This window comes from Triticum aestivum, chromosome 4A (genome assembly GCF_018294505.1).
Source record: "Triticum aestivum cultivar Chinese Spring chromosome 4A, IWGSC CS RefSeq v2.1, whole genome shotgun sequence".
In the NCBI taxonomy this organism is placed as follows: Eukaryota; Viridiplantae; Streptophyta; class Magnoliopsida; order Poales; family Poaceae; genus Triticum; species Triticum aestivum.
In genome coordinates this window covers 571,137,927-571,210,015 of record NC_057803.1, presented here as the reverse complement: position 1 = coordinate 571,210,015, position 72,089 = coordinate 571,137,927, and positions in this window count along the sequence as shown.

Here is a 72,089-nt window from a genome sequence, read left to right as displayed (position 1 = left end):
CCCGATCCGGGCCGCGCGGGCCGGCGGCGGGGTTGAGGAGAGAAAGGGAGCGGCTGGGCTGAGGTGGCACGCCGAGGTTGGCCCGGAGCGGTGGCGCGGCTGATGTGGCGGCTGCCCATTGGGCGGGGTGAGGTGGAGGGCGAGCGGACATGTCCGGGCGCGGTGGGAAATTGTCCGGCGGCGCGCGGGGGAGGAGGTTAGGGTTCATCCGCGCGAAAATTCCGGGAGGGACACATATTTATAGGTAGAGGGAGCTAGGAGAGTCCAAATGAGGTGTGGTTTTCGGCCACGCGATCATGATCGAACGCTCTAGATGATGGAGCAGGTTTAGGTGGGTTTTGGGCCAAATTGGAGGGGGGTTCGGCTGCAACACACATGAGGCCTTTTCCGTCCCTCGGTTAACCGTTGGAGTATCAAACGAAGTCCAAATGGTACGAAACTTGACAGGCGGTCTACCGGTAGTAAACCAAGGCCGCTTGACAAGTCTCGGTCCAATCCGGAAATGTTTAATCTCCACACACGAAAAAAGGTAGAAATGACCACCAGAGGAGAACGAAGCGCCGGAATGCAAAACGGACAACGGGGAAAAAGCTCAGATGCATGAGACGAACATGTATGCAAATTAAATGCACATGATGACATGAAAAGATGCAACACGTAAGCAAATGACATGGCAACAACAGCAAATAACTAGAGGACACCTGGCACATCGGTCTCGGGGCGTTACATATAATGTCTAGTCAGCCCTTGATCTTCAGGGGTGCTCTGCATTTATGTTTTGCAGTCTCAGAAAGGGATAGCGAGATACCATCTTGTTATATCATATCATGATTGTTTTGAAAAAGTGTAGTCATTCGAGATTTATTATTATTGCTCACTAGTTGATTATGCCATTGATATGAGTAAATGTGAGACCCAAATGTTATTGTGATTATGGTTAGTTCATAATTTTTGCTGAAGACATGAATGCTGGCTTTACATATTTGCAACAACAAGATCAAAAAGAGTTTGTAAAAGTTTTTCTTTATCACTTTCAGCTTGTCAACTAAATTTCTTGAGGACAAGCAATCGTTTAAGCTTGGGGGAGTTGATACGTCTCCATCGTATCTACTTTTCCAAACTCTTTTGCCCTTGTTTTGGACTCTAGTTTGTAAGATTTGAATGGAACTAACACGGACTGACGTTGTTTGAAGCAAAATTGCCTTGTTGTTATTTTTGTGCAGAAATAAAAGTTCTCGAAATTACCTGAAACTTCCTGGAGAATATTTTTGGAATAAATAAAAAATATTGGCAAAATAATCAATCAGAGGGGACCCACCAACTATCCACAAGGGTGGGGTGCGCCTCCTCAGGGCACGCCCCCTGCCTTGTGGGTCCCTTGGACCTCCACCGACCTCAACTCCAACTCCATATATTCACGTTCGGGGATAAAAAATCAAAGAGAAGGATTCATTGTGTTTTACGATACAGAGCCGCCGTCACCCCCTGTTCTTCATCGGGAGGCCAGATCTGGAGGCCATTCGGGGCTCCGGAGAGGGGAAATCATCGTCATCATCATCACCACCACCATTAATTTCATGATGCTCACCACCGTGTGTGAGTAATTCCATCATAGCTAGGCTTGCTGGATGGCGATGGGTTGGATGAGATTTATCATGTAATCGAGTTAGTTTTGTTGGGGTTTGATCCTTAGTATCCACTATGTTCTGAGATTGATGCTGCTATGACTTTGCTATGCCTAATGCTTGTCACTAGGGCCTGAGTGCCATGATTTCAGATCCGAACCTATTATGTTTTCATGAATATATTTGTGTTCTTGATCCGATCTTGCAAGTTGTAGACACCTATTACGAGTTATGATCCGCATACCCCAAGGTGACAATAATTGGGATTCTTTCCGATGATTACCGTAGTTTGAGGAGTTCATGTATTCACTAAGTGCTAATGCTTTGTTCCGGTTCTTTATTAAAAGGAGGCCTTAATATCCCATAGTTTCCATTAGGACCCTGCTGCCACGGGAGGGTAGGATAAAAGATGTCATGCAAGTTCTTTTCCATAAGCACGCATGACTATATACGTAATATATGCCTACATTATATTGATGAATTGGAGCTAGTTCTGTGTCACCCTAGGTTATAACTGTTGCATGATGAATGCCATCCGACATAATTATCCATCACTTATCCATTGCCTACAAGTTCATTTCATTGATCTTTGCTTCCTTCCTTTTCTGTTGCCACTATTACAATTGCTACAAAACTGCTACTGTTACTTTTGCCATCGTTACCTTTACTTCCATACTACTTTGCTACTAAATATTTTGCTACAGATATTAAGTCTTTCAGGTGTGGTTGAATTGACAACTCAGCTGCTAATACTTGAGAATATTCTTTGGCTCCCCTTGTGTCGAATCAATAAATTTGGGTTGAATACTCTACCCTCAAAAATTGTTGTGATCCCCTATACTTGTGGGTTATCAATACCCCCGATACTAACCATAGATTCATCAAAATAAGCGAACAACACAATAGAAACATAATCTGTGAAAAACAGAACAATCTGTAGTAATCCGAACAATGACCATACTTCTGTAACTGTAAAAAATCTGCAAAATTAGGAAAACATGGGCAATTTGTATATGAATCTTGTGTAAAAGTTAGAGAAAAAACACGTTTCTGTGAATTTTTAAAAATTCCAGAACTGGGCGCAAAAGTTTTTGTTTTTTCACAGAATCAAATCAACTATCTTCCAAATCATCCCAAAGGTCTTACTTCGCACAAACATTAATTTAAAACTCAATAACACCATTACAACAGAAGCATAATGGCATATTTATTGGAAAACAGAATAAAAATCAAGAAAAACAAAAAAACACATTGGGTTGCCTCCCAACAAGCGATGTTGTTTGGCGCCCCTAGCTAGGCATATTGCATAGATCTAGGTATTGTCATATTTGGTATTCAATTCCTCAATTGCACATCCATACTTCCTAGGGATTTCATTAGGTTTATTAATGATCACGCTCCTAGGTAAAAAATCAAGGATTTCATTTGTAAGAGTTAGTTCCTTAATCATATTGATAAAGTTAGGGCAAATACTTATCATCTTAAGACCCTCGTTTCCTTTACTAGATAATCCACCCTTATTCTTAGGAACATAAATAAACTTAGTAGTTTTATTAGGAGGAAAATTTTGAGTAGTTTTGGCAGAAGCAGAAGTGGAACCGAAATGGGTAATAATCTCCTCCAACTTATCAATTCTAGTAGGACTTCATTCTACTCTCTCGTTAATTACATGCTCCTTCTACTTTAGCATTTTAGAAGTAATTCATACCTTTGATCCAATTTGAGTAATATGATTATGAATGTTTTTATCCAAATTTTCAATATGCTCCATGGTAGAAATTTTATTTTCAATAATATCTAGCCTTTGCACCACATGTTCCAAGGTTAATGTTGTTTCATTAATCATGATTGGTGGTGAACCCACCAAATTTTCTATAGCATTAAAAGCATCCATAGGGTGACTACCTCAAAATTACCCCTAATGATAGTGTCTAGCACAAATCTATTCCAAGTAGTAACACCCACATAAAAATTTCGAAGAAGAACGATAGTAGATTGCTTACAAGTAGATCTATTCTGAGCATCACAAATTCTATACCAAGAATCTTTTAAATTATCTCCTCCCCTTTGTTTAAAATTAAGAACCTCACTTTACAGGGTACATGCTACGAGAGGACAACTAGCCATGATAGCAAAGAAAGCAATCTATCACACAAGCAAACAAGAAGCAAACGAAAAAGACAAACGGAAAGAAGGCAAATAAAAGGTAAATATTTTTGTATTTTTCTGAAAACGTTTTAGAAGTGGGGGAGAGGAAAACAAGAGGCAAATGACAAATAATGTAAGTGGAAGAGATGAGAGTTTATGATAGGCCCTTGGTAGGCCTGATGTAGATCCTCCCCGACAACGGCGCCAGAAATTCTTCCTGCTACTTCTTCAGCTTGTGTTGGTTTTTCCCTTGAAGAGGAAAGGGTGATGCAGCAAAGTAGAGATAAGTATTTCCCTCAGTTAAGAAACAAGGCATCAATCCAGTAGGAGGAACACACAAGTCTCCAATAATCCCACTGTTGACGCTGAAAAGTGGCACAATCATAAAAGTTGCTTAAATCTATATCAAGATAAATTCAAACTTATAATTTGAAGTCACCATGGAATTTCTCTCTTTGCAAAGATGAACATGGATATGAAGATGGTCTAAAACGGAGCTCGGATGCAAAAGTTATGACAAGTTTAGAGATGCTCATATTCACATCAGATTATTAAATTGCCCTAAACTCAATTAAGATGGCCTCTTATAGAAAATGTATGAACACAAAAGTTGTGCATCTCGTCGAAACGGTTGATTTCGGTATAAAAACGGTCTTAATCCGAGGTTGTATGCAATCTGTGGAGGCAAAACAAGGTCAGAAATAGAAGCTGCAGAGTCATTTCGGACCGACTGAGTTGATTTGATTTCGGTCCAAAAAATTACCAGAGAGTTGGCAATGTTAACTCGGTGGGACCAAAGCAAACCAATCAGTGAGACCAAGTTGATCCGGGAAATTACAGAAAGTTACAGAGAGTTGGCCACGTTCACTCGGTGGGACCGAAGCAAACCAATCGGTGAGACCGAGTTGATCCGGAAAATTGCCAAAGATTCATGTCCGAGTTAGGTTAGGGTTTTTGATGTTTTGAACGGAATTTTTAGTCCTTTTCTTGTACGGGAAGTCCAACCGCCTCATAAATAGATGAGAGGTGACGGCCGATTGAACAACACACAATCGACAAATCAATATACTACTTTTTACTCTAGGTTTTACATCTCTCCCTTGTTCTTTCTCTCTCGTTCTTCGTTTGTTCTTCGTGTTGAAGGGCAGCGATCCTCGAGGTCCTAGGGGAGAGTGAATCAACCTAGGGCAGCCCATAGCTGCAGCGCATCCAGACGGGGTCCCTCCCGAGCATGTGGGGTTTCGGGGGCTCAAAAGCGCCCGCCGGATTGCTTGCTTGCGTACCGCGCTTCCAGACGGGTCTCCTTCGACGTGAGCTACGGTGCATCACCCTCGGTGTTGGAGGTACAGGGTGACGCATTCGTGTGTGAACACACCTTTTGGTGACTCTGCTGGGGATGAAACATCAAGAATCATCATCAAGCATGTCGGATCTCCCCAAGCCCTCAGAAGTTAGCGTCGATAACATTGTTAAGCCCAGTTTTGATGAACTATCAGATAAACATCGCTAAGTCTATGAAGCACGCAAGAAGCAGCGTGAAGAGGCTTTTGAGGCGCTTAAGAAGAAGCGCGAGAAGGAGGATTTGGATGTGTTTCTTTCAAGTTTCAAGAAGGAACATCAAGGCAACATCACTCTGGTTGGAAACGTCAATTTCCCTCCTCTCATTGACGAACAAGATGAAATCACTATGAGTAAAGTTTTTTCACTAGAGCAATTGGCTGTGATTGAGAGTCTTGTTATTAAGGGTAATGTGATGGCATACAATTATTTTGTGGCTAGTGCTAATGCTTAGAAAAATATGCCTCCATCATCTAGTGGTAATGTTGGTATGTCTAAAAACCCTAGTCCAACTTTACCTATTTCATCGGCACCACCTATGCAACAACAATATAATATGTCGTTGAATTTTTACCCTAGTCAAACCAACCAGCTTGTGGCTGCACCTACATATCCTAATCCTGTTATGAGTGTGCCCAATTCGGTGTCAATGCCGAATCACTTTGTCACACCACCGATAGGCACAAGCATGTTTGGTTTTCTGCCGAATTATGGTTCGGCGCCCATCCCATAAGTTGCACCACTAGCTAGTACTCAGGTTGCTCCTATATCATTGCCTCAAACATCTTCATCTACCTCGGATCCAATTTTAGCTAAATTAAGGGAGGATTTGCATAAGATGTTTCTAGAAACTTTCGGAAACGAGCTGAAAGTAAAGAACCGTGTGTACCAAAAGCCTTATCTTGAATAGTTTGATGCAGTTTTGTACCCTCAAGATTATAAGGTTCCTGATTTTTGTCAAATTTAGTGGAGAGGGCACGAAAACAACATGGGAGCATGTTAGTCAGTATCTAGCGCAGTTGGGTGAAGCAGGTTCCATAGAAGAACTGAAAGTGCGTTTATTTCCCTTATCTTTAACTGGCGCCGCATTTTCATGGTTTGCTGCTTTACCACATGGTTCAATTCTCTTATGGTCGCAATTAGAGCAAAAGTTTCATAATCACTTTTATAGCAGCAATAATGAGCTTAAGTTGTCACATCTTACATCGGTTAGGCAAAAACATGATGAACCGGTCACCGATTATGTCAAGAGATTTAGAGATATAAAAAACAGATGTTATAGCTTAGTGATAACTGAAAGAGACTTGGCAGATCTTGTTCTTAATGGCTTGAAAAATCATATTAAAGAGAGGCTAGGAAGTTATGAGTTTTTGAATATTAACCAAGTCTTACAAAAAGCTGTGGTTCAAGAGAGTCGAAGTAAAGAGGTTCACAGGTCTACAACCAATCGTCCTAGAATGCATATGGTTGAATACAATGATGATAATTCGGACGATGAGGTTGATGTCTATACTACCAAGTTTGTTTGGTCCTCAAAGGCCAAACCCTATACATGCAATGCTCTTAAGCCGATTCGTAAGAGTCGTGATGAGAAGATGAAGTTTACTTTTGATATATCTAAGTGTGATAAAATATTTGATGCTCTCTTGCAAGATAAGATGATTAGAATATCACACACCATACCGCCGTTTGACGAGCTGAAACGACGTGCTTATTGCAAGTACCATAATTCATTTTCTCATGCTACTAACGATTGCAATGTTTCTCGAAGACATATACAATCGACCATTAATGATGGATGATTGAATTTTGCTGAGATGCAAGTTGATAAACAACCCTTCCCGATAAACACCATGGACTTGGAGGGAAAGAAAATGTTAATTCGACCTAGCATAGCCGAATCTGCTAATAAAGATAATGTTGTTATTGGTGAACCCAGGAAAGGCAAGGAGGGCAACAAAGTCTTGGGAAGAGAGGTTGTGCTTGATAAGAAACCCGATGGCAAGGAAGTATTGAAGATCACCATAAAAAGTCCTGCACTCGGGGGGCAACCGAAAGTACAAGAATATGCTCATGTCAAATTTATTAAGACTAAGAATTCAGAAGTTGGCAAGTGGGGAAAGAGTGAAGCTAAGCTCAAGCGAATCAAGCCAACTTTTGATATGCTTCTATCCAAATATGCAAGTCAAGCGGCCGGTTCTAGCTCTAATCGGCTATCACATTCAAAGTGTTCAAGATCGCCTTCGGAGCAAGAGTTTCGATGCTATGCAAGGCGATATGGGTCGTGGGCACCGACACCATGGATGTCACAAACCCCCTATGCTCCATATTACATGGGAGAATTCAATGGAGGATGGGGGCAGCCCCCAATGGCTCCTTATGCTTTTCATATGGGGTGGTTAGCACCTAGAAGGCCTGCTCGCGAGAGGCTTTATTATCCCACACAAGGCCGTTTGAGCTATGGTGCCAATCAGACAAAAAAAATTCTCCAAGCGAGGCCAAACCTAGGGATCCCAAATATATTTAACCTAAGTGGTGTCCTCCCGGTTTAACTAAGATCATGAAAAGGAGATTACAATGTATGAGGAACCACGAGAAGGTGGAGCAGAGAGAAGAGAAGCAAAGGGACGAATTGTTCAATGAAATTTGGCCCATGGCACTCAGAAAACAAGTGTGGAGGCCTAAGCAAAAAGAAAATGCAAGTGCTTCTACATTAGCTATGGCAACACCTACACCACCAAAAGAGGATGGTGCGACCCCTATTACATCGTCCACACCACTGGAAACATTTTCTTTAGTTGAGGAAACTTTAAGCCCAATATACACATTGGGAGATGAAGATGAGATGGTGGATTATGAATCTAGGCCGGTTCGGGAAGGAATGGATATTAATATGGTGCATTACTTACCTGCCGAGTTTCGTGCTATAGGTGAAGAAGGGGAGGTGGCCCATCTGGATTTTGGTCCTAAGAATGCTATTTTCCAGAAGCCCAAAGAACTGGTGAAACACTTGAATCCCTTGTATGTCAAAGGTCATATTAACGGATCACTGCTTACTAGAATGCTCGTTGATGGTGGTGCTGTGGTAAATCTTATGCCCTATTTGGTCTTCAAGAAGTTAGAATTACATGATGTTGCATTGATGAAGACCAATATGGTTCTTAATGGAGTTGAGGGTAAAGAAAAGACAGAGGCCAAAGGTGTGATGTGCATGGAACTCACCGTGGGAAGCAAAACTTTGGCCACCAAATTCTTCATCGCTGAGGTGCAAGGTAACTATAATGTTATATTAGGCCGTGATTGGGTTCATGCTAACCAATGCGTGCCATCTACGATGCATCAGTTCTTAATACAATGGGTCGACGATGAGGTAGAAGTCATTCACGCGGATAATTCAGCTTGTGTTGCTTTGGCCGATGCATATGTGGATTGGAATCATCCCGATGTTACTTGCTTAATAGAGCATGAACTCTCAGAGTTTGATTTCTTTAGTGCTACAAGGAACGGGTTCATTCCCATCTCTTTAAAGTCGATTGGTGGTAATTGGTTACAAGGTATGATGTAAACAAGAAGTTAAAATGAATGGTGATATAGAATTATCGCCCTAAGCATAAACGTGGCCGATATAGAAATTATCGCCCTAAGCACATACAAATGGAAAATGGAGACATCATCCATAGAACAAACATGGTACACGTTATTTTTCGGCACACTAGCTTTGCGGAAAAACAGGGAGGCATGTGTTGACGCTGAAAAGTGGCACAATCATAAAAGTTGCTTAAAGCTATGTCAAGATTAATTCAAACTTATGATTGGAAGTCACCATGGGATTTCTCTCTTGAAGAAGATCAAGATGGATACGAAGATGGTCTAAAATGGAGCTCGGATGCAAAAGTTATGACAAGTTCAGAGATGCTCATATTGACATCAGATTATGAAATTGCCAGAAACTCAGTTAAGATGGAATCTTATAGAAAATGTATCAACATGAAAGTTGTGCGTCTCATAGAAACGGTTGATTTCGATATAAAACCCGTCTTAATCCGAGGTCGTATGCAACCTATGAAGGCAAAACAAGGTTAGAACCAGAAGCTGCAGAGTCATTTCTGACCGACCGAGTTGATTTGATCGGTGAGACCAAGTTGGTCCAAAAAATTATAGAGAGTTGGCAACGTTAACTTGGTGGGATCGAAGCAAACCAATCGGTGAGACCGAGTTGATCTGGGAAATTACATAAAGTTATAGAGAATTGGCCATGTTCACTCGGTGGGACCGAAGCAAACCAATCGGTGAGACCGAGTTGATCCAGAAAATTGCCAAAGATTCATGTCCGAGTTAGGTTAGGGTTTTTGATGTTTTGAACGGAATTATTAGTCCTTTTCTTGTATGGGAAGTCCAAACGCCTCATAAATAGATGAGAGGTGACGGCCGATTGAACAACACACAATCGACAAATCAATATACTACTTTTTACCCTAGTTTTTACATCTCTCCCTTGTTCTTTCTCTCTCATTCTTCGTTCATTCTTCATGTTGAAGGGCAGCGATCCTCGAGGTCCTAGGCGCGAGCGAATCGACCTAGGGCAGCCCATAGCCGTCGCGTGTCCAGACGGGGTCCCTCCCGGGTGTGTGGGGTTTCGGGTGCTTAAAAGTGCCCATCGGATTGCTTGCGTACCACACTTCTGGACGGGTCTCCTTCGACGTGAGCTGCGGTGCATCACCCTCGGCGTTGGTGGTACACGGTGATGTGTTCGTGTGCGAACATCCACATGCACAACCAAACGATAAAGGGGTTGTCAATCGTGTACCTCCAACGCCACAACGCGATAAAGGGGTTGTCAATCGCTTCACGATTATTTGAAAAGATGAGATCTGATAGTGACAGATGTAAAAGATAAGTAAAAATGCAAAATAAGATAAAGGTAAATAGATTGCAGCAAGGTATTTTTGGGTTTTTGATCTTGTAGATCTGAAAATAATATGATAAAAGATAGACCCAGGGGACATAGTTTTCACTAGAGGCTTCTCTCTTGAAAGAAATCATACGGTGGGTAAACAAATTACTGTTGAGCAATTGATAGAAAAGCGAATAATTATGACGATATCCATGGCAATGATCATGCATATAGGCATCACGGCCGAGAGAAGTAGACTGACTCATGCCTGCATCTACTACTATTACTCTACACATCGACCGCTATCCAGCGTGCATCTAGTGTATTAAGTTAACAAGAACGGAGTAACGCCTTAAGCAGGATGACATAATGTACAGGGACAGATCCCATAAATATGAATAAACCCCATATTTTTATCCTTAATGGGAACAATATAAATAAGTGCCATGTCCCTTTCTGTCACTGGGATTGAGCACTGCAAGATTGAACCCATTACAAAGCACCTCTCCCATTATAAGAAAAATCAATCTAGTTGGCCAAACCAAATCAATAGATCAGAGAGAAATACAAAGCTATATAAATCATGCATAAAAGAGTTCAGAAAAGACTCAAATAATATTCATAGATAATCTGATCATAAACCCACAATTCATCGGATCTCAACAAACGCACCGCAGAAGAAGATTATATTGACTAGATCTCCAAGAACATCGAGGAGAACATTGTATTGAAGATCAAAGAGAGAGAAGAAGACATCTAGCTACTAGCTATTGACCCATAGGTCTGTGGTAAACTACTCAGACATCATCGGAAGGGCAACAAGGTTGATGTAGAAGCCCTCCGTGATCGAATCCCTCTTCGGCAGAGTACCGAAAAAGGCCCAAAGATGGGATGTCACGAGAACAGAAGCTTGTCGCGGCGGAAAAGTATTTTTGGTGTTCCCTCTGGTATTCAAGGAATATTTGGGTATTTATAGAAGAAGAATTAGGGTTAGAGGAGTCAGGGGGGCACAAGATTGGAGGGCGCCCCCTGGGGCGGGCCCCCTGAGCTTGTCGCCACCTCGTGGCCCTTCTGTCCTCCTCCTGAAGCTTCCAGGGTGTCTTGTGGTCCAAGAAAATTCGTCAAAAAGTTTCGTTCCATTTGAACTCCATTTGGTATTGATTTCCTATAAAGACAAAAACAAGGAAAAAACAACAGCTGGCACTTGGCACTAGGTTAATAGGCTAGTCCCAAAAAATGATATAAAATAGCATAATAATGCATATAAAATATCCAGGATAGATAATATAATAGCATGGAACAATAAAAAATTATAGATACATTGGAGACGTATCACACAACTATGTCTCTCGTGGAAGCAAATTTATGTCTTCAGGAGAAGCAAGTATGTGCCTCTCATGGAAGAAAAATAGACATTTTTTCACGCATGTTTTTCAAATTGCTTTCTCCAAAATCTTGAGAAAAACATGCGAAAACGAAAAACTAAAAAAACATCTAAATCCCAAAAACGCGTACAGAAAAATATAAATCTGAGGAAGGGCCCAACACGTGAACGTGGCAGCTGCTGAGAACGCGCCAAGTGGCGTGCTGTCAGCCCACCCAAAATGACCCTTGAGAAGCTCCTACAAGGGGTTCCCCTCACTTAGTTGCTCTCGCGCCCATCTCTCCCTATTGATTTTCTTTTCTTTTGTGGTTGTTCCTTTTTTTTGAAGTGTTTGCCCACAACAGTACCCAAGGTAAAATTTTGAAGTTTAAATATAATCCTCTAACCCTCTTGCTACAGAAAATCAAGGAGATATTTTTATCCCATATGGTGCATCAACTTTGGCTCGAGAGCGAAGACTTGTTCATCTACATAATGCCGATGCACCGCAAGCGGGTACGTCTTCGGCCAAATTTTCTATGAGGTGCTCAAACTTGGTTGAAGAAAATAAATGGAGCATCAAAGCCTAGCTATATGGATCTAAAGAAAGCACTGTCGAAAGGCAACCTAGAAGTAAGTAGGAGTATTTATTACTTTTGTGTCTTTTGAGTTTAGTTTGCATTCATATTTTTGCATTGGCACTATGCATGAATTGGTATTAAAGTTGGTTTGGTTTAAGTCTTCATTAGGTGAAAATTTTCGTCTGCTCAGTTTTTTTATGTGGTACCGTTGCACTGTTGGATCTTCTTAATATTTGCCTAGTACAAGTGTTGAAACTCCGCAAGAATTTTCAAAGAAAACGAAGTTCCAGATGAATTAGAGGAAAAGATAATGTTTTATATGACCGCCTAGGGTCGTATGTGCAGTCGTATCGAGCGAGGGAGGAGCCAACAAAAATATCCAGAGGCAACAGAGCCAACGACGGTGTTCGATACAAGAGGGTGCATTCATATGAGTGGTCATATTACTCTTGGTCATAAGCGACCCGAGATTCAGAGCGCAAGATAGTGTTTCATAAGAGCGCAGGTGCTTGTACGCGCGCTCGTATGTCTGACTGTCAACATTGTGTACTACAACAGAGCGAAAGATGGCGGACCATATGACCGCAAGCCGTCATATGTGCGCTCATACCAAGGCAAGAAAATGCCCAATTTATTTATTTCTTCGAGCCAAGGTCAATGGGTTATATTTTAACCGCCCGTTTGCACTTCAATGTTTATTATTTACGTATGAAGCCTCTGAACCAGGGATTCTTTGTAGTTCATCATGTTTCTTTCATTTCTTTTGCCCAGTTGGGTATATGAACCACATTCGTATACCGAACCGCATTCATTTTATCTTGTGTGTTATTTTCACAGAGGTTTGGACCTAGTGTGGTGACATGTTCGGTATGGTGCCAACCGTATGCAAACCCACACAAGACACTCGGTCGCTTTGATTCTACAAAATTTCAACTACAAGCGCTTGGTTCCATCGGGCCACATCAAATGAACATTTGACAAAGTGTAGGTCCATGTCCATCAAGGGAGAGGTCATTTGCACTTTGACGGTAAAAGCTTTAATACCCTTGCTTACATCTAAGCTTGGGTAGGTAACCACTTTCCATACTCTCCTTTAATAAACTACACTTTCTCTCTTCATTTCCTATTTTTCTTGAGATAAGTTCTTGAAAAGGTCTAAGCTTAGGGAAGTTATTTTTGCATGTGTAGAGTTTTGTGCAATGATCTTCATCTGATCGATACTATGCAATCATGTGTCCCGCTGTTTGACATGCTTGCTTAAGTATGATTGCTCTGTATTTGTATATGGGAATCACTTGCTCAAGTTAGGCCCCATATTGCCAAGTTAATGTTTTTATGCACTTTGTTCAAGTTTTTGCTTAGCTTGAGAACAATCTTGTGATCCTTCGAAAGACATTGACAAGATCTCTACTTTTACAAAAAAAAGGGACAATGATGATGGTTGAATAAAAGTTTGACACTTGTTAGAATTGTTTTAAAAGAAAGAGTTATGGAGTAGCTCAACCCCATGGTGTTTGATATAATAGACTTAATAGCCCTTATGGATAAAATTTTCCAGAGGAATTTAATTGAAAGGTGAATGAGATTATGCCAAAATCTGTGTTTGCATTTTTACAGGGCGCTTCAGCTTTTCGCTGGTTCTACGGCCTTGCTACTCTATGCACGTGTATGCGTGTAAATGTGGCTCTGTCACCTTTCTTGATGTTATGCTGAGAACTCCGTTGGACAATGAACGATCAACCAGAGTTTCGGCTCGGATTTCGACTATGAGTTTGTTACCGTACGTAGTGGCAACACTACATCAAATATTATTCAGCTTTCTCTTTAAATGGTGTATATGTGGTAAATAAAGGGTACCAGTCACAAGAGCTTGAAAAAGACAACATATTGGTCCATTGTACCAAAAAATTCAGCACTGCGAAACCTTATGCATGATCATTTCTTTGGCATGATCTCGTCACCCAGCAACAAAAGTTCCAGCAAACAATGATTAGTAAGTGTATGAGGGCCTTGACTTGAGAATGTTAGTGGGCGGTGATGACAAACTCTATATCTTGAATTTTTGACAACTCTCTGTGTTCAAGTTTGTTTAAAATAACAACAAAAATAAATAAACAAGTTATTAAGTAAGAGGATCCAAGTATTTGTTTTCATACTAGATTAAAATTTGACAAGGAGCATTTTTATTGAAGCTCTCATGAATGTATCAAAATGTGTATATGTTACCTAGCTGAGCATGTGCTACCTTATTCAAATATGATCCATCTTGCTTATAGCTTGCAGAGAAGACAAGGATACGCCCATGGGAGGCAATCCTATTGATTAGTTAGATGGATAACTTTGGTTCATCAACCTTCTTGCTCGAGGACGAGCAAGGTATAAGCTTGGGGAAGTTGATGAGTGGATTTTATGCATACTTTTTAGAGTATATTCTAGAGCAAAAATCCCTCATAACATGTCCATCTAGCACTTATACATGTCCGCAATGCATATTATTCTGTATTTACTCGTCTTACCAAGTTCATTGCACAACTTTTATTTTTATTTAGTTTTAAATATTTTTCCTTTGTTTTGTGGTCTTTGTAGGTGTATTGGCATATTCATGGACTTGGCACATCAAAAGAACCAAGTTGGGGGTCAAACTGAAGAAGTTCCAGGCACGAGATGAAGGCCATATGGAGTATTTGATGATTTGACATTTATTAAAGTGTCCAAATTGAATGTCCAACATCATAAATGCATGGGGATTTTCGCTAGTAATCCAATGAGCCCAAGAAAGTCAAATCGGGATTGGTATGAAGAAATGGCGACCAAAATACAAAAGTGCCCCCGGAGTCCAGAATGGAAGACGACCTTCCATATGACCATAGCCGTTCATTTGGGCGCCCATATGATCTCGAGACAGCTTCATAAATTGGCGAGAATATTCTCGATCTTGCTCTGATTTTGTCCCGATTTGTTCCTACGGGATCCTTGGCTAATGAGGCATCCTTTGGGCACGGATTTGACTCTCCGAGAGCCCTTGGGTGAAGGGGAGGAGTCTACATCAACGGAGGAGACTCAAGGAGGCCTCTTATAAGAAGAGCTCCAACCCTAGCCGCCAGGATCATCATCCTCATTCCACACAAGTCCATGCAGCTGCCAAGAGGCTCTCCCATCTCATCTAGGGGGAGGCCTCTCCCTCCATAACTATCACCATGAAGGCCACACAAGAGGAGGAGAAGGAGGCGCCACCGCCATCTACCAGGCGCCGACCATAGGCCGGGTGCGCTAGTGCCCATCTTCATCTCCATCTTCGTCCTTGCATATGTATCTTGTAAGATTGAACATGTTGTGAAGAAAAAGAAAAGAAGTCCAAAGTGATCAAATCCATTATCAGAAAACTACAACAATGACCATATTCACACCAACCATCTCATGACACCACACAGACGACGAAGTTCTTCAATGACAACGCTTTCAAGAAGGGAGCGACATTCAAGCGTCATCATCACCAGATCCAACCACCAAGGCTAGAATCTAGGTTTTCAACCCGAAGAATCAATCTGAGCATATCCGAGCAATGCCCTCAACAAGCTAATGACGTAAAAACAATGCCATTGCCAGGTATAACCAGCTTGGGTAAGACCTAGGCTTTCACCCCAAAGCTCGTGACCTGATACTAGAGTAGCACCATCATCGAAGTCATCAAGTTTTGTCGCCAATCTACAAATGAACTACCATTTATAGACGTTTGAAGCAAGATCTGATTAACTCGGTGGTCATGTATTACAAGGTTATTAATTTTTACATTGTAGTACGTTATTTAGGTGTGTGATGAAGTGGCTGCACAAAAAGTGATGAAGTGATGCATTTATGTTGATTGCAATCATTGGTGATAGTACAATGGAATAAATGAAGATTGTCAAATTGAAATAAATGGACATTTTTTGTTCAAAGGTAATTGTTGACATGTTAGTTACTTGTAAGCTGATGACAAAATTGTCTGGTTCCTATGTTTAAATGCCTTTTGCGAAAAAAGCCAACCTTAGAAGCAAAATAATGCCATCTTAAGATGAGTAATTAAGAGATGCACAAGTAAGAACAACCATATCATCTTCTTAATTTGATGCGTAGCATTTATTTCCATTTTTACTGTGTATATATAATGTCACTTATGTGTTTGTGCTTATGAATATTTGTTAGACAATCTTTCCAACTTGCAAGAATGATCGCGTGGATTGCGGTAATCATAAAAAAATATTATTGTTTTGAATTAATTGCACCAGGTTTCCATAAAGAGTGATATAAAAAAACAACGATATAATTTAGTTCAAATCTCTAAAATAATGTTAGTTAGATATCGCAATGGATTTACCTTCAATTGCAGAGTGTTTCGTGTGCTATGAAAGAAGTTGTAAACAACATTTCATGCCATAAACTTGTCCTATGTAGCCTTGCACATGTCCACTACAAGGTTCAAGTGAATAAGAAGACTAATGTCACCACTATTCATGGTGGTAGATGCAATGTGCTCGTGCAAGACGATAATTTAATTGAAAGTGACAAAGGTTCCTTTGCAATTAGAAGCAACCGTCCCATGTTCTTAGCATAATCAAGGACAATGTTGTTAATAACATATTATCTACATCGGGTTTGTATGTTTTAATATGGTAAAATATTTAATCTATATAATTAGTTTAGAATCTAATTCATTGTTTCCTCTTTTAGTTTATATAAAACAAAATCGGATATAAAATAACATGTACAAGTTGTTGGAATGTGATTCTTATGATAAAATTGGACTGGGGTTCATAGATTCACGAGTGTAACTCTCCATAGAATAAAAGTGTGGTAAGTAACATAATCATGTGCAAAGGTACATAATGAAATATGTCATGCTCATGCCAAACGGATGAATGTGTTAATTCTACATAGTATTATTAGACCGAGATACCCTCTGCATCTTATAGCTAATAGCTCGTCCATAGAATCCTCTTCCCCATCTAGAAATTAAGTGTTAACACAGATGTAACATTCCAAATAAATTTTGGAATATTAAATAATTAAATTATCTTGATTGTTTTGTTACAATCTTATTTGATTTTGAGTATAAGCTGAAAACTTTTGAGAGTTTAGATTAATATTTAACAAAGAGGGAATAAAATGACTTTCCCAAAATTCCTCATTTGTATATTGGCTGCATTCCAAATTTTAATTGAAACTTGAAATGTTCAAATAATATCCAATTTAAAAACATGAGGGGAGATAATATAACTTCTTCGATTCAAAACAATTGCTAAATGATTTGAATATTTATTTGGAATTCAAAAATATTTTTCGGACTTTTAGCAGGCTAAATATAAAGCCCAAAATAAAGTTTAGAGGATATTATATGTATTTTACTTCATATTTGGGCTGAAAAATACTTTTTCTAAGCTCTAGATCTTGTTTTAGTTTTATGTGAATGCTTTCAGAATTTTTGGAATTTAGATGTTATTTTAAAAATACCATATTCAGTTTCTCGTTTATTATTCCCCTCAAAGAATAGTTTTGTCGCATATTATTAAGGACGTTGATAACTAGCGACTGTTTGGAAACATTAGATCCGAATGAATCCTTCAACTAATCACGCGCTGATGAAAGTGAAGGCATGCAGCCCGTGCATGCATCCTGCATGTTTGCCTGCCACAAAGCGGTTCACTAGTGTGCATGCAAATAAAGGACAAAATAGATGATGTCATCAGAAAGATTCTCTCTAATTCTAAACTTCAAAATGTTTTGTAACTCAAGTCGTTGGTCGGATTGAAATTCATTTTCACATAATTTTTTTGTCTCGACCATACCTTCGAAGCTAGATCCCATGTTGATATGTTTCGATGAGCTTTTTTCAAGTAAAAAGTTACCATGTCTATGTTGCCTAAGTTATAACATAAGTGGGGAAGCGGCGATTCGGTGCCCGAGCGCAGATGCTCCTGAAATCGTCGTCGTACGATCCTGGCTCGGGATGCGAATAAATCGCACTAGCGCACCTGACACGAGTTCGTGGAAAAGCGACATACAATGGAATACGGTAGGAAACAGTGGCTCGTTGTGGACCTGAATCGTATGTGTGGAACGAAAGGGCACGCGCGGCCATCCTGGTCCGTGGCCCGGAACGTTGTCATAATTAACGAGCCATGGATCAGATAAAGCTGAGCCGTTTGTCTTACATGGGCCCATCTATCTTCTCCGAGCAAGTCCTGGCGGCGGCGCTCCCCCCGTGCATCAGGGGCAGAGTTTTTTTTGAAAGACCCAGCATATCACTAGCTTTTCATTGATTTAGCAGAGGAGAGTTGCAAGAATTTGGTCAAGTGACCAGGAAGAAAACAGAGGAGGAAACAGATCCTCCCCTTGTACATCTAGGGAACTATCTCATGACCAAATCCCCAAACGGGGTCTCGAGACATGCCGCTCCGGCCAAATGCCATTGCTCCAAATCGCTCCTAATCATGCTAATTACATCTGAAACTTGCCGTGTGGCGCCTCTGAAAGTGCATGTGTTGCATTTAAGCCAAATTCGCCAGAGAGTCATTCCATCAGGGATTGCACCCCTCGCCGAGCGGCCGGAGGAGACCGAAGCACCAGGGAGGTGACGATCTCAGTGGTGGATCTCCCGCTCGTCTCCACGTCTGGCCTTAGAGCCTCGCAACTTCTCCAGGATGCCGCCTGCGTCCAGAACCTCCGCGCGAATGGGCATTCCCAGAATAAGTGCACCGATGATTCTAGGCTTCTGGAGCACAGGGCGCAGAAGTATCCGTTCTCCCATCCTCGACGTTGAAGTCGGTCATTGCACCACAGCTTATCATGGTGGAGAAGCCAGCAGAACATCTTGACATGGCCCGGCGCCCACGTCTTCTAGATCAGTGGCTTGAAAGAGGTCGTGGGGCGGTCGGAGAACTGGTTGGCGTAGGCGGAGCTGGCGGAGTATTCAGAGCTACCGCCGCCCCACATCCAAGCGATCTCGTTGGTGATGTCCAGCTGCAGCGTGATTTCTGCCTCTCTAATCGCCCTAGCCAGATGGATGCACTGCAGCATGATTGTGTCGTTGATTTCGCCAAGCTGAAGGTCGAGCATCCATCTATGCCCCAAAAGCGCGTCGGCAACACTCCCGTTCTTGCGGATGGAGTGCCTGAATATGTCCGGGAATTGGAGCTTGAGCGGGCGACCGCCGAGCCAATTGCAGTGCTAGAAGGTGGCCTGTCGCCCGCTGCGCACGGCCACGGTAGTTGCCGACGAAGAGCGCCCGGTCCTTGTCGTCGCGCGGCGATCCCAACCCCGCCCAAGGCTGGTATGGGTGTGTCCATGCCATCCACAACCAGCGGAGGCGCAGGGCTCTAGCGAAGCGCTACAGGTCCGGCACGCCCAGCCCCCCGCGATCCGTCAGGGCCGCGACCACCTGCCACCGGACCTTGCACTTGCCTCCAGCGAGCTCATCGTCCTGCGCCCATAGGAACCGCCTGCGGGCCTTGTCGACTTCCTTGAAGAATTTTGCCAGAGCCCGAAGAACTGCAAGCGCGAATGCCGGGAGCGCAAAGAGCACGCACCTGACCAGCACACGGCGCTCCGAGAGTGGCATCAGGCGACCCTTCCATCCCGCTAGTCTATCTCTAATCCCGTCGAGGAGGTATTGCAGATAGACTAGTCTAATCCTGCCTAGAAACACCGGGATGCCGAGATATCTAATGGGGAAGCCCACGATCTGCCCGCCAAAATTCTACAAAACGTGTTGCAGGTCGATGCCAGAGCATCTGATGGGTGCCACAGTCGATTTCGCCTGGTTCAAGTTCAGCCCCGTCGCTTTGCCAAAACCCTGCAATAGCCCCATGATCCCATCCACATCCTGTCTACTTGGGTTGACGAAAAAACCAGCGTCATCCGCATATAAGCTGACCCGCAGCCCCACCACACCTGTTGGGAGCGGGGCGAGGGCGCCGGCTCGCATGGCCGCGGCGATCAGGTGGTGAAGAGGATCTATTGCGAGGATAAAGAGGAGAGGGGACAGCGGGTCGCTTTGCCGTAAGCCACGCTGGTGCTGGATGATGGCTCCCTCCGCGCCGTTGAGGATACAGGTTGAGGAAGTCGAGGAGAGGAGCTGCTCCACCCAATCTCTCCACCGTGGCGGGAAACCAAGTCGTTGCATTAACTCCATAAGATACTCCCAGGAGACGCTGTCAAATGCTTTTGCTATGTCCAGCTTCAGAAGAAGTGTCGGCTTGTGCTTGCGGTGGAGCATCCTCACCATGTTCTGAACAAAGAGGTAGCTGTCTTGGATTCCCTTCTTCTTTTGGAAGGCACTTTGGGTAAGGGAGATGAGCTGATCGATGACTTTTGACACGCGCAGGGAGAGGACTTTGGCAATCAGCTTCGCCACGGAATGTATTAAGCTAATTGGCTGGAAGTCTCCCACTGTGACTGCACCATCCTTCTTTGGAAGCAAAGCAATCAGCGCTCTGTTCAGCGACGCAAAATCCCCAGCAGCCAGGTGGTGGAACTTGTTGAAAATAGCCACAAGATCGTCCTTGATCGTCAGCCAACAAGCTTTGTAGAAGGAGCCAGAGAACCCATCTGGCCCTGGGGCCTTCTCCGCCGGCGACGAGCACACAGCCGCCCAGATTTCAGCCTCGGTGAAAGGATTGTCAAGGCCACTGCTGTCCAGCACCGGCAGGTTGATCGCGTCCCAATTGATCGTGCATTCTCTGTTTTTCCTTGTCCCTAAGAGCTACTAGAAGTGCTCCTGAATCATGTTCGCCTTGTCTTCGTGGGTTGTGGCGATCAGGCCGTCCCCCCGCAGCTGCTGAATGAAAATTTTCCATCTTCGCGAGCTAATTTTGGCCTGAAAGAAAGCAGTTTTGGTGTCACCGGCCTTCAGCCATGTAACATGGGAGGCCTGTCTTTTTCTGGCACGCTCCAGTGCCGCGAGGCCAACGATCTTCAACTTGAGCAGCTTCCTGAGGTGAAATTCAGATTGGGTCAGACTCTTCTCTCCTGGGCCACGTCGAAGCGGAGCACCACCTCGGATGCTAAGTGGAACTGAAGTTTTGCGTCGCTGAACAAAGTCTTTCCCGAGATCTTCAGGTCAGAAGCGGTCCTCTGAAGCTTGGTCTTAAACCTCACAAACGGGCAGTCATGGTTGACAGGCCTCTCCAGGCCCGAGCCACCATTTCCTGGAAATGGGGGACGCGAGGCCAGAAGCTCTCAAATCTGAATCTGGCTTTGGGACGAGGCGAGGCGGCGTTTGCAAGCAGGAGCGGGCAGTGATCCGAGCAAGCCGTGGATGCCGCAGTCAAAGTGTGGTTTGGGAATAGGGCCTCCCAGTCCATGTTGCAGAAAAATTTGTCGATGCTCACTAACGTAAGGTTTTGGCGCTCATTGCTCCACGTAAATCTCCTGTTTTTGCACTTTATCTCCCTTAGGCCGGCCTGATCTATCGCTGCTCTAAACTTTCCCATGAGCTGCCTGTTGAGGTTGGAGTTGTTCTTATCTCTGGCTTCGTATATGATGTTAAAATCACCGTTGATCACCCATGGATGGCCGGGGAGGGAGCAGCTGCAGCAAGCTCGAGCAGGAAGACATCTTTTCTTGCTTCATCAGCCGGTCCGTAAACTGTTGTTAGCCAAAATGATGTGCCAGAGCGCAGCAGCATGATGATCGCCGTGATGGAGAAGAGCCCAATGCTATGCATGGCAATGCTAGCGATGGTGGAATCCCAGAAGATGGCCGCACCACCGTGGGTGCCGATCGCCAGTAGGACAGCGCAGCCATCCAGAGCGCACCCACCAATGTCACGCACCAAGCTAGGGGACCAAGTGTCCATCTTTGCCTCCTGCAGGCAGAGGTTCCCCGGGCGCAGGGCACTAACTAGCTCACTAACCGTGGCTCTCGTCGCCGGCGAGTTGAGCCCTCTCACGTTCCAACTCATGAAACCACATGTGTCGTCAGTCATTTAGGAACAGGTGAATTCTCCGGGAACCAAAGCTACTAATGATGAAATTGAGCAAATGATTACACACATCCAGCCGGACCGGGGCGCGTCGGCAACCACTAGTAGCACCCAAAACATGCCGACGACGGGCAGACCTACTCATCCTAGCAGACAACATTTGAAAGAAACCTAACTCAATCTGGCTTAAGGCTAGACGACACCGGAGACTAGTCCTAAAACTACAGAGCATCTATGACATGATCACACTTGAACGCCGGTCGTGCCATCAGGGCCAGCGAGGCCGGCCATGGCGCGCAGGGCATCCACGTTGAGCTTGGTAAGCTTAGCAATGTAGGTGATGTCATCCTCCGAGAGCGGTTCCTCGAAACACCGCACGAGCGCCTCGGCCACCTCCATGGTCATCCTCTCCTTGGGGCCGAGTCCACCCAGCTCCTGCACCAGCCGCAGAGAGGCGTGTTGCGCCATGGGGACGGGGCTGTTTATGGCCGCCTGCCGCGCAATCTGCCTGGTTGGCGCCGAGGGCGCCCTCGTCTTTGGTGGCACAGAGGAGCGGCGGGAGGCCGGAGGGGGCGGTGGCACCGGGGCGGGGAGAAAGGGGGAGCGACGTTGCGGAAGAGCTGCCGGGGCGTCGCCGGTCCCCCCTCCAGCTGAAGCTCGAGGACCTGCTGCGTGACGGCGCCAAGTTGCACCGCGGTGTTCACGGCCGGTGTAGGGGCGCGGCAGGCCGCGCTGACGAGGTCGGAGCGCATGTGAGAGGTGAAAGTACATGTAGTCCCCATGTGTGGTTTTGGTAATTAAATGACAATCCTAATGGACAAATGTTTGCACTGAGATATACATTTGAAGGAAAGTTCCATTTGCAATGCATGAAGAATATTGGATGAATTGGTGGATGAAATCCATCAACATCTATATATGCATTGAGACTTGATAATGAATGACAATTCCTATGAAGAAACAATGACATCAAGTTATATAGGAAGGTTTGTTCCATGGGTGATGCAAGAAGGATATTGAATGGATTCGGAATGAATGCCATATACATGTAGTTGTGCATCAAGATTAATCATGGAGCAAAGATTAAGGTTGACCAAGATGAAGACCAAAGATTGAATTCAAAGATGGTCAACACACAAGCGCAAATCATGTGCCACGTGAGATCTTGTGGTATGGTCAGAATTTGTCAATTGCGCTTTGTGTACTAACCCATACTATGTGTTGCCTATGTTTTTGAGAGGAGATTCTCATGGGCTCGCATCGAGAGAGATATTTCAAGTGTCTATGAGAGGATGACATCAAGTGTTGATGATCATGGTTGACAAGGGCAAGTTCAAGATAACTATCCCGAAGGATTACATGCTTGAAGCTTGTGGATGATCACATGATGGACACATGAAGATAAATACAAAGCAAAGCTTCCCACATTGTGTATGGGGGAGCTACTTGAAGACTTCACCAATGTCTTGCCATTCAACTTGATCCAAGAAGAAACTTCAACTTCAAGCTCAAGTGAAAGGCTCGAGTCAAAGGTATTAGTTCCTTCGACGTTAGTGTTGTGGAGTGATGAACACCGAAAGAACACATACACTCAAGAATGGATTATTGATAGCTATGTAGTGTAGACCTTTTATGATTCTTGAGTTATAGGGATCCCGCACTATTAAGAGGGGATCAAAGGGGTTCGTGATAGATTTGCTCAAGTCAACATCTTCTCTACACAATTCCACTCATATCCTATATACCAAAGAAAATCCAAAGCCAAATAGGTTACCCAAATACATGATAAAACTTTGCATATTTTGCATCCTCCATTTTGGTTCATCTTGGGTGGTTCTCTATGTGAGGACCTGGGTTTTTTTCATAGCTTCAAAACGAGCCCAAGATCATCAAAATCAGAGTCCGGATGTAAAAGTTGTGCCTGTTTCAGTTTCTAGGCTGCAGTAGTTTGGTTTGGCCGGATCATCCGGGTCCTCTCCCATATCATCCGGGCTTTGCCTGGATCATCCGGGTTCCTGCCCGGATCATCCGGGTTATTCGTAAAATTCATCACAGAAGCTTATTCCGCTAGCCGGATCATCCGGCTACCCACCCGGATCATCCGGGAATTGCCCGGATCATCCGGCTATGTCCCCGGACATCTGGGTATCTACTTCACCACATTGTATATTGACCTTCCCGGATCATCCGGGCATTGCCCGGATCATCCGGGTATGCGTCCAGATCATCCGGGCAGGTCAACAACTGCGGGAAACGGCTCTATTTTCTTTGGGGGTATAAATATCCCTCTCCCACTCCGGGGGAGGGTTGAGCACTTCATCCCAAATCGTCCCAAGAACACAAGTGGCTCCCTCTCACTTCTCCTACACCAAATCTTAGATCCCGGAGAGATTAGTGAGTGTTCTTGAGAGTTGTTCCAATCAAAAGATAGATCCTCTCCCTCTCCCTCTTGTGACCAAAGCAATTCGTGATTTGAGCAAGTCTTGAGCATTTCCCCCTTGATCTTGTTACTCTTGGAGGTTGGAGACTCCTAGGCGGTAGGAGTGCTCCGGTGAGGAATCAACTTGTGATTTGTCCCCCGGAAAGTTTGTGAAGGTTTGGAGGCCGCCTCAAGGTCTACCACTAGTGGTTGAGAATCGCCTTCGTGGTGATATCTCAAGGAGAATAGGGTGAGCCTTCGTGGCGTTGGTGTGCCTTCGTGGTAACATCCACCTCTCTAACGGTGACTAGCTTCCCTCCAAGGAAGTGAACATCGGGATACATCCTCGTCTCCGTGTCTTCGGTTAATTCTAACCTTAGCCACTACTTGTGGTTTACTTTGGTCTCTTGACCTTGCATTCACTATATCTTGTCGTCCTCATTATATTGTGGTGGTTGATTATATTGTGTTGGCCATTTCCTTGTAGAGATTATTTTGGCCTACACTTCATATTCCGCAATTCATACTTGCTACTATTGATATACATTGTGATTAGTGTGAATTGCTAACTTGTGTTATAAACTTCCATATATTGTGATATTGCTCAAGTAAGTTTGTGTAACTTACTTGAGTTTGCTTGTATCATTAAATTCCATATATTGTGATACAATTTGTGTAAGCTTGTATTGCTTACTTGTGGTTGTGTGTATTATTCATTTCCATACCTCGTGATATACACTGAGTAAGTTTGTGTGACTTACTTGTGCTTACTCATATCCTGTTGTTCTCATCTTGTTTATGCTAAGTTGTTGGTGCACTTAGTGAGCCCAGTATATTTAGGATTTGTGCTTGAAAAGTATCCGCTTAGTTTATTTCCGCATTAGGATATAGCCAAATCCGTAAAAGATTTTAAAACGCCTATTCACCCCCCCCCCTCTAGGCGACATCATGGTCCTTTCAATTGGTATCAGAGCTAGGTCTCTCCTTATTAGGCTTAACCGCCTAGAGAGTAACGATGTCGACTAGTGAACTAGTGCATGATGACACATTTTGTTTTAATGGCACAAATTACATTATGTGGAGATTACGCATGCTTTGTCACTTTCGGGCCATGGGTCCAAATGCTTTGCGGATTGTGGTTGTAGGGAATTCAAATCTAAAGGATGGACAATCTCCATCACTTGATGATATGCATCTTGATTGTGAAGCTTTAAGTTTCATTCACCAAGCTATAACTTTCGAGGTGTTCAAGTCAATCTCGTCTTGTTTGTTGGCTCATGATGCTTGGACCAAAATTGAAGATATATATGGTGGGTCCAATCTTCATGAAGACAATATTCTTTTTGGGGAGTTAATGGAGGAGTTCTCCACATTTTTAAATCATGAAGAGCTCTCTATTGCTTCCACCTCCGATTACTTGCATACCCCAACATCTTTCACTTCACCAACATGTGGCATACCACAAGGTAATGACATGGTGAGTGAAGAAATATCCTGTAATGATGGTGTTAAGCTCATTTGTGATGATATGCTTGATCTCCCATGTTGCCATGATAGAAATATCGTGATTCCCTCTAGTTCTATTTGTGAAACTAACCATGTAGAGGAAATCAAGAAAAATGAGGCATGCTTGGTTGATGAAGAACCCTCTTCTCCAAAAGAATCATCATCAACCCCTTGTGTTCACATGTGCCTCATGGCAAGAGGTAATGACGAGGTATCATCTTCTCTTAGTGACTATGATGATAGTTGTAATGAGGAAGATGATGAAGTCTTGACCCAAAATCTCTATGAGATTGGGAAAACTCTTCGTAGAGCTAAAAATAACACTTATAAAAGGTTCCAAGATGTTCTTGCTTGCTTTCAAAAACGTAATGACTCATTTCTTTACGAGCAAGCAAAAAGTGAACAACTTGAACATGAACTTGCTATGGCTCATCAATGTCTTAGTGACTTGAGGTCTTTAAAAGAAGAGATTGAAGTTACGCATTGTAAACTTAAAGAGGATTTTGAGCCCCTTGACCTTGACTACAAGAAGGTCAAAGGAGAGCTCATCAAACTCTCTAAGTCTCATGAGGAACTTCAAGCTACCCATGCGGAGTCCCTAGCTTCTACATGCTCCTCTCATATTGATAATGATGCTTGTGCTACTAACTCTATCTTGTGTGAAGCATCGATATTAAAAGAAAATGTTGACCTAAGGACTCAACTTGATTTGCTAACTAGCAACTATGGGAAATTGGAAGAAAGTTATGAAAAGCTCTCGGGCACTCATGAGGATCTTATAATCTCTCATGATGGGCTAAAGTTAGCTCATGAGGCTATGTGGACCAAGGTAAAATCGTGTGAGTCTCATGTGGATATTAGCACATCTTCTACTCGAAATGCCTTATTGCCATGTGCTAGTCCTTGCAATTCCTCTCTACATGATATTGGTACATCTTGTGATGAATTGCTCACCATGCCTTGTTGCTCTAACAATGAAGTTTCTACTTCCTCTAGTTCTTTTGTTAATACTAACCTTGTAGAGGAAAATAAAGAGCTCAAGGCCCAAGTCACCAGTTTGAAGAAAGACTTGGAAAAATATTGTGATAATATCTTGAGTGTGCAAAAGGACCCTCAAGACAAAATTGGCTTGATTTCATCTCCAACAAGAAGAAGGGACGAGATCAAGTCAAGAATTTGGCCAACATTATTTGCTTCAAGTGCAAGAATGTTGGACACCATGTGAGATCTTGTCCATTGAAGAAGAAGGCTTCAAGTGTGAAGCATCAAGGGAAGTGGCCTCAAGTTCAATATCAAGATAATGAAAGGCCTCTTCCCATGCCTAACCAAGATAATGCTCTCCAAGTTGTAAAGGTAAAGAAGAAGAGAAAGGGGAGCACATGTTGCTATATTTGCCGTAAGAAGGGACACATAGCTTCATCTTGTTCCAACAGTAACATATCTAAGCCTCCTATAGTCAATAATCATTATTCGCTAAAGAAGGATATTGTTGGCAATGTGTTTGCCAAGTTTGTGGGTTCCCAGAGAAGTTTGAAAGTGGACAAGACCATTTGGGTTGCCAAGCCTATTGTTACTAACTTCTTAGGACCCAACTTGGTTGGGGACCATCAAGCACAAACTTGATCAATAGGTGTGTGGAGGGCATTGGAGACTTGGCTACTTCATGAAGAAAAACTATTTTCACCATATGTTATGGTTAATGCCAAGTCAAGTGGATTATCATCATATCTATCAATCCAATGCTCCTCTTTGCGGTAACTTGTACTTGCATTGTTTACATTGAAAGTTACTGTGTCCCTTGCATGTTTAGGTTTTGTACCTAGCATGTGCTTTTATAGTTGTGCTTCCTAGTATGCTTGATTTGTGTTATCTAGCATGTGTAGGTCACAATGCACTTCATATATTTGTGCGTGTGTGGTTTCAAGCCTTTATTGCTTCATTAGTTGAATCTTCCTTGGCTGGATCATCACATTATGGGGGAGTGCTATGTTTTACGGATATCACAAACCTTAAAGGTGTATGTATGTGGGATACCACCTAGTATTGTTAGTGCAATATTATCAAGGTACTATGTGGTATGTAAAGCTCATTTGAAACTCAAATTCTCATCCATTAATTATCCTTAGATGGGTTTCATTTGCTTCCTGTGGATAATACATGGATCATCATATTATGGGGGAGTGATATGCTTTGTGCATATCACAATCCTTGTTAATATGAACAATTGAGGGATGCCACCTAGAATTTATATTTGAGATTATCTTATATCTCTGTGGCATGCAATGTCGTGTTTACGTATGGCATTCTTGTGCGGTTTTGCCCATGGTTATCTTTAAAACCATATTTGGAAAATCATTTGATTAAAGCTATTCCAATTATTGCTTTTCATGATTATCTATCTAGTCGAAATGTTAATATTATGCTATCCAAGCATTGTGGTTATTCCTAAACTCTCATGTTATGCTTGTGTTAGTATAGATGATCATGTACTTATTTGGTTTCTACACCCAATGATAACCCGAAATACCATTTTGTTCGAATTCATCTTATTGCTCTATATGAGAGTTTGTTATATCATTGTTTATAGTGTCCTATATCTACTTGAGTGGGATATTCCTATGAGTATGTGTGCAATGCATATCTTATATGCTCATTGTTTTTTTTTCTTGGTTCATATGTTGAACTTTGTGTGCTATCATGTGTTGATTTGTCACTTTGATTCATTTTGGACAACATGAATGACTAGTGTTGTTATTGGAAGTATTAACAGTTATGTGGTCATTTGTCCTATTTGTATCTCCTTGGATTTTGGTAGGCTTATGCATGCATATTTACTATGTGTAAATTCACATGCCTTGTTTGCCTTATTTGATCCAATATATATATGGTAAATCCATCAAATTCTTAATAGCTATGATGTGCATGAAATTCAAATTCATATCAATAGGCACATATTTAAGTGGTTTTACCCTATGTGTTGTAGTTATGCTAACTACGTCGGACCCAATAAGTTTGGGGACCATATTGTACTTAAAATGTTTTAGGTACATTTGAGAAGCATTGGGTGCTTGGCTTATTCATGAAGGTGGTGGCACTATGAGGAAATTAGAGCCAAGCTTGGACATTTTATTGATCTACAACTTCATACCAATGCTATCTCGGTAACAAGTATTTACTTCATGCATATATATAGAAATGAGGTCAACCTTGTGTAGGTTCCATCATGGCATGAATTTCTTGACTCGTTCATGTGATACTTGTTTCCTTTCTCAAAGCATCCCAACAATGATCTCTTGTTGCTAGTTGTGATGTCTTTAATGGTTGTGTGTTTGGAGTTCATTAATATACAATAAGATTATATTAAGCCATGTGCCATGCTTTCAAGCAAAGATCTCATTGGTATATTTTATGACTCCCGTTTTGATATCTTATTCCTTCCTTTTGTAACTATTTTATGTGTACATCCTTCTTTGTGGATATCATCTACCTAGTATCTTATACACGTGAGAGAAGTTACATCTCTAGTTGATATCCCTATTCTTTCATGTCCACCATTTCATTCACTTTTTATATCTTTTTGGTGGCTCCATGGAAGCATTTGTTGAATGAGTGCATGTCTTACCTCTTTCCATCTTAGCGCACTCATGTTTGGTGAAGATTGTTGTCCTCATGCTTGTCTTGACAAGCCTATTATTTCCTATCTTCATCATGGGTTGTCACAAGCTTTGATTTTTAGTTTGCTATTAGTGAGCTTGTGAACCCATTTTCTTGATGTGTGTGTGACCTTCTTAACTTCATGTGTGTGGGAAGGACATGTCTTGCACCTTGTATCTCATTTACTCAAGGCTATGTTGATGCTTAATTCTCATCCTTATACTAGTCTTCTCAAGTGCTTTGACGTGTCTCACACACATCATTTTGGTTGTGCCTATTCTTAGGTTGCCTCATGTACATGTTGCTCAACCATATGTTTGTTGCAAATGCTAGGCTTCTTTTCTTATCTATGTTTGCTTGCAATTGTTGTGTGTTCCTATTGATTTTGGGGGAGTGATGATCCTATTTTGTGCACTTGTATCCAAATTAAAAAAAATCAATTGTGCACAAATCATGGGGAGCTTCTCTATTTTCCTTAGAACACTCATTTACCCAAATCGTAATATTCTTTTATTCTTTTGGCTCATCGGATCTTTTGATTGCTTGCTTCACTTTGTGTTATGCAAATGAGATCAATTTGTGACATGTGCTTTGTGCCATGTGCCTTGCTATTATGACTAGGCTCAAGTTGTATAATAGTGGATTCACTTGGGGATATCATGTTCTTATCAATTGCAACCTTTCTTTTTGTGTATATGAGTTTCTTTGTGGATACATATCATGATTATTATAGGCCACTTAGAAATTTTTATACATGAAAAAGTTCATATCTTCATATCTGGTTGCATTCTATAGATTTCGAGCTCCTTTAATTGTTCATCATTGAATATGTGCATTTGCTTTCACTCACATTTTGTTATATGCACACATCAAGGAGGAACTCATACTATATTGGTCTGCTAGATGTTTTGTCTTCCATTTTGGCATTTGTTGCCAATGGGGGAGAAGTTTAGAGGGTTTAAGATAAATATCTTTTCTAGTTCTTGTTGTCACTCATGCATATCTACCCTTGTTATATATTCTTATTGCATGGATGAGTCTTGTATATAGAGAAAGTTTAGAGGGTTTAAGATAAATTTAGAGGGTTTAAGATAAATATCTTTTCTAGTTCTTGTTGTCACTCATGCATATCTACCTTGTTATATATTCTTATTGCATGGATGAGTCTTGTATATAGAGAAATCTTCTCCTAGTTTATGTCAACCAATATATGCAATGACATTCAAAGTTCATTCACAAATTCATATATTATGGGGGAGTTTGCTCTATATACTATGGGTGTACTATCATCAAATGCTTGTGTAGTGTATTGATGATACTACAACCATCCCAAGTATACAATTTATCCTTGGATAAATTTCATGCTTGTTTAAAAATTCATTATATAAACCCTCTTGTTGAGATTGTCATCAATTACCAAAATGGGGGAGATTGAAAGTACATGTAGTCCCCATGTGTGGTTTTGGTAATTAAATGACAATCCTAATGGACAAATGTTTGCACTGAGATATACATTTGAAGGAAAGTTCCATTTGCAATGCATGAAGAATATTGGATGAATTGGTGGATTAAATCCATCAACATCTATATATGCATTGAGACTTGATAATGAATGACAATTCCTATGAAAAAACAATGACATCAAGTTATATAGGAAGGTTTGTTCCATGGGTGATGCAAGAAGGATATTGAATGGATTCGGAATGAATGCCATATACATGTAGTTGTGCATCAAGATTAATCATGGAGCAAAGATTAAGGTTGACCAAGATGAAGATCGAAGATTGAATTCAAAGATGGTCAACACACAAGCGCAAATCATGTGCCATGTGAGATCTTGTGGTATGGTCAGAATTTGTCAATTGCGCTTTGTGTACTAACCCATACTATGTGTTGCCTATGTTTTTGAGAGGAGATTCTCATGGGCTCGCATCGAGAGAGATATTTCAAGTGTCTATGAGAGGATGACATCAAGTGTTGATGATCATGGTTGACAAGGGCAAGTTCAAGATAACTATCCCGAAGGATTACATGCTTGAAGCTTGTGGATGATCACATGATGGACACATGAAGATAAATACAAAGCAAAGCTTCCCACATTGTGTATGGGGGAGCTACTTGAAGACTTCACCAATGTCTTGCCATTCAACTTGATCCAAGAAGAAACTTCAACTTCAAGATCAAGTGAAAGGCTCGAGTCAAAGGTATTAGTTCCTTCGACGTTAGTGTTGTGGAGTGATGAACACCGAAAGAACACATACACTCAAGAATGGATTATTGATAGCTATGTAGTGTAGACCTTTTATGATTCTTGAGTTATAGGGATCCCGCACTATTAAGAGGGGATCAAAGGGGTTCGTGATAGATTTGCTCAAGTCAACATCTTCTCTACACAATTCCACTCATATCCTATATACCAAAGAAAATCCAAAGCCAAATAGGTTACCCAAATACATGATAAAACTTTGCATATTTTGCATCCTCCATTTTGGTTCATCTTGGGTGGTTCTATATGTGAGGACCTGGGTTTTTTTCATAGCTTCAAAACGAGCCCAAGATCATCAAAATCGGAGTCCGGATGTAAAAGTTGTGCCTGTTTCAGTTTCTAGGATGCAGCAGTTTGGTTTGGCCGGATCATCCGGGTCCTCTCCCATATCATCCGGGCTTTGCCCGGATCATCCGGGTTCCTGCCCGGATCATCCGGGTTATTCGTAAAATTCATCACAGTAGCTTATTCCGCTAGCCGGATCATCCGGCTACCCACCCGGATCATCCGGGAATTGCCCGGATCATCCGGCTATGTCCCCGGACATCCGGGTATCTACTTCACCACATTGTATATTGACCTTCCCGGATCATCCGGGCATTGCTCGGATCATCCGGGTATGCGTCCAGATCATCCGGGCAGGTCAACAACTGCGGGAAACGGCTCTATTTTCTTTGGGGGTATAAATATCCCTCTCCCACTCCGAGGGAGGGTCGAGCACTTCATCCCAAATCGTCCCAAGAACACAAGTGGCTCCCTCTCACTTCTCCTACACCAAATCTTAGATCCCGGAGAGATTAGTGAGTGTTCTTGAGAGTTGTTCCAATCAAAAGATAGATCCTCTCCCTCTCCCTCTTGTGACCAAAGCAATTCGTGATTTGAGCAAGTCTTGAGCATTTCCCCCTTGATCTTGTTACTCTTGGAGGTTGGAGACTCCTAGGCGGTAGGAGTGCTCCGGTGAGGAATCAACTTGTGATTTGTCCCCCGGAAAGTTTGTGAAGGATTGGAGGCCGCCTCAAGGTCTACCACTAGTGGTTGAGAATCGCCTTTGTGGTGATATCTCAAGGAGAATAGGGTGAGCCTTCATGGCGTTGGTGTGCCTTCGTGGTAACATCCACCTCTCTAACGGTGACTAGCTTCCCTCCAAGGAAGTGAACATCGGGATACATCCTCGTCTCCGTGTCTTCGGTTAATTCTAACCTTAGCCACTACTTGTGGTTTACTTTGGTCTCTTGACCTTGCATTCACTATATCTTGTTGTCCTCATTATATTGTGGTGGTTGATTATATTGTGTTGGCCATTTCCTTGTAGAGATTATTTTGGCCTACACTTCATATTCCGCAATTCATACTTGCTACTATTGATATACATTGTGATTAGTGTGAATTGCTAACTTGTGTTATAAACTTCCATATATTGTGATATTGCTCAAGTAAGTTTGTGTAACTTACTTGAGTTTGCTTGTATCATTAAATTCCATATATTGTGATACAATTTGTGTAAGCTTGTATTGCTTACTTGTGGTTGTGTGTATTATTCATTTCCATACCTCGTGATATACACTGAGTAAGTTTGTGTGACTTACTTGTGCTTACTCATATCCTATTGTTCTCATCTTGTTTATGCTAAGTTGTTGGTGCACTTAGTGAGCCTAGTATATTTAGGATTTGTGCTTGAAAAGTATCCGCTTAGTTTATTTCCGCATTAGGATATAGCCAACTCCGTAAAAGATTTTAAAACGCCTATTCACCCCCCCTCTAGGCGACATCGTGGTCCTTTCAAGAGGGCAGGGCCCCGCCAGACGGTGACTCAGGGGTGGGCCCCGGGTGGGTCCCAAATTGACCATCGCCTTGACCATCTTGAAACTCCAGAGGGGCGGCCAGTGCGCCCTCGACCACCCCCTCGATCTCCATCAGCATGCGGTCAGCACGCTGTGGAGGAGCCAGCTCGCCTGCGCCATCGTTGAAGAAGTCTGTGACTGGGTCGGGGGAGGTGCAGGCCGACGGAGGGGCTTGAGGAGGCAGGGCAGGCGGTGGAGGAGGCGGGCGACAGAGCGGCTGAGGAGGAGTGGCCCGGAGCACAACGTCGTCCTTGCGGCAGCCCGCCCCGTGCCGACGGCTCACCGGCGTGCGGCTCCTATGCCTAGGCGGTTCCTTCTTGCTTGCGGCGGCCTCGCGGCTGAGACTCCGGCCCAGCAGGGTGTCTTTCCAGGAACGCCTGCCGCCGCGGCTGTCGTCGTGGTCGTCACGGTCGCGCCTTCCATTCCCGAACTGCAGGCCCTGACAGCCAGAGGAGGCCATCGCCTCCGGCCTGTGGCGCCCTTGGCCGTCCTCAACATGCCTGCTCCAAGTCCCCGGGTAGATCGCCGGGAAGGGGGTGTCGTTGTCGGACTCCGAGGAGGGGAGGCTGCTTTGACGAGAACAGGACGAGCGCGGGGATCGCGGGGTCCAGACCTCAATTCGGTCCATGTGCACTAGCAGATCACGGCGCTTGACGCCGGGGGGCGGCGTGACCTGGCGGCGAGAAACCAAGCATGGCCTCCACCCGGCCCGCGCTCCGCGTTGCACGCCAGATGGTACGCTTGGTGGGGATGTGCGCGACGTCGGAGACCCACACCCAGCAGGCGAACGACCTAGTGTGCCCGCGCTCGTGGGTGCGGCTGTCGAGGCGGTCCACGATGCAGAGGTCGCCCAGCACTTCGACGACGCCCTCCAGTGACCAGAGCTGCATGGGCATCCTCTTGATGACCACACGGACGTGGAACTTGCAGTCATCTGGCACGTCGTGGTCGTCCTCGTGCCAGCCCTTGATCACGAACACGACGCCGTCCACCTTGACATGCCCGCGGCGGACTGCGTTCTCCTTGTGCACCGGAAGCTCAAAGTGGACGAAGAAGTCTTCCGGGTCATGGCTGGTGACGCAGAGCAGGTGGGGAGGCGTGTGCAGCTGCTCTTCGATGGCCCGGCCAACCGCCATGGGGTTGGCGGCGTGCTGGGACACTGCCGCCATGAGCACCACCGTATGCTTGCGGAGGAGGAACTCCTGGTGCTCAATGGCCAGCGTGGCGATGATGACCTTGTGGCTGGAGCGGGGGCGACGAGACGGGTCGGTGTGGTAGGCTTGGCGATCCATGGCGGCCGGCAGCGGGGCCGGTGGCGGGGTGGGGAAGCGGAGCCTGTCTCTGATCGGGCCGCGAGCGGGGAGTTGCGTCGGAACTCTACTTTTGAACCTTGGATTCTGCGGGCATTCGCAGCCGAAGTGCCCCGGCTGCTTGCAAATGATGCAATGCAGGGGATCTCTGCAGTCTACTACACGGTGGAGGGTGCTAAGACAGCGGAAGCACGGCCCATCGAAGCGGCTTAAGAAGGTAGCGCGACCGCTCGAGGCATTAATGGCGGGGCGCCGGCCGGACCGCCCCGACCTGGAGCGCCTAGGAGCGCCTACAGGGTTCTTGCTGGCGCGGCGCTGCTTCTTGGATTTGACCGCCGTCCACCCGTCTCCGTCAACAGAAGAGGAAGGAAAGGGCGAAGGAGATGGCACAACCACAATGGACTTGAGCCTGCCTTTCCCAGAATGGGGGCGCTCCGCACGGACCGCAGGAGGAGAGGGTGGCGCGTCCTTGGAGCACTCGCCCCGCAGCAGGAAATGCGGCGGAGGAGCGGGGCACGCCTTTGACGCGAGACAAGGCCACGGAGAGACCAGCCCGTCCAACGGACCGGCGGATCTAACAGGAGCGGCCACGGACGCAGGGATGCCCCAGCCAGATCCAGCGCTGCCGTGGGAGTGCGAGGAGCGCGCCGACCCGGCGGGGGAGGCGGAGCACATGGCGCGAGGAGGGTGGGTGGCGCTCCTGCCTGGCAGGCAGGGACGGGGGCTGGTGGCCTTGGCCGGAATGGCCAACGGCGTAGGAAGGGCTGGGGCACAGGAGGGTGCCTGGGGTTTAGTTTTATGTGATTGAAGTTTTCAAGTTTTCGCCTCAGGGGCAGAGTGGAGAATGGAGAATAATGGCCTAGAGTTCCTTCTCATGAAGTCGACAGGTTAAGTTTCTATGGATCTGCAAGCAAGACAGCTGCTGCTACGATCGCCTGGGATCCGGAAGCAGCTGCGACGGCAGCAACCAGCCTGAGAACTTGGTTGTCGACCGTCGGGTCTGTCGGCGGGATTGACTGATTCTAAGCCTGGTTAGGATGAGGAGCGATCTACTCCCTCCGTCCCCGTAATATAAGAGCATTTTTACACTAGGTAGTACGTGGCAAGGTTACCCAGATGGGCATTGTGTGCAGTAGGAACACCAAACAACTAAGCGTTTTGGTGCCCACCGGCTCGTTGCTGAGCACGGGTGATCTGCAAAGGAGTCATTCCTTCTCACATACGCGGTCTGAAAGTCAAAGAAACGACACTCGCGTGCCTGCGGATGCAGATGGAGAGTTCAGTATCACAGCTTAGTGTGAAGACATGATCTGGGCTTACTCGACGCACTTGTAGAACCAATGTCTGAACCTGACGCCCGTCCTAGCGACATTAGTCTCAAGCTCTGAGCCGCAAAACGGACATGCAATGAGAAGAAGATAGGGGCGTGTTTGGTTCCAGTTTGGAACAGTAGTCGCATTGCATATCCTTCTCAACCCAGTCTGGTTGAGAAAAAACATGCCCTAATACGCCATATGCAACTTGTTTGGTTGCCTGCATCCCTAGTCCCTGCATTAGGTAATACGCAAGTGCACTTTGTTTGGTTGGTTGCATTGGCCCTAGCGGCACATGAACACGGCGTTTGGTTGCATACAGCGTACATGTTGTGCTTACCTTGTACCCTAGTTGGTGAGCTTACCCACACCTAGCACACCAACGCCACAACACAGCAATGGTGACGAACTGGGCGAAGATGATGAAGTTCTTCAGCTTCAGGCCGAACTGACGATCCACCTTAGCAGCTTCCACTTTGACAGCTCCAACCTTGGCACTGTCGACACTGCTGCCTCCGTGCTTCCGCACCCAGGCGGAGTAAGCTTGTTATGCTGCCTGCCTAGTCTTGAACCCTCTATAGTTGCTGTTGCTATACGATGCCACTTGTGCATTTGCTTCTTCTCATGAACTATAAACCCCTGGAACCTCACCGATGAACACGGCATACCACTTGCCCTAGCAATGCACAAGAGCAAGAGTTGAAGCAGCAAATCAATGGAGCACAAGTAGCAAGCAAAGTAGCACACAAAGAACAATGGAGCAGAAGAGAAGTAAAGCATGCATGATCATACAACATATCAAGTTCAACCTAGCACTACCTTGGTGTTAACCTACCACCACATCCAAAAGAGGGTGTCGTCCTACCACCGCAAGTTCACCATCAGCGCGAGGGGTTAGTATATACCACATTACCACTTCACCAAAATATACAGACCATCAAATAGTTTTTGAGCCCTAGCTACACAAAATGTACGTCGTCATCGTCATCATCGTCGTCGCCACCGCCATTGCCGTCGGGGATCATGCACGCTCATAGGCAGCACTACCCTAGTAGTAGTGCTTACCCAGCCAGCTCCTGAGCCACATCACCCTGTGAGCGTCGGCCATGGCAACGAACCCAACACCTTGGGCCTTGTTGTCAAGCAGGTGGCTGAGAGCTGCCATGAGAGCCTCGTCGCTGAATCCACCCTCGGTCATGACAGCGCCATACAGGTCAGGATGGACGTCGAGGGGCTTGCACTCCCTGATGGTTGTTGCCACCTCCTTCACCGCCTCAGTCATGCTATAAAAGACATTAATCTCCTCCTCCATCAGGCCTCCTATCTTCCTCTTCCTATCATGGACGGGGTCAAATGGCTTGTCGAAGGGCTTTGCAGCGGGCTTGTCAGGGCCATCATATCCTCGACGTTCGGTGTCCCAGGAAAGTCTGGCATGGGATAACCAAGAGGCTCACCCGATCCCATGGCATGCTTCCCAGTTGCCAGCCCGAAGGAGAAGATGTGTTGCATCTGGTTGTAGTTCTGGATGGGTGTGTTGAGGAACTCAGCGTCCCTTGGGTGGTCCTAAGAATGAAACACAAGTGTTGTTAGTTGCGATTAGGAGTAGGCAATAGTGGACAGTATGAAAAGGAAGAGGGATGTGAGCTAACCGCCACATGGCCGGCATAGTGCTCTGCCTCCAGAACTATGGAGCAAGTGTTCTCATCCCATGAGGCGCCGCTAAGGTCTCTCAGCTTGGACACTTGGATCCACCGACTTCTCCACTTCCTCAGGTGGTTGTATACCTGGGTGGCAGACACCTCTTGCCCACAGAACTCGAACACCTGCTTCACAACGGTGTTCAAGTGCACCTCCTTGAAGCCCTTGTCAGTCCTAACTTCACTAGAGATGAGCTCACACATCTTTTTCAGCACGAACGTGGACATGAACGGCTGCCACTTCATGTTGTTCGACCTACCATCCTTCTTTGCCTTTGCTGCTGCTAGCTTGATTGCAGCGGCTACAGCAACAGTAGGAGTTGGCTCAACGAGCACTACTGGCACATAGAGGGAATCAGACTCGAACACCTCTGAATCAGGTGCCATCTGGGCCATAGGCTGCGAGTCCTCGACAAACGATGGAGCAAACTGGTTGTCGGACACGACAAGGGCCTGACTAAGATCTTGCGTCTGCGTGGTCATGCCCTACAATCGTAGCATGCATTGACAGTGAGCATAGCACACAACATACCGGACAATCCATGAAAGCAGGAGCATACATGTACATGGTTCATCACTATCATAGCAAGCACATGCTTCATCACTATCATACTAAGCATACCAGACAATCTATGAGCAGGAACATACATCTACAACAAACAGCATGCTACAAATGGACCACCAATAGCTACAAATCATAGATCTAAGCATGATTCAACACAAGCACAAGGTTCAACTTCAAACTCTACTAGTAATCTAGCCTACCACATGCTTGAACATCTAGCCCTACCACAAATTGCAACCGCAGCATAGCAACCAACTATATCAGCTCACAAATCAGATCCCTAATCAACCATCAATCTAGATCAAACACTAGCTGTAGCTCAGATCTAGCTAGAAGGAACAGAGAGAAAGGGGGATTGAACTCACAGAGGCCATGGCTGCAGCTTGAGGACGAGGGGGGATGGTGGTGGAAGATGAACGCCGGCCGGTGAAGGAGCTCTGACGCCGTGGACCGCCGGCCGATGAAGATGCGCCACTTACCTGCTCGTCGGTTCCGATGCGCGTCGGCAGGAAAGCGTGAACGGAGGAAGAATGGTGGCGGGAGTTGGGGCGGTGAGGAGGGGCTAAATAGGGGTGGAGCGGCGGGAGATGAGCCAAAATCCTCCCGCCGATTTTTCGGCGACGCGGGCGAGCTCGCACCATCTCCCCTGCTCGCATGAGGGGAGAAGCACGTCACCCTCCCCTGCCTCGCCCGAGCCAGGCTCGTGGGCTACTGCCTATTCGTGCGTTTCCCCTGGGCCTGGCCTGGATGTGCTTTAAGTTTCGTGCGATGCGGGCCGCACAGTGAATGCAGGAAACCAAACGGGCCAAATTCTTCCCGCCTGGGCCAGGCTGGGCCTAATGCGGGCAACCAAACACGCCCTAGTATGCTGACACAGGGAGACATGAGGAAGACGACTTGTTTCAAAAAAAGGAGGAAGACGCACTGGACATGGCAGCCGAGCTGCAAAAGGGTTAGCAGTGGGACGATGAGGATTTTTTATGCGAACTGTTGGTTGTGGGTGGGTGGGCGAGCTGCATTTAATATGTTCTCATCTGGTAGCCGTTTGTGTGCCCCGCCGCTCAGAAACAAGGCTGAGCCGTGCAATGACTCCCTGTTCTGCGTGCCTGGTGCACGGCCTAAAAAGCGGGATATACTATCGGTAAATACGCCTGACAACACAGATCCATATGTGAGCTCGTGGTGTGGATAACGGGAGCATTTGAGACCGGGCTCAAAAACGAATATTCGCATAAGTGGTGCATAAGTTATCATGTGTCTATATAGCAATTGCCAGGGCATAAAAAAAGTTTACTCCAACCTTCTCCCCACATACACATGCATGCATGCACCAGAGGATAAAAAACTTGATATCATCATAAATTCTCCTATTTCAGAACTTGAACATGTTTTGCGGCTCAAACCATTGGTAAGATTGAAAATTCGTTTCCACCTAAAAATTTGCCGCGACAAGACCTTCGAAACTAGATCACAGGTTGATTTGTTCCAGTGACTTTTTGGGTCAAAAAGTTATCATGTTAAGGTTAAGTAAGTTATCATGTTTTGTCGCGACAAGACCTCCAAAACTAGATCATAGGTTGATATGTTCCATTGACTTATTTGGGTCAAAAAGTTATCATGTTAGGGCTAAGTAAGTTATGACGCATGTGGTACGTAAGTTACCATGTTGTTTACATAGAAGTTATGGTGGGGTATGCTTTGCAACAACTTTTTTCCCCAGGTTAAACATTACCATGGTGCTTGTATATAGATTATCAGGTCTACGATGCGTATATTACCATGTTATTTACATATAAGTTACCGAGAGATGTTGGAACTTCTATTCTCCAGATCAAAAATGTTACCACGCATGGGCTAAGTAAGTTATCAGCTTTGTTGTGCGCATATTATATTAGCATGTTATTTACACAGAAATTATCAGTGATGTGTTTTCCAATATTTTTATCACGAAGTCAAAAGTTATCACGGTGTTGTACATGGGTTATCACATCTGTTGTGCGTATATAACCAGGACTATTTCACATAAGCTACCGGAGATATATTTTTTGAACAATTTTTATTTCAGGGTCAAAAGTTACTGGCGATGTTTATATTTGACTTATCATCTCTCTTGTGAGTATATTATCATGCTATCAGGGTTTGTTTTTTTAACAAGTTTTAACCGGGTCAATAATTACCGTGTTGTTTGTAAATGAGTTATCAACTCTGATGTGCGTATATTACCATGTTATTTACACATGAGTTGCCAGTGATATTTTTAACTTTTTACAGGTTAAAATCTTATCACGTTTGGGCAAAAATGTTATCAGCTCTGATGTGCGTATATTATCATGCTATTACACGCGGAAATTACCAGGGGTATGTTTCTCAACTTCTCTTTTGGGGTCAAAAGGTTATTGCGGTGTTTTGTATGTGAGATATCAACTTTGTGGTGTGTATAGTACCACACTATTTTCATATAAGTTATCGGGTTATGTTTTGAACAACTATTATTTCAAAGTTATCACGGTTTTTGGTACATATGTTGCCAGGCCTGCGGTGTATATATTACCAGACTATTGACAAGGAAATTATCAGGAGGATTGTTTCAACATTTTTCTTTAGATAAAAGTTATCACGGTGCGTAAATTATCAAGCCTGTGATGGGTTACGTTTCAACAAAAAAAATTATGTCTTGGTAAAAAAACTTCTTACAAAAAAAGAAAGTGTCGTGAGATGTTGAACACGCAAGACAAAAAAAAATGAAGTTTGAATCTTACATTCTTAAGAAGTTGATCCCCACTACTACCAGTTCTCTCAACATGTACACTATCCACATCATCTTAATGCCACGTCAGCATTCACATGAGTCTAATCCATCTTGTATGCGCCACATCACCCAATTTCTTTCAAGGGAAACCCAAATTATTATTAGCCATTGGATCAGTAGATGCTCGAAGCCTACAATCGTGATCTCTTAATGTGTGCACCCCTAGAAAACCTTTTACCGTATGCGCCGCTAGGAATTCAATCAGTTTAATGCCCATCTCTCTGTTACCTGTGTTCAGCGTAGTCTTCTCCCCTTCCAGCGCCTGTTTTCTTTTCTCCCCTCCAGCCGCTACACATCTTCAACGCTTTGTATGGAGCGGCGGCTGGGCGTTCATCTCCACGCTAGGCGCTCCTCCGGCAGGACCGCCGATCCGACTTGCTTGAGCGACCGTTTGGGATTCTCCGTGGTTACGCTCCCCTTGCCAGTGTGGTGCCCGCGTTGTCAAGACGGCGTACACGGTGCCGTGGTCCTCCCATCCCTTCTATGTCTCTATTCCGGCCAAGGTGACTCCGGTGCCGCTCCTCCACCGGTCGTCTGAGCCGCCCAAGCCAGTCGCGGCGTCTTCTTGTGTCCACACAGTCGTGGCCTTCTGCCCTCGGCCATATGTGTCGGCCAACCGTACAACCACCAGCATCCCACACTGGAAATTCGACCGTGTGTAAACAAGGTTGATTAATTAATATAATGTTGTAATTTCTCTTCTGATTCATCTACTCCATAGCATTTGGATCTATCTTATTTCTTTGCTGTTGTTTTTGAGGATGGGCCCGTGCTCCTGTATCTTTTTGCAGCAGGCCACACGCAGTCGTAAATATGGAATTCCGACTTCTACTACTACATGGAGGTAAGCTCTAATGTTTCTTCCCGCATTTGAGCTTTGAAACCTTTATTGTTGCATTCTAACTCCATCCCCTTCCTCACTGTTGTTCATCAGGATGGCCCCGTATACCTGTCTCCTGATCTCTGTTCAACCTTCTGATCGTTGGCAATCTTACGCCTTAGAGATAAGCAGTGATGCTAGCTTATTGCTGCATTTTTATTCTTCTGCAGAGATTAACACTATGCATCGTATGACGGGATCATCTGTTCAAGATTTCTTATGGTTAATGTAGTCACTATGATTATCTCTATGTTATACAATATGATGTTCTGGCAATAACATATGGTTTGTTCATTTTTGTTTGCAGGTATAAAGTGCATTCTACACATTCTCTTATATTTTACCCCAATCAATATGACCTCACATAACACTGACGGTCGACAACATTCTTCGCTCCTAAATCAGCATTTCGTGTATGAATGACTGATGCAGATTTTCTCTACTCTTGAATTCGGCAATCTTTATCATTGCAAAATTCTGACACTGTCAGGTTTGTTGCTTCAACGTATCATGCATGTACTTTGTTTTAATTTCCAAATGCGTAGTCCATTTATCACCCCTTTGGTTATATTGTCATAGGATATAGTCACAGGCTCATCACCGCTAGTAGAAGACATAAGAAATGGATGGCTTAAAAATTCATGGCATAAAAATTAATCATATGTGTTTCTGGCAAATTAACGGTACATCTGCAGATACCATTTTTTCATTTGAAATCGTAAGTACTTCTTAAAAATTCATATAGCAACGATTCAGCCTTCACTACTTTCTAAACTATTATAAGTTATCAATTGCACCCAGGTGGTATATGTAAAGGGAAGTGAGACCTTGCATGATTGTCTAAGTTCTATAAAGAGAGCATGAAACATCGAATTTATACAAACAATTGGACAGCTGCAACTAAGTTGCTAGCCATTAATTCCATGGACAATGCTACCTGTCAAGTCTTCAGCGAATAATTGCATGAACAAAATTAAGCGCGATTTTATTTTTTGAGGGAAAACCAAGTGCAATCTTCCCATACAAAATTGCAGAGATGGCAGATACTCTCTCAATTTACCCATTAAGTAACTATTGGCTTTGGTTTTTCTAAAAGGAATCTGGCAGATCCATGCATGGATGAAGACCCACCATGCATTATATTATGCTATTATCTTTGCTGGATATTTTAAAACTATACAATAATAAAATATAGTAAATATATTGTTTTTGTTTTAGTTTCATTTATTAATCCAATGTTCATATTTCATATTATCAAATATGATTGAAATATATTGCAACTAATTCCCGCAGCAACGCGCGGGGTATCATCTAGTTCTACAAGAAGTGTGGTACTTAGGGGAGTTTATTAGTGCGCTGTGCGAGACAAAGTTGAGAAGATAAACCCGAAAAAATAACATGCTTTGCTGATATGAAAGTGAAGAAGGTCAACCCACCGAATCTTCGGGCCTGCGACGCCCCGCGTGTGTCGCTCGTGAAACTGAATCTTCGGACCCACTCGCCCAGGACATCACGCATATGTCACTCGTGAAACTAACTATCGTCAGGACGCTGATTACTCGCGTGATGCGGATCGGATGGTGACGGGATCATTCGGATCTGTTGGGATTTTCCAAACGTTTGGAAATAACCAATTTCGTATTATTAAATATACACTGTACATCCGGGTCGCAGCTGCTTGGCCCAGCATCTACCTCTTGCTCAAGCGCAGCACAGCAATGGCCAAAGCACGGTTCCTATTTGGCACGTAGGTCTCTGGATAGCGAGCTAGCCCATAGAATCTTCACGCGCCGGTTCAACATATGGGCCAGGCCGGCATGTTTTTTCCTTGTGTTTTGGAAAAGTTCTTGAACCTAGTCTGAACATGTGTTTTTTGGTTTTTCATTCCTTAATCTTTATCTTTTTTATTTTCAGTTTTTTATTTTACATTTTTATTATTTAATTTTCATTTTATTTTTTCCATGTTTGTTTTTCTTCTTCTTTTTCTTTTTCATTTCCCATTCTTAATTTTTTTTCTTATTTTTCTTTTTCATTTTGCGAACATCTTTCAAATTTGTGCACATATTTCGAATGTGTGAACATTTTTTGAAGTCATGAGCATTTATTGAAATCATTAACATGTTTTGAAGTCATGAACATTTTTTAAAATCTGTGAACAGTTTTTTGAAATCCTGAACGCCTTTTAAAAAATTGTAAATATTTTTTGGTATTATGTATATTTGTTTAAAACTCATGAATATTTCTTTGAATCGGCGAACATTTTTGAGTTGATTAATATTTTCCAAATTTTTGTGGAAATTCCCAAATATATTCAGTAAAAAGATTTTTATAAATTAATGATCATTTTTTGAATATGCAAACATTTTTTAATCAGCGAAGTTAATTGGAAATTTTGGAATAATTTCTGAAATTCGAGAACAATTTTTGGATTTTTGTGATTTTTTTGTAAAATCCATGAACATTTAAAATTCCCCAAAAACTATTTAATATAAAAATTGTTGTTTTATGAATATATTTTCGAAATCATGATAATTTTTGAATATGTGAACATGTTTAAAACAATACTACCATTTTTTTCCATTTGCGAACTTTTTATGATTTCTCTTGACATTTTTGAAAATCATCAATAATTAAAATTTACGAACATTTTATGGTTTCTCAAACAAGTCTTTTTCAATTTCACATTTTTTCAAATTCTAAGTTATTGAAAAAATAAAATGAAAAATAGTGGTGTCCAGGCCCGCACATGGGCCAGCGCAAAAAACACGTGCAAAAAGATTGGGGGGGGGGGGTGCGCGTGTCCCCTCTATGTGGTGCGCAGGTCGCCAAATAGGAGGTCCTCACTTGAGTGGGTGCCCATCTGAAATCCCTTAGGTATCCCTTGGAAAGGTCACTCCGACTCCGTCATGGGCCGAGAAGTGGCAACTTGGGAGTTTTTCTTTTTTTTTCATAGATTCAATTTTCAAAACGTTTCATCTCTTAAACCGTGCGTTCAAATTCCAAAATGTTTTTACCGCTGGATTTCTCATGTCGAGGTCTTCAAAACTAGATCCTATCTTAATAGATTTGACAAACTTTTTTTTACAAAACCTAGCCGAAAACATTTTTTTTATTTTCTCCCCTTTCCGAGAGGAGCATTGCTTCTCACAATAGCAAATTTATGCCTCTCGTGGATAAGCATTTTTCCCTCTTTTGTGTTCTCGCGGAGGTGTGCCTTCACAAAAAGCAAACTTATGCCTCTCGTGGAAGCAAAAAAAAAATAACACGATTTTTCCCTTTGTAGAGGCACCTCCACGAGAAGAAATTTTGGGCCTCTTGTGGAAGCAAACAAAAATTATAACGCGTTTTTCCCTTTCTCAGAGGCACCTCGACGAGAAGAAAGTTTGTGCCTCTCATGGAACCAGAAAAACTACATTTTTTTTCATTTTTGAGAGGCACAATTGTGCCTCACACGGAAGCAAATATGTGCCTTGGTAAGAAGCAAACATGTGCCTCTCGTGGAAGAAAAAAACGTGCATTTTTCCTTTTCCTAGAGGCACAACCATTTCTCCCGCGTAAGCAAACCTGTGCCTTCTTAAGAAGCAAATATGTGTCTCGTGAAAGAAAAAAAAAGATATTTTTCGCGCATTCTTTTGAATTGCTTTCTCCAAAATCTTGAGAAAACCATGCGAAAACCGGAAAGCTAACAAAAAAGGGGAAAACCATCTAAACGCCGAAAACGCGTACAGAAAAAGAAAAATAAAAGAGAGGGCCCAACACTCGAACGTGGCGGCAGTTGAGTGCGCGCCAAATGACACGCTGTCAGCCCACCAAAAATGACACTTGAGAACCTCCCCGTAAGGGGTTCCCCTTAGTTAGTTGCTCTCGCGCCTATCTCTCCCTATTCCTTTTCTTTTTCTTTTGTCATTGGTCCTTATTTTCCCCATTATGGGCCGAACGGCATTTGTTTTGTATAAAGTGCACACGAGCCGCAGGTCGCTACTGCATCTCTCAGTCTCTCTTTGCCTCAAAAAAAAATTCTCTTAGTTCCTTTTAGTTTTTGTTTTGTGAAAATTCCTTTATCTCCTAACACTAACTGGTGGCCCCCATGGCAAATAAAAATAATATATAACTTTTTTGAAAAGGATCAAATCTATTATAAAGATTCACTGAAAGTACAAAACACCTCAAACATAATAAAAATTACATATAAATTACCTACACTAAATATAATAGGACTGGGTTTGTGGATTCCTCACATTAGATGTTCCTGGTGACATGTTTTTCCATCGCTTATTTATCTCCTTACATGCAGTAACGGTGGTCCCACCGTGAATGCAAAAACTATATAAGTACATTTATGTTAATTACAGAAATATTATAATAAATAAATTGGAAAACAATTGGGTCCCACATGTCAGGTGTGAGTCCCTAGGGCAAATTCAAAAGAAATATGTAAAATTTATATGACATATACCTTGCTATATGAATTTATTGTATGTACACGGTCATACAAGAAAAGAGTATTGGTGCATGCATAAGTTAAACACTAGCATAATGGTAAGGAACAGGTCAACTTGGAAGCCGCCGTGTCAGGTCGACGTGAGAGCAGCCACGTCAAAACGATGCGGCCGCGCCGGGTAGCCGCGGGGGCGTCAGATACAACACCATGGCCAGGATCAGTGGTTGGGGGAGGGCTTGGATAAAAGGGAGGCTGACATGACGAAGAGGAGCGGTCGCAAACAACCGGAGATAGTGAAAACGAACCGAAGAGGGGCTCGGTGGTGGCAGTGCGAGGGTTTGGAATGGGACAAACAGTGGGCAAAGATTATAAAGGACTAACTAACGAGCGGAAAAAATGGAGGATTAATTTTGAATCAACAGACTAACTAATTTTAATTAGGAGCCAATCAATTGAGCGGTCCATTTTGGGTGAGATTGACGCGAACACATCATCACAGACTGGTAGTATGTCTTAGGACGGCTCGTGATAACCCTCTAGCCGAGCCCCCAGAACACTATCACTGACTATTCTCACTGATAAGGGATCAGAGCCTGCCTAAGTAAATATGACCAGTAAAAATCTTATTGCAACCTAAGAGGATGAAAAGTCAAAAACCTGTAAAATGTATCTATAGTTAATAAAGATTTCATGCTAATTTCTGGTATATTTTTTAACCAACCTATTAATAGATTGCTGGAAGGTAAGATTACATATTTTTACATCTAGTTTTTTATGGTTTCTCAAATCTCTATGGACACTTTTTTTCTCGAAAGACGTAGGCGATGGTAAAATACCAAATATTTTTCTGAGCATGTTGGGTACGCGGGCACCCTTATGAACAGTAAAGTAGAAAGTGATAAAAAACAGACAATTATGGTTTATATTTTGTAATATAAATGGTTGATTGTTCCACTCATGTGTCAAGTTTTTCTAAAAGAAATGAAATGTGTAGTATTTTTGTGAAAACAGACAAACAATACAAGTAATGTATGAGGCACCACCAGATTCTTTATGTCATAAATAGAAGATAGAAATTTCTTGGCTCGCAAAAAATATTCCATCTTTACGATGCGGCCGCGCCGGGTAGCCGCGGGGGCGTCGGATACAACACCATGGCCAGGATCAGCGGTTGGGGGAGGGATTGGATAAGAGGGAGGCTGTCATGAGGTAGAGGAGCGGCCGCAAACAACCGGAGATAGTGAAAAGGAACCGAAGAGGGGCTCGGTGGTGGCAGTGCGAGGGTTTGGAATGGGACAAACAGTGGGCAAAGATTATAACGGACTAACTAACGAGCGGAAAAAATGGAGGATTAATTTTGAATCAACAGACTAACTAATTTTAATTAGGAGCCAATCAATTGAGCAGTCCATTTTGGGTGAGGTTGACGTGAACACATCATCACAGACTGATAGTATGTCTTAGGACGGCTCGTGATAACCCTCTAGCCGAGCCCCCACAACACTATCACTAACTATACTCACTGATAAGGGATTAGAGCCTGCCTAAGTAATGACCAGTAAAAATCTTATTGCAACCTAAGAGGATGAGAAGTCAAACACCGTGTGATATATGTGTAAAATGTATCTATAGTTAATAAAGATTTCATGCTAATTTCTTGTATATTTTTTAACCAACCTACTAATAGATTGCTGGCAGGTAAGATTACATATTTTTACATGTAGGTTTTTATGGTTTCTCAAATCTCCGTGGACTCGTTTTTTTCTCGAAAGACGTAGGCGATTCTAAAATACCAAATATTTTTTCTGAGCATGCTGGGTACATGTGCACCCTTATGAACAGTAAAGTAGAAAATGATAAAAAAACAGACAATTATGGTTTATATTTTGTAATATAAATGGTTGATTGTTCCACTCATGTGTGAAGTTTTTCTAAAAGAAATGAAATGTGTGGTATTTTTGTGAAAACAGACAAACAATACAAGTAATGTATGAGGCACCACCAGATTCTTTGTCATAAATAGAAGATAGAAATTTCTTAGCTTGCCAAAAATATTCCATCTTTATGATGCGGCCGTGCCGGGTAGCCGCGGGGGCGTCGGATACAACACCATGGCCAGGATCAGCGGTTGGGGGAGGGGTTGGATAAGAGGGAGGCTGGCATGAGGAAGAGGAGCGGTCGCAAACAACCGGAGATAGTGAAAACGAACAGAAGAGGGGCTCGTTGGTGGCAGTGCGAGGGTTTGGAATGGGATAGACAGTGGGCAAAGATTATAACGGACTAACTAACGAATGGAAAAAGTGGAGGATTAATTTTGAATCAACATACTAACTAATTTTAATTAGGAGCCAATCAATTGAGCAGTCCATTTTTGGTGAGATTGACACGAACACAGGCTGATAGTATGTCTTAGGACGGCTCGTGATAACCCTCTAGCCGAGCCCCAGAACACTATCACTGACTATTCTCACTGATAAGGGATCAGGGCCTTCCTAAGTAAATATGACCAGTAAAAATCTTATTGCAACCTAAGAGGATGAAAAGTCAAACACCGTGTGATATATGTCTAAAATGTATCTATAGTTAATAAAGATTTCATGCTAATTTCCTACATATTTTTACATCTAGGTTTTTATGGTTTCTCAAATCTCTGTGGACTCGTTTTTTTCTCGAAAGACGTAGGCGATGGTAAAATAGCAAATATTTTTCTGAGCATGCTGGGTACACGTGCACCCTTATGAACAGTAAAGTAGAAAATGATAAAAAAAACAGACAATTATGCTTTATATTTTGTAATATAAATGGTTGGTTGTTGCACTCATGTGTGAAGTTTTTCTAAAAGAAATGAAATGTGTAGTATTTTTGTGAGAACAGGCAAACAATACAAGTAATGTGTGAGGCACCACCAGATTCTTTATGTCATAAAATAGAAGATAGAAATGTCTTGGCTCGCCAAAAATATTCCATCTTTACAAGGTAGTAATGTTACCCCCCTTGTCTTATGGTATGAGTGTCCCAACACTTGTCTTATTTCATAATTGTCTTTCTTTAGATAGCATGCCTCATGTCAACTTCACCCATGACAAAACCTTACGATTGAGTTATACATGCATGCTCAATCAAGTCAACACAAGAGCATGCCATACTAATAACACAAGCGTCACAACAACTCACTGAGGAAATTCTATTAAGTTCCATATATCATTAGAGCTTATAATCTTCATCCTATATGGCAACAAGCCATTAAGATGACAATTCACACACATTATCAACCACATGGAAATTGTTGAGGCTCAAGACTTCTATGCTCTTCTCAATAGGGCTCAACATGAGAAGCGGGTTAGAGGAGTGGAGTTTGGGAGGGATGGTTCTCACATAACTCACTTGCTCTTTGCTGATGACAACATTGTTTTTCTAGAGGCTGAGGAGAATAGTATGATGGAGTTGGCTCAGAGTTTGCGTAGATATGAAGAGGCTTCTGGTCAAAAAGTTAATCTTTAGTAATCATCTATTTTCTTCGGTAGGGGCTACAAGGATGATGAAACCAAGGTGTTAGGGCATATTTCTTCCTTAGTGGTTTGGTGATTGATGACAAAGCATTTGCAGACTAATCATGTGCATTGAACATTTCAGATAATCTATCATATGGCACAAGACGATTCAAGCCCCTCAGAGCTTTAGAGTGAAGATGGTTTTCCTTCCTACGTTTGTTTTTGGTGGACTTGAGTCGTAGGACAAACCGTACTATCAAGAGGGGGTTGATACGTCCATTCTGCAACATGCTTTTATATCAATATTTATCGCATTATGGACTGTTATTTCACTTTATGTCACAATACTTATGACTATTCTCTCTTATTTTACAAGGTTTACATAAGGAGGGAGAATGCCGGCAGCTGGAATTCTGGTCTGGAAAAGGAGCAAATATTAGAGACCTATTCCGCGCAACTCCAAAAGTCCTGAAACTCCACGGAACGTCTTAAAAGAAATAAAGAAAAATCCACGCCAAAGATGAAGGCCAGGGGGCCCACACCCTGCTCACGAGGGTGGGAGCGCGCCCCTACCTCGTGGGCCCCCTGGTGGCTCTCTGACGCCCATCTTCTCCTATACGAGGTCTTTCGATGAGAAAAAAATAAGAGGGAACTTTTCGGGACGAGACTCCGCCGCCACGAGGCGGAACCTTGGCAGATCCAATCTAGAGCTCCGGCAGAGCTGTTCAGCCGGGGAAACTTCCCTCCCGGAGGGGGAAATCATCACCATCGTTATCACCAACGCTCCTCTCATCGGGAGAGGGCAATCTTCATCAACATCTTCACCAGCACCATCTCATCTCCAAACCCTAGTTCATCTCTTGTATCCAATTCTTGTCTCAAATTCCGGGATTGGTGCTAGTAGGTTGCTAGTAGTGTTGATTACTCCTTGTAGTTGATGCTAGTTGGTTTATTTGGTGGAAGATCATATGTTCAGATCCTATATGCATATCATTACCCCTCTGATTATGAACATGAATATGCTTTGTGAGTAATTACGTTCGTTCCTGAGGACAAGGGAGAAGTCTTGCTATGAGTAGTCATGTGAATTTGGTATTCGTTTGATATTTTGATAAGATGTATGTTGTCTAGCCTCTAGTGGTGTTATGTGAACGTCGACTAAATAACACTTCACCATTATTTGGGTCTAGAGGAAGGCATTGGGAAGTAATAAGTAGATGATGGGTTGCTAGAGTGACAGAAGCTTAAACCCTAGTTTATGCGTTGCTTCGTAAGGGGCTGATTTGGATCCATATGTTTCATGCCATGGTTAGGTTTACCTTAATACTTTTGTTGTAGTTGCGGATGCTTGCAATAGAGGTTAATCATAAGTGGGATGCTTGTTCAAGTAAGAACAGCACCCAAGCACCGGTCCACCCACATATCAAATTATCAAAGTATCGAACGCGAATCATATGAACGTGATGAAAACTAGCTTGACGATATTGCCATGTGTACTCGGGAGCGCTTTTCCTATTATAAGAGTTTGTTCTGGCTTGTCCTTTGCTACAAAAGGATTGGGCCACCTTGCTGCATTTTATTTACTTTTGTTACTTGTTACTCGTTACAATTTATCCTATCACAAAACTATCTATTACCACTTATTTAAGTACTTGCAGAGAATACCTTGCTGAAAACCGCTTATCATTTCCTTCTGCTCCTCGTTGGGTTCGACACTCTTACTTATCGAAAGGACTACGGTAGATCCCCTATACTTGTGGGTCATCAAGACTCTTTTCTGGCACTGTTGCCGGGGAGTGTAGCGCCTTTGGTAGGTGGAATTTGGTAAGGAAAAATTTATATAGTGTGCTGAAATTTACTGTCACTTGTTACTATGGAAAGTAATTCTCTGAGGGGATTGTTCGGGGTATCTTCACCCCGTCCAGTAGAGCAAAGAGTTGCTCCTCAACCTACTGAACCTATTGAAAATGAAATTCCTTATGAGTATCCTTCGGGTATGATAGAAAAATTGCTAGCTAATCCTTTTACAAGAGATGGAACAAAGCATCCTGATGAGCACTTAATATATGTGGATGAAGTTTGTGGATTATTCAAGCTTGCAGGTATACCCGATGATGTTGCTAAGAAGAAGGTCTTCCCTTTATCTTTGAAGGGAGACGCATTGATATGGTATAGGCTATGTGATGATATGAGATCATGGGACTATAAAAGATTGAAGCTGGAATCTCATCAAAAGTATTACCCTATGCATCTTGTTCATCGTGATCGCAATTATATATATAATTTCTGGCCTCGCGAAGGAGAAAGCATCGCTCAAGCTTGGGGGAGGCTTAAATCAATGTTATATTCATGCCCCAATCATGAGCTCTCAAGATAAATAATTATGCAAAGTTTTTATGCTCGGCTTTCTGAAAACAATCGCACCATGCTCGATACTTCTTGTGGTGGCTCTTTTATGATGAGGACTATTGAATTCAGATGGAATTTATTGGATAGAATTAAACGCAACTCTGAAGATTGGGACCTCGACGAAGGTAAGGAGTCAGGTATGACACCTAAGTTTGATTGTGTTAAATCTTTTATGGATACCGATATTTTCCGTAAGTTTAGCACTAAATATGGACTTGACTCTGAGATAGTAGCTTCTTTCTGTGAATCTTTTGCTACTTATGTTGATCTCCCTAAGGAGAAGTGGTTTAAATATCATCCTCCCATAGAAGTAAAAGTAGCTGCACCTATTAAAGTTGAAGAAAAGACTGTCACTTATAATGATCCTATTGTTCCTACTTCTTATATTGAGAAACCACCTTTCCCTGTTAGAATAAAGGATCATGCTAAAGCTTCAACTGTTGTTCGTAAAAGCAATATTAGAACTTATACACCTCCTGAACAAGTTAAAGTAGAACCTAATATTGCTATTGTTAAAGATCTCTTGTCTGATAATATTGATGGGCATGTTATTCAGTTCGAAGGTGAAACTGCTAGAATTGCTAAACCTTGTGCTAAAGATAAACATAGACATGTGGTAGGCGTGCCTGTTATTTCTGTTAAAATAGGAGATCATTGTTATCATGGCTTATGTGATATGGGTGCTAGTGCTAGTGTTATACCTCATGACTTATACAAAGAAATTAAGAATGAAATTGCACCTGTTGAGTTAGAAGATATTGATGTCATAATTAAACTTGCCAATAGAGATACTATTTCACCAATTGCAATTGTTAGAGATGTCGAAGTCTTGTGTGGAAAAACTAAATATCCTGCTGATTTTCTTGTTCTTACTTCTCCACAAGATAGCTTTTGTCCAATTATATTTGGTAGACCCTTCTTAAATACTGTCAATGCTACCATAGACTGCACTAAGAATATTGTTACTGTTGGCTTGGATGATATGGTTCATGAGTTTAATTTCTCTAAATTTAGTTAACAACATCGTGAGGAAGAATTACCTAGTAAGGATGAAGTTATTGGTCTTGCTTCTATTGCCGTACCTCCTAGTGATCCTTTAGAACACTATTTGCTAGACCATGAAAATGATATGTTCATGAAAGAAAGAAGGGAAATAGATGAAGTATTCTTTAAACAGGAACCTATTCTGCATCACAACTTGCCTGTTGAAATTTTAGGGGATCCAACTCCACCCAAGGGTGATCTCGTGTCTGAGCTTAAACCTTTGCCTGATAATATTAAATATGCTTATCTTGATGAAAAGAAGATATATCTTATTATTATTAGTGCTAACCTTTCAGAGCATGAAGAAGAAAGATTATTGAAAACTCTGAAGAAGCACCGTGCTGCTATTGGATATACTCTTGATGATCTTAAGGGCATTAGTCCCACTCTATGTCAACATAAAATAAATTTGGAAGCAGATGCCAAACCAGTTCGTGATCCTCAACGACGTCTGAATCCTAAAATGAAAGAAGTGGTAAGAAAAGAAATACTAAAGCTTCTGGAGGCAGGTATAATCTATCCCGTTGCTGATAGTGAGTGGGTAAGTCATGTCCATTGTGTCCCTAAGAAGGGAGGTATTACTGTTGTTCCTAATGATAAAGATGAATTGATTCCACAAAGAATTATCACAGGTTATAGGATGGTAATTGATTTCCGCAAATTAAATAAAGCTACTAAGAAAGATCATTACCCCTTACCTTTTATTGATCAAATGCTAGAAAGATTATGCAAACATACACACTATTGCTTTCTAGATGGTTATTCTGGTTTCTCTCAAATACCTGTGTCAGCTAGAGATCAATCAAAGACTACTTTTACATGCCCTTTTGGTACTTTTGCTTATAGACGTATGCCTTTTGGTTTATGTAATGCACCTGCTACCTTTCAAAGATGCATGATGGCTATATTCTCTGACTTTTGTGAAAAGATTTGTGAGGTTTTCATGGACGACTTTTCCGTCTATGGTTCCTCTTTTGATGATTGCTTGAGCAATCTTGATCGAGTTTTGCAGAGATGTGAAGAAACTAATCTTGTCTTGAATTGGGAAAAGTGCCACTTTATGGTTAATGAAGGTATTGTCTTGGGGCATAAAGTTTCTGAAAGAGGTATTGAAGTTGATAAAGCCAAGGTTGATGCTATTGAAAAGATGCCATGTCCCAAGGACATCAAAGGTATAAGAAGTTTCCTTGGTCACGCTGGATTTTATAGGAGGTTCATTAAGTACTTCTCAAAAATTTCTCGGCCTCTGACTAATTTATTGCAAAAAGATATACCATTTGTCTTTGATGATGATTGTGTAGAAGCATTTGAAATACTTAAGAAAGCATTAGTCTCTACACCTGTTGTTCAGCCAGCTGATTGGAATTTACCCTTTGAAATTATGTGTGATGCTAGTGATTATGTTGTAGGTGCTGTTCTAGGGCAAAGAGTTGATAAGAAATTAAATGTTATTCATTATGCTAGTAAGACTCTAGACAATGCTCAAAGAAATTATGCTACTACTGAAAAAGAGCTTTTAGCAGTTGTATTTGCTTTTGATAAGTTCAAATATGATATTGTTGATTCTAAAGTAACTATTCAAACAGATCATGCTGCTATTAAATATCTTATGGAAAAGAAAGATGCTAAACCTAGACTTATTAGATGGGTTCTCTTGCTACAAGAATTTGATTTGCATATTGTTGATAGAAAGGGAGCTGAGAACCCCGTTGCAGACAACCTGTCTAGGTTAGAAAATATTCTTGATGACCCACTACCTATTAATGATAAATTTCCTGATGAATAATTAAATGTTATAAGTACTTCTCATAATACTCCATGGTATGCTGATTATGCTAATTATATTGTTGCTAAGTTTATATCACCTAGCTTCACATACCAACAAAAGAAAAATTTCTTCTATGATTTAAGACATTACTTTTGGGATAACCCACATCTTTATAAAGAAGGAGTAGATGGTGTTATTAGACGTTGTCTACCTGAGCATGAACAGGAATAGATCCTACGCAAGTGTCATTCCAAGTCTTATGGAGGACACCACGCTGGAGATAGAACTGCACATAAGGTATTGCAATCTGGTTTTTATTGGCCTACTCTCTTCAAGGATGCCCATAAGTTTGTCTTGTCTTGTGATGAATGTCAAAGAATTGGTAATATTAGTAGACGTCAAGAAATGCCTATGAATTATTCACTTGTTATTGAACCGTTTGATGTTTGGGGCTTTGATTATATGGGACCTTTTCCTGCCTCTAATGGATATACACATATTTTAGTTGCTGTTGATTACGTTACTAAGTGGGTAGAAGCTATTCCAACTAGTAGTGCTGATCATAACACTTATATTAAAATGCTTAAAGAAGTTATTTTTCCGAGGTTTGGAGTCCCTAGATATTTAATGACTGATGGTGGTTCACATTTTATTCATGGTGCTTTCCGTAAAATGCTTGCTAAATATGACGTCAATCATAGAATTGCATCTCCGTATCACCCACAGTCTAGTGGTCAAGTAGAATTGAGTAATAGAGAACTCAAATTAATTTTGCAAAAGACTGTCAATAGGTCTAGAAAGAATTGGTCCAAGAAACTTGATGATGCATTATGGTCCTATAGAACTACATATAAAAATCCTATGGGTATGTCTCCGTATAAAATGGTCTATGGAAAAGCATGTCACTTACCTCTCGAACTAGAACATAAGGCATATTGGGCTATTAAAGAGCTTAACTATGATTTTAAACTTGCCGGTGAAAAGAGGTTATTTGATATTAGCTCACTTGATGAATGGAGAACCCAAGCTTATGAAAATTCCAAGTTGTTTAAAGAAAAAGTTAAAAGATGGCATGACAAAAGGATACAAAAGCGTGAGTTTAATGTAGGTGATTATGTATTACTATACAACTCTGGTTTAAGATTTTTTGCAGGAAAACTTCTCTCTAAATGGGAAGGCCCCTATGTTATCTAAGAGGTCTATCGTTCCGGTGCCATCAAAATCAACAACTTCAAGGGCACAAATCTGAAGGTGGTAAACGGTCAAAGAATTAAACATTATATATTAGGTAATCCCATAAATGTTGAAACCAATATTATTGAAACCGTAACACCGGAAGAATACATAAGGGACACTTTCCGGAATGTTTGAGACTCCGAAAAGGAATAGGTATGTGGTACGGTAAGTAAACCGACTCCAAAACAATTTTTAAGACAATATTTCTCCGTTTTGGAATATTTAGAAAAATAGAAAAATAAGTAGCAGTCCGGAAAGGACATGAGGGCCCCACGAGGGTGGTGGGCGTGCCCTACCCCCTGGGCGCGCCCCCTACCTCGTGAGCACCTCGTGTGCTTTCCGGACTCCGTTTTCTTGCACATTATGTATTTTGGTCGGTAAAAATTCCTTATATAATCTCCCGGAGGTTTTGACTCCCGTATCACGCAATAATCTCCTGTTTTTGTTTCGAGCTGTTTTTTGACAGATCTAGGTTATCATGACGGCCCCAAGCGCCTCCAAGGACAAGTTCTTCGAGAAGGTCATCAACCCTTACCTCGCGGAGGTGCTGCGACACCCTCAAACCATTGAGTTGCGTGATGGGTTGCTGCACATCCGCGATGAAGAGGGACCAAAGGGGACCGGAAGCATAGAGACGAGGCTCGAAGCATTGGAGCAACAAGTTTTCAAGTGCTAGGGGATGGTGGAGCGTGGAATCAACGCTAGCCACATGATGCTCGCGGAGTTCACTAACAGTTACAAGCCGGATGCCAAGAACACTGAGGAAGCCATCTTCAAGCTATATGAGAAGATTGAGCACCTCCAAGCCCAAGTCTATGACCTTCAAAACCAAAACTATGAGTATGAATATAGATTCAAAAGAATGAGTTTGGCTGCAGATTTGAGGATTCCGGAGACTCGATCATCTTTCTATGATGGTGAACCTATGCCTTGGAAGATGGATGACAAGCCCGCATCATCAACAACACCTCCGCCGTCTCCTCCAACAAAGAAGAATTGAGTATCTGGGTATGGGCACTCCCCTTGGCAACTGCCAAGCTTGGGGGAGGTGCCCCGGTATCGTATCACCATCACTTTTACCTTTACCGTTTTTCTTAGTTCGATCCTTTTGATAATATCTTGATCTAGTAGAATAAAGTTTATGGCATGATCTAGTTTTGAGTTTTGCTTTATGATCTCTCTATGTAATCAAGTCCGTGAGCTATATATAATAAAGATTAGTGTTGAGTCAAGGGCTTGATTATTTTTCTATGATCTTGGGTGAATAAAAGAAAAGAGAAAAAGAATAAAAGAAACAAAAAGTTCATATTGATCTTATTGAGAGTAATGACTTCACATAGAAAGAGTATGATGATTAAAAGTTGTTGGGAGTTGGCAGACATAGCTTTGGTCATTGATGCAATTAATAGGAAGTAATAAGGAAAGAGAGGTTTTCACATATAGATATATTATCATTGGTATCTTTTATGATTGGGAGCACTCATTAAAATATGACATGCTAAAGAGTTGATGTTGGACAAGGAAGACAACGTAATGAGTTATGTCTTTCTTATATATGAGATAAAGTATGTTGTCATGGATCCTCTAACTTGTTGAGCTTGCCTTTCCCCCTCATGCTAGCCAAATTCTCAGCACCAAGTAGAATATTACTTCTGCTTCCAAATATCCTTAAACCAGTTTTGCCATGAGAGTCCACCATATCTACCTATGGATTGAGTAAGATCCTTCAAGTAAGTTGTCATCGGTGCAAAGCAATAAAAATTTCTCTAAATATGTATGATTGATTGGTGTGGGAGAAATAATATTTATACGATCTTGTGATGTGGAAGTAATAAAAGCGACGGACTGCATAATAAAGGTTCATATCACAAGGGGCAATATAAAGTGACGTTCTTTCGCATTGAGATTTTATATATCCAACCATAAAAGCGCATGGCAACCTCTGCTTCCCTCTGCGAAGGGCCTATCCTTTATTATTATCTTCTACCTTATGCAAGAGTCATGGTGATCTTCACCTTTCTTTTTTGTTTTATCCTTTGGCAAGCTCAACATGTTGGAAAGAACATGATATATATATATATATATCATTGGATGTAGGGGAGCATGAACCATTACTGTTGACATTATCTTTGAGGTAAAAGGTTGTGGGGCAAAACTATAAGCCCCTATCTTTCTCTGTGTCCGATTAAAACTCCGTAACCACAAGTATCGCGTGAGTGTTAGCAATTATGGAGGACTAAATGATAGTTGAGTATGTGGACTTGCTTTTTAGCTCTAACATAGACTCTTTCCGATGTTATGATAAATTGCAATTGCTTCAATAACTGAGATTATAGTTTGTCGGAGCCCAATAAGGTTTATGATTTACACTTTTGCATTGTGAATAGATCATCACTTGAACATAACTAATCATATGACAAAATCTATATATGTTGCTGTTATGAGAATAATAATGATGCCTTCATGTTCGTATTTTATTTTTATCGACGCCTCTACCTCTAAACATGAGGACATATTTATTGTTATCGGCTTTTCGCTTGAGGACAAGTGAGGTCTAAGCTTGGGGGAGTTGATACGTCCATTCTGCATCATGCTTTTATATCGATATTTATCGCATTATGGACTGTTATTTCACTTTATGTCACAATACTTATGGCTATTCTCTCTTATTTTACAAGGTTTACATAAGGAGGGAGAATGCCGACAGCTGGAATTCTGGTCTGGAAAAGGAGCAAATATTAGAGACCTATTCTGCGCAACTCCAAAAGTCCTGATACTCCACGGAATGTCTTAAAAGAAATAAAGAAAAATCCACGCCAACGATGAAGGCCAAGGGGCCCACACCCTGTGTGATGCCCGGGTGATTACGCTACAGTAATCCCGCGTTAATGAGGACACGTCACCTCGGTTACTGCGAATATTCTCGCGTCGGTTCGAAACTTTCAAATTCAAAATTTAAATATTGTCAAATATCAAACATTTCCACACATCAAAACAAAATGTTCAGTTAGTGCCAAATATTACATAGGTAATTATAATAAAGAAAACACAAATTTATAAAATACTTATATGCCATAAGTTGAATTAAAACAGTAAAAGAGAATAAATAAAAGGAAAAGGAACAAAACAGGAAACAAAAAAAAGAGGGAGGAACAAGAGAGAAGCCCCCCCCCCACTGGGCTTCGGCCCAGCAGGCCGGCCCAGCCGCCCCACGGCCCAGCCGGGCCTCCCTTATCCATCCACCCACCGCAGGGAGACCCCCACCCCCGAAACCCTATCCCCTCCTCGCCCCATCGCCTCTCCCTCCCCCGAATGGATCGGGGGGAATCACGCCGCCCAACTCCGCCTCGCCCTCGCCGCACGGCACCGTCGCCGGGGCCACCACGCCGGACCCGCCTCCACCCCGCGGCGGCCATCCCCGTCGCTCCGCATGAAAACCCCCCACTCTCCCCCACTCCCTCCCGTCGTCCTGGATCGGGGTCCCGATCCCCTCGCGCCCTCCCCCCCCACCCACCGCTCGTCGCCGCCGCTTGGAACGCCACCGCCGCGGCCTGCCTCGACGACGGCCGCCTCGCCAGCGAGCCCGCTGCCTGAGGTCCCCGTGGACGCCGTCATCGCCACGCGTGCCTCGGCCTCATCCTCGCCCCGGGCCGAGGCCGCCGTTCCAGCGCCGCGCCCTCGACCTCGTCGCCCGCCGCCCTCGTCGCCGGCGACCCGGGCGCCGCCCCTTCCTCGTCCACCTCCACGAGCCCCGCGTCCCCGTCCCTACGCCCGATGTGAGCCCGCCGCCGTGCTCGCCTCCGCCCCTCTCCTCTCCCCCTTCTGCTCCATGCCGTAGGACGCCCCCCCCCACCGCGCCGGAGCTCGCTCCGCCGTGGCCTCCTCCTGCCACTACCCCCCTACCGCCGGCCCCAGCCCGCAGTGCCCGCTCGGGCAGTGCCGTTCCGTTCAGGCGCTCGGCGCCCTCCTCTCTGCTCGCCGGCGTTCCTCCCGAACCCCCCCCCCCTCGCTGGCTGCCGCTTACCCCGCGTCCGGCGAGTGGATCTGGCCACCGGCGCCGGTGTGCCCCGTGCTGCCCAGCGCCCTCTCGGGCTCGAGCCCATTCGGGCGCCCGCGGCCACGCCCGCTAGCGCCCCGCCCGGTTGGCCCCCTGTGCCTATGACAGGAGGGCCCTACACCACAAGAAATAATTAACTTAATTAATTTTGATTAATTAAACTAATTAAATAACTAAGCTAACTAAACTGTTAGTCAATTAATTAATTACTCAATGACAGTGGCCCCCTCCTAATTAATACTAATTAGGTTAAATTAGATGACTAATCAAAATGTGTCACTGACCAGTGGGTCCCACTGGTCAGGTTGACCAGTCAACCCTGTTGACTGCTGACGTCAGCATGACATCATGCTGATGTCATAATTCCATTTTCGAATTAAATTAAATAATTAATTAAATTCCAGAAATTAATAAAATCTTTAGAAAATCATAACTTTTAATCCGTAACTCGGATTAAAATATTTTCAACATGAAAGTTGCTCAGAACGACGAGACGAATCCGGATACGCGGTCCGTTCGTCCGCCACACACCCCTAACCTATCGAACCCGCAACTTACCCCTCCGGCTCCTTTGCCCGAAAACACGAAACACCGGGAATACTTTTCCGGATGTTTTCCCCCCCTTCACCGGTATCACCTACTACCGCGTTAGGGCACACCGAACATCGCGTATTGCCTTGTTATATTTTGTGATGCTTTGTTTGCTCTGTATTCATTATTTCTTCCCCCTCTTCTCTTCGGTAGACTACGAGACCGACGCTGCTGCTGCCCAGTTCGGCTACGGAGTTGACGACCCCTCTCTCTTGCCAGAGCAACCAGGCAAGCCCCCCCCCCCCTTTGATCACCAGATATCGCCTATTCTTATCTATACTGCTTGCATTAGAGTAGTGTAGCATGTTATTGCTTTCCGTTGATCCTATTCTGATGCATAGCCTGACATTGTTGCTACACCTGTTGATACCTTACCTGCAATCCTAAATGCTTAGTATAGGATGCTAGTTTATCATCATTGGCCCTACATTCTTGTCAGTCTGCCTTGCTATACTATTGGGCCGTGATCACTCGGGAGGTGATCACGGGTATACTATATACATACATACATACTATACAGATGGTGACTAAAGTCGGGTCAGCTCGAAGAGTACCCGCGAGTGATTCACGGATTGGGGGCTGAAAGGACCTTTGTCCCGACGGCCCTCTGTGTGGATCTTTGTGGCGGAGCGACAGGGCAGGTTGAGACCGCCTAGGAGAGAGGTGGGCCTGGCCCTGTTCGGCGTTCGCGGACACTTAACACGCTTAACGAGATCTTGGTATTTGATCTGAGTCTGGCTACGAGCCTATACGCACTAACCATCTACGTGGGAGTAGTTATGGGTATCCCGACGTCGTGGTATCAGCCGAAGCACTTCAGACGTCAGCGACGGAGCGGCGCGCGCCGAATTGGACTGGAACGCCACTAGGCTAGGTCTGCTTTCGGCCGCGTACGCAACGTGCAGGTGTGCTATGGGCGATGGGCCCAGACCCCTGTGCGCTTAGGTTTAGACCGGCGTGCTGGCCTCTCTGTTGAGCCTAGGTGGGGCTGCGACGTGTTGATCTTCCGAGGCCGGGCATGACCCAGGAAAGTGTGTCCGGCCAAATGGGATCGAGCGTGTTGGGCTATGTGGTGCACCCCTGCAGGGAAGTTAATCTATTCGAATAGCCGTGATCTTCGGTAACAGGACGACTTGGAGTTGTACCTTGACCTTATGACAACTAGAACCGGATACTTAATAAAACACACCCTTCCAAGTTCCACAGACAACCCGGTGATCGCTTTTCCGCAGGGCGACGAGGAGAGGATCGCCGGGTAGGATTATGCTATGCGATGCTACTGGAGATGCTGCTTGGAGATGCTACTTGGAGATGCTACTTGGAGGACTACAATCTACTCTCTTCTATATGCTGCAAGACGGAGGCTACCAGAAGCGTAGTCTTCGACAGGATTAGCTATCCCCCTCTTATTCTGGCATTCTGCAGTTCAGTCCACCGATATGGCCTCCTTACACATATACCCATGCATATGTAGTGTAGTTCCTTGCTTGCGAGTACTTTGGATGAGTACTCACGGTTGCTTTTCTCCCTCTTTTCCCCTTTCCCTTCTTCCTGGTTGTCGCAACCAGATGCTGGAGTCCAGGAGCCAGACGCCACCGTCGACGACGACCCCTACTACACCGGAGGTGCCTACTACTACGTGCTGCCCGCTGATGACGACCAGGAGTGACCTAGGAGGATCCCAGGCAGGAGGCCTGCTCCTCTTTCGATCTGTATCCCAGTTTGTGCTAGCCATCTTATGGCACCCTGTTTAACTTATGTCTGTACTCAGATATTGTTGCTTCCGCTGACTCGTCTATGATCGAGCACTTGTATTCGAGCCCTCGAGGCCCCTGGCTTGTATTATGATGCTTGTATGACTTATTTTATTTGTAGAGTTGTGTTGTGATATCTTCCCGTGAGTCCCTGATCTTGATCGTACACATTTGCGTGCATGATTAGTGTACGATTAAATCGGGGGCGTCACAAGTTGGTATCAGAGCCAACTGCCTGTAGGAATCCCCCTTCCAACTCCTTGGCCGAAGTCGAGTCTAGACTTTACAAAACTTTTACTAACATGGCTGTGCGGCCTATGGGCCCACGTCGCCATCGGGTGGTATTAGGATCTTTTACTCCTCGATCCTTTACTCTGGGATTCTGAACTCTCTTCTATTCGGGTTAAACGATTTTGCTAATAACAAACTAACTTTAGGTTCTCGCGAGTACTTTCTCCCGGAGAGCCCCTCACTTCAGATGATCGTCTGCTAATCAGAAGAATTCCGAAGATACTCTACGATGTGCCCTCGAGACTATGTGCCATCGCTTTTGCAATTCACTTCCATCGATAAATCCCTCTGGATAACTACTTACACCTATCGTTCATATTGCCATCCCCAGTTGCTCTTGTTATTACAAGATGTCCTGAAATACTCTTCGATATTCCGAGAATTCTTTACGCTTACTGCCCTGCAGTTCCTTGCTGCATGAATACCCCTACGGATAATTACTCGCGCTTGCCGAGTATCCACTCATCCCCAGTTGTTCTTGTGTTTCACAAAGGTCTTCAAATAATATTCGTTCTTCCGAAAATCCTCTGGAGCCTTTGGCTCTTGAAATTCTTGCTTGCTTGCCTTATGGTTAATCCCATAACTCTCGTAGTCTTATTGACATTCCTTGTCATTATCATTTTTGAGTCTGTTGACTCAATATGTTTTGCGAATACACGCAATCATCTTTGATCCTTATAAGTTACTTTTCCGGCTGAGCTGCCATTCTTTTAACTGGAATTGGTTCTCGACCAATCCAAGTGTCGTTGATTGTACCCTAAGGCTATTCAACTTATCCATCCCTAATCAGAGCATTGCTTCTGACCCCTTGATTTGGGAATCGTAATTCATTTGCATTTGACAATTGAGTTAGTCAGTTGTTTCTATATTTTGATCTCCTTGCATCCTTCTTCCTCTAGATGAGAACTGATGCTCACGTCAGATCCCTTGTGGATCACCAGATCCTTTGTTGGATTTTATCTGACAACGCCTTTCATATTCAATAACCTTGTGAGCCTTTTCCTCTGATACATAAGGCCTTTGGTAAATTGTATCCTCTGCTTTCTCAATCATGCTCTGCCTTCGAACTTGAGTTAATTATTCCTAAAGATTCTGGTATATGATTCCAAGGAGCCCCTATGGGTAGAACATATGCCTTCACTAAACCGTGTGAACCCGAAAGTTTTCACGAATCATACTCTTCTGGTGCCTCGCCAGATAAAATTTTCAACACTGCAACTTCATCGAACGTGAGAAGTGAATGGAAGGTTATACATTGAAGAAGTGGGAGTCGACCTTGAACTTGTGTTCATGCCCATAGACACGATGTAGATCTTCTCATCGAAGCTTCTTTTAAAATTAATTATTCCCTTGGTATAAGTTCATCTTATATCTGGGATCTGGCCTTTTTCAATCGTGGTTTCGACCATGCTCTCCTTTAAATACCAATTCTCATGCAAGTTTAAGCACTTGTCTTCTGCAGAGCAATACCCCAGTCCAACCTCTATTTTGATCTGTCGTCGAGTATTACCCCCTGGTATCTCGAGATTATCATGGAACTGCATAACTTCTTATGAGTTCTTCATCAAGTGCTACGTTCCCACTGATTACAATTTTTCATGGGCTCTGAGTTATTAAACACTCAAAGACACCGATAACCGAACCCAGTCCGCTCTACGGTTCAGCAACTCTTCAGTAAGCTTCTATAAGTACGAGTTTGTACCCGATCACGCCATTCCTAGCCTGTTTGGCTATATCATTGTCGTGACGATTCTAATGGTGCTACCTGGTCCTTATTCTCGGAGCACCAATTTTCGACAATGAACTAACCTTACGTCGATTTTCCTTGTCATACCCTTTCACCTTAAACAACAAGCTTGAGTTCGAGTTTGTGTCGTACCCATGGTTCCAATGACTTTTGGCTTCATCATTCCTTTGACTTGATGTCGTCGCTGATTGATTACTTCTTCATGAAATCTGTCGACAAATGTGTCGTGATCCTCATCAACCTTATGAGTTCTTCCAGGATATCAATTGAATTCATGATGAGAAATACCATCCTTGTCCCTCGATGATTTGAGTTATCATCGGCAACATTCTTGCCTTCCCCCCCCCCCCCAACACAAACTTGTTCACAATTTGTGTTGTACCTTGGTTTCCTTGCTATCCAGCAATTGTTCTTCTTTACCTTGGAGTATTACCGTCCTTTATGTCAAGAATGTTCTGAGATTTGTTCCACCTCTTGAGAATTCTTGACATAGAAATACTTCTCACCATCACCATTCTTTCTTGGTCCCTGTGTTAATTCCAACAAGTGAACGGTGTTGTTTGGATTCTTTCCTTCTAGCAACCCTATCTCTTTGAAGTTAATGGTCGAAAGTTCATTCTTAGGCTATTGATTATTGCATCACCATTCTGACATTGGTCGTGCAACCCAACCCATATTTCGGGCGCACCTTTCAACCAATGTTTAATTGTGTATGTTTTCCTCGAGCATACTTCCTTATATCATTTGATCTGACAAATGTTATCTCCTTGTTCACTTAATTGTGGACATCCATCTTTTAGGAATCTCGGTGAATTGCCGTTGAGTTCACCAGACACCTCCTTGTCCTCTCCTTGGGTTAATGATGGACTCTTGATAACGGAAATCACTTCATAGTTCATTTCCCCGAGAATCCTACAATGTCATCTTGTCAATTTGCGTTGCACCTTTTTCTTCTCAGGTATCCTCAGTCTGAGGTATCCTGACACCAACCGGATCTGAATCTCGGTCAGATATGATGGTTGGGACATATCTCCAAGAGTTGTAACATTGATCCTTTGATGACCCGGTAACATGATGTCATGCCTAGCACCCCCCCCCTCGTCTGGAGGACCTATCATTATAGATTCCTTTTCAGCAAGGTTATCCATTCATCCATGAGGAAATTGTAAGATTTATTCTACAAGTTATTCCTGATGGATCCTTCGTGTTTTCAAAGTTTGATCTTCACCTGAAGACCATGTCAATGCTACCTCGAAGCATGTCAATGGTACTCCGATTTTCAACAGGAACATTTGAAGCACGATGCTAAATTTTGTTTATCATTTATCCTAACACCGTTGTATGGGTAATATCATGAGATTCCTCCCCCCTTACCTAAATGGTTGTCTACTTTATATCCTGTCATGGATATCTTGCTCTGCTTGTCCTTGGGAAGGATATACCCCTGAATTATGTGTTTTAACACATTTTCCTTTCCATTGTTCTGTTTAATCTGATATTCATATTTTCCTTTCCATTGTTGTGTTTGACATTCTTGTGACCTATATAATCTAAGCAGTGATAATCCCCTGCTTAGGTAAGCACCTCGTTGTACCACTCTGTAAGTAAGACCCTATTACTATTTGTTGATGACATTCCGGTAACCACCGATGGACGAGAACCTTGCCTATTGGTCCGCCTCGTTCAACGAGCGGGAAAATGGTTCTCTTCGTCCCTCGCCCTTGGTACCTATGCTGTTGCCGGCATGACCCTCAGACTCTCCTCTGACATGCCTAGCTAACATGATCGAGCAGATGTCACCAACCTTTCTACTTTTAACCACATGGTGGGCCCATAACCCACAGTTTCACAGGATCGAAACCTGACTCTCCTGTACCCCCCCTGTCCCCAAAGTTATTCCTCCCGCGTGGACTCGTATGTAATTCACGGGCCACCGTCATAGTGATCTATTCTGGTATCAGACGCGATACTTAATCTCGCTACTCTGAACCCCCTTCTCACCCGCTTGAAGCCTATTATGGTACCTTCATACCTTACTCTCGAGGTATTTCATATGTTCAACTCGAGAGATAATCTGATACTAATTCATGGGTTAACCCCAGATTGTTTCCCTTAAAAGCATTATGTCGTAGTGAGCTGCTCCTTATCTTTTGTAAGTACGATGGAGTTCCCGAAGAAATGATGACCAGTTTATCATGATGCATCGGAATAAAGGATTGAAGACATCAACGAGAAGGCTTAACTTCTTCGAGAAGATCCGTTAGGTTTTCGTAACCAGACCTTTCCCTCTTACTCCCCTCTTAAATCTCGGGACGAGATTTCTTGTAGTGGAGGAGAATTGTGACGCCCGGGTGATTACGCTACAGTAATCCCGCGTTAATGAGGACACGTCACCTCGGTTACTGCGAATATTCTCGCGTCGGTTCGAAACTTTCAAATTCAAAATTTAAATATTGTCAAACATCAAACATTTCCACACATCAAAACAAAATGTTCGGTTAGTGCCAAATATTACATAGGTAATTATAATAAAGAAAACACAAATTTATAAAATACTTATATGCCATAAGTTGAATTAAAACAGTAAAAGAGAATAAATAAAAGGAAAAGGAACAAAACAGGAAACAAAAAAAAAGAGGGAGGAACAAGAGAGAAGCCCCCCCCCCACTGGGCTTCGGCCCAGCAGGCCGGCCCAGCCGCCCCACGGCCCAGCCGGGCCTCCCTTATCCATCCACCCACCGCAGGGAGACCCCCACCCCCGAAACCCTATCCCCTCCTCGCCCCATCGCCTCTCCCTCCCCCGATCTGGATCGGGGGGAATCACGCCGCCCAACTCCGCCTCGCCCTCGCCGCACGGCACCGTCGCCGGGGCCACCACGCCGGACCCGCCTCCACCCCGCGGCGGCCATCCCCGTCGCTCCGCATGAAAACCCCCCACTCTCCCCCACTCCCTCCCGTCGTCCTGGATCGGGGTCCCGATCCCCTCGCGCCCTCCCCCCCCCACCCACCGCTCGTCGCCGCCGCTTGGAACGCCACCGCCGCGGCCTGCCTCGACGACGGCCGCCTCGCCAGCGAGCCCGCTGCCTGAGGTCCCCGTGGACGCCGTCATCGCCACGCGTGCCTCGGCCTCATCCTCGCCCCGGGCCGAGGCCGCCGTTCCAGCGCCGCGCCCTCGACCTCGTCGCCCGCCGCCCTCGTCGCCGGCGACCCGGGCGCCGCCCCTTCCTCGTCCACCTCCACGAGCCCCGCGTCCCCGTCCCTACGCCCGATGTGAGCCCGCCGCCGTGCTCGCCTCCGCCCCTCTCCTCTCCCCCTTCTGCTCCATGCCGTAGGACGCCCCCCCCCACCGCGCCGGAGCTCGCTCCGCCGTGGCCTCCTCCTGCCACTACCCCCCTACCGCCGGCCCCAGCCCGCAGTGCCCGCTCGGGCAGTGCCGTTCCGTTCAGGCGCTCGGCGCCCTCCTCTCTGCTCGCCGGCGTTCCTCCCGAACCCCCCCCCTCGCTGGCTGCCGCTTACCCCGCGTCCGGCGAGTGGATCTGGCCGCCGGCGCCGGTGTGCCCCGTGCTGCCCAGCGCCCTCTCGGGCTCGAGCCCATTCGGGCGCCCGCGGCCACGCCCGCTAGCGCCCCGCCTGGTTGGCCCCCTGTGCCTATGACAGGAGGGCCCTACACCACAGGAATGATTAAAAAAAATAAATAAATAAAAATAATTAATTAAAGAAATAATTAACTTAATTAATTTTGATTAATTAAACTAATTAAATAACTAAGCTAACTAAACTGTTAGTCAATTAATTAATTACTCAATGACAGTGGCCCCCTCCTAATTAATACTAATTAGGTTAAATTAGATGACTAATCAAAATGTGTCACTGACCAGTGGGTCCCACTGGTCAGGTTGACCAGTCAACCCTGTTGACTGCTGACGTCAGCATGACATCATGCTGATGTCATAATTCCATTTTCGAATTAAATTAAATAATTAATTAAATTCCAGAAATTAATAAAATCTTTAGAAAATCATAACTTTTAATCCGTAACTCGGATTAAAATATTTTCAACATGAAAGTTGCTCAGAACGACGAGACGAATCCGGATACGCGGTCCGTTCGTCCGCCACACACCCCTAACCTATCGAACCCGCAACTTACCCCTCCGGCTCCTCTGCCCGAAAACACGAAACACCGGGAATACTTTTCCGGATGTTTTCCCCCCCTTCACCGGTATCACCTACTACCGCGTTAGGGCACACCGAACATCGCGTATTGCCTTGTTATATTTTGTGATGCTTTGTTTGCTCTGTATTCATTATTTCTTCCCCCTCTTCTCTTCGGTAGACTACGAGACCGACGCTGCTGCTGCCCAGTTCGGCTACGGAGTTGACGACCCCTCTCTCTTGCCAGAGCAACCAGGCAAGCCCCCCCCCTTTGATCACCAGATATCGCCTATTCTTATCTATACTGCTTGCATTAGAGTAGTGTAGCATGTTATTGCTTTCCGTTGATCCTATTCTGATGCATAGCCTGACATTGTTGCTACACCTGTTGATACCTTACCTGCAATCCTAAATGCTTAGTATAGGATGCTAGTTTATCATCATTGGCCCTACATTCTTGTCAGTCTGCCTTGCTATACTATTGGGCCGTGATCACTCGGGAGGTGATCACGGGTATACTATATACATACATACATACTATACAGATGGTGACTAAAGTCGGGTCAGCTCGAAGAGTACCCGCGAGTGATTCACGGATTGGGGGCTGAAAGGACCTTTGTCCCGACGGCCCTCTGTGTGGATCTTTGTGGCGGAGCGACAGGGCAGGTTGAGACCGCCTAGGAGAGAGGTGGGCCTGGCCCTGTTCGGCGTTCGCGGACACTTAACACGCTTAACGAGATCTTGGTATTTGATCTGAGTCTGGCTACGAGCCTATACGCACTAACCATCTACGTGGGAGTAGTTATGGGTATCCCGACGTTGTGGTATCAGCCGAAGCACTTCAGACGTCAGCGACGGAGCGGCGCGCGCCGAATTGGACTGGAACGCCACTAGGCTAGGTCTGCTTTCGGCCGCGTACGCAACGTGCAGGTGTGCTATGGGCGATGGGCCCAGACCCCTGTGCGCTTAGGTTTAGACCGGCGTGCTGGCCTCTCTGTTGAGCCTAGGTGGGGCTGCGACGTGTTGATCTTCCGAGGCCGGGCATGACCCAGGAAAGTGTGTCCGGCCAAATGGGATCGAGCGTGTTGGGCTATGTGGTGCACCCCTGCAGGGAAGTTAATCTATTCGAATAGCCGTGATCTTCGGTAACAGGACGACTTGGAGTTGTACCTTGACCTTATGACAACTAGAACCGGATACTTAATAAAACACACCCTTCCAAGTTCCACAGACAACCCGGTGATCGCTTTTCCGCAGGGCGACGAGGAGAGGATCGCCGGGTAGGATTATGCTATGCGATGCTACTGGAGATGCTGCTTGGAGATGCTACTTGGAGATGCTACTTGGAGGACTACAATCTACTCTCTTCTATATGCTGCAAGACGGAGGCTACCAGAAGCGTAGTCTTCGACAGGATTAGCTATCCCCCTCTTATTCTGGCATTCTGCAGTTCAGTCCACCGATATGGCCTCCTTACACATATACCCATGCATATGTAGTGTAGTTCCTTGCTTGCGAGTACTTTGGATGAGTACTCACGGTTGCTTTCTCCCCCTTTTCCCCTTTCCTTTCTTCTGGTTGTCGCAACCAGATGCTGGAGTCCAGGAGCCAGACGCCACCGTCGACGACGACCCCTACTACACCGGAGGTGCCTACTACTACGTGCTGCCCGCTGATGACGACCAGGAGTGACCTAGGAGGATCCCAGGCAGGAGGCCTGCTCCTCTTTCGATCTGTATCCCAGTTTGTGCTAGCCATCTTATGGCACCCTGTTTAACTTATGTCTGTACTCAGATATTGTTGCTTCCGCTGACTCGTCTATGATCGAGCACTTGTATTCGAGCCCTCGAGGCCCCTGGCTTGTATTATGATGCTTGTATGACTTATTTTATTTGTAGAGTTGTGTTGTGATATCTTCCCGTGAGTCCCTGATCTTGATCGTACACATTTGCGTGCATGATTAGTGTACGATTAAATCGGGGGCGTCACAAGTTGGTATCAGAGCCAACTGCCTGTAGGAATCCCCCTTCCACACTCCTTGGCCGAAGTCGAGTCTAGACATTGCAAAACTTTTACTAACATGGCTGTGTGCCTTACGGGCCCACGTCGCCATCCGGGTGGTATTAGGATCTTTTACTCCTCGATCCTTACTCTGGGACTCTGAACTCTCTTCTATTCGGGTTAAATGAATTTTGCTAAATCTAACATTAGGTTCTCTCAAGTACTTTCTCCCGGAGAGCCACTTGTTACCGATGACCGCCTGCTGCACCAGAAGATTCCGAAGATACTCTATGATGTGCCCTCGAGACTATGTGCCATCGCTTTTGCAATTCACTTCCATCGATAAATCCCTCTGGATAACTACTTACACCTATCGTTCATATTGCCATCCCCAGTTGCTCTTGTTATTACAAGATGTCCTGAAATACTCTTCGATATTCCGAGAATTCTTTACGCTTACTGCCCTGCAGTTCCTTGCTGCATGAATACCCCTACGGATAATTACTCGCGCTTGCCGAGTATCCGCTCATCCCCAGTTGTTCTTGTGTTTCACAAAGGTCTTCAAATAATATTCGTTCTTCCGAAAATCCTCTGGAGCCTTTGGCTCTTGAAATTCTTGCTTGCTTGCCTTATGGTTAATCCCATAACTCTCGTAGTCTTATTGACATTCCTTGTCATTATCATTTTTGAGTCTGTTGACTCAATATGTTTTGCGAATACACGCAATCATCTTTGATCCTTATAAGTTACTTTTCCGGCTGAGCTGCCATTCTTTTAACTGGAATTGGTTCTCGACCAATCCAAGTGTCGTTGATTGTACCCTAAGGCTATTCAACTTATCCATCCCTAATCAGAGCATTGCTTCTGACCCCTTGATTTGGGAATCGTAATTCATTTGCATTTGACAATTGAGTTAGTCAGTTGTTTCTATATTT